Source organism: Amblyomma maculatum, chromosome 10 (genome assembly GCF_055883805.1).
Source record: "Amblyomma maculatum isolate TAMU_Amacu chromosome 10, ASM5588380v1, whole genome shotgun sequence".
In the NCBI taxonomy this organism is placed as follows: Eukaryota; Metazoa; Arthropoda; class Arachnida; order Ixodida; family Ixodidae; genus Amblyomma; species Amblyomma maculatum.
The window spans coordinates 110,763,325-110,835,413 of NC_139353.1; the positions used below are offsets into that span (position 1 = coordinate 110,763,325).

Sequence of the window (72,089 nt, forward strand, 5' to 3'; positions counted from 1 at the left end):
TCATTTACCTCTCCTTCGAAGCTGCACGAGACAACGTAGAGAAGCAGATGTAGTAAGGCAGGAATCAGCGGTGGTTCAAACAAAAGCTTTCACCTCATCACACTTTAGTGATCCAAAGTTCACACACAAATATTTTTTGGAATTACAAACTATAGGAATGATTAGGAACGCGTAAAACTTGGATAACGCTCATTCTGGAAGGCTGCTCTATTATCACAGCTATTAATAGAACAGCATTCAACAATGAGTATGCTAAAAGATTTACACGTTTTTTTTCGGTGCAATGCTTGCAAGCATATTCTCAGAAAAGGGAGTATCTACATCCTATTTTTTGTTAAATAAGTTACGGGGCTCGAGAGTCCGCAATTTACCGAATAGTTTCTAGCTTTGTGAATGTATATTGATATGGGCCTCTGACATATAACAGGATTGAATTGCAACGACGTCGTAGAAAATACGCCCCGAAGCTAATTTTCGCTGGCGGTCTTAATGTGAAAAGAAGCTGGAAAGTTTTTATCTGATTTTTTCAGCAACGCAGCCATTAATCCGCGCAGCAAAGATGCTTATATTGTTTGAGGAGAATGACCCATACGTCTTCATTATCTCAATTTTTCTTTTTTTCTTCCTTTAGGAAATAACAAATTGTGTTTCCATTGCTCAGCAGCAACGATCAAGAACCTTCTCCGACATTGCTTGTGCCGTCGCTCTCATTGGCAGTGGTGATTAGTGAGGTGACAACCGCGTGGAATAGCGCTGATAATTAAATCAGCCCAGCATAGTGGCTCGAACGTGCGAGTCCCCTCTCAGAGGACATAGAGGCACGTCTTAACAGACTGGAAACCAAATATCAAGAACAAAATAAAATGATACTTCAAGAAAACAGGCTGATGCTAGAACAGATTATTCCACACAACCTTGCAGTTCATGTGGCTATCGAAGACCTGAAGCAGAGTGTAGTGTCGACCATCACGGGTAGCGTTTTTCAGTCTGTTCAAAATTGGCTCACTCCTCAACTGGAGGAAATCAAAGCTAGCATTGCGAAGTCGGAACAACGCTGATGCAAAATTGTTAACCGCAGTCACACAAACTCTGAAGCAAATTGCGCTATGGAGCAACTCACCGCATATCCAACTGAGATTACTATGCCTACTCAGGTTCCTTCGCAGGTTTCAGTGGTGACGTCACCACTCAAAAAGAAAATCACGATGGGAAGCATTCAGCTCTGGAATAACCTACCACTTTTATTTATCCCGGCGGGCAACCCTGAACCTAGAATTCTCCTTGATCTAATTTCGCCTTCCCCTTCTATTAGCCTGTGGAAGTGTCACCCACTGTAAGCAGGCCGACCTACTAATTTTTCTTACAACATTCCTGCACTTTTCTGCTGTGGTAGCCCTCCAAGAGCCAGGGAGCGGCGTCACGCTTACAAATTGTAGTACAATTCAGCAGGACCCCCTCTCCTGTATCTGCGTGCATTAAAATTGCATGGCCATCCTCGTTGACCTATTCCTGAAAACAGAATTCTCATACGTAATGGTGGCCGTCCTTCCACTGCAAAAACAGGACCTGCAGCTGCACGTTCTCAACATTTACTGTTCCTCGAGACTGGCCAACATCACTTTCGCAGACCTTCTTAGCCGTGTTTTAATGGTTGCGGGCAGGGATCCTCTGATGATTGTGGGCAACTTTAACGCCTCCAGCGTGGTCTGGGGTTACGCGCGTGAAGAGAAGCGTGGACGTGAGCTGGCGGAACTTATGTCCACGCTGGACCTTATTCTTCAACTTGAGCAGGTAACTCTGTCATCTGCGACATGTGTCCGGATATTACCCTAACTAAAAACATTCAATATGCAGACTGGGTCAACACCTAGGAAACACTCGGCAGCGACCACTGCATAATAAATAGAACCATTCGCTCCCTCTCATTGGCAAAACTCTTCGCAAAGGCAAAATTACCTGAATGGACCAAATTCTGACAAACATACACAAACTCGATTCCCATTCAGGAACAAGGGTACCGAACCTGGTCCCAGCAATTAATCACCCCCCTGCGCTTCACAGAAACACAAACTTTCAGAGGCGGCCCAGGAGGTGTACAACCGCCTCCACCACCTCTGGGTGGCCCGGCATAGCCTTCTTCGTCACTGGCGCAGGCAAGAACACAATCAGGAGTTCAAAATTCGCCTCGCCGATCTCACCAAACGAGCGGCAGAGTAAACTGATTTATTTATAGGAAGCGAAAGGCGCAGTATCTGTTACACTTGTTTCTGTGGACACCTGAACTGCGCCGTGAGGGAAGGACGGAAGGTGGGAGTGAAAGAGGAAAGAGAGAAAGAGGAGCCGTAGTCGAGGGTTACTGAGTAATTTCGACCACCTGGGGATTTTTAACGTGCGCTGACATCGCACAGAACATGGACGCCTCTTCGGTTCGCCTCCATCGAAACGCAGCTGCCGAGGTCGGGTTCGAACCCGGGTACTCCGGCACAGTAGTCGGGCGTCTTACCACTGCACCACACCGGCGCGGCCCAACTCGCCGACTCTAACTGGGTGGCTGGATGCAATACGGCGGCGTGACAGATTCCAAGCCGGAGGAGAAGGAGGAGGAAAAACTTTATTTAGCCCTATATTTAATAATAATTGGTTTACAGGAAGGGAAAGGCGCAGTATCTGTCACACTTGATCAGTGGACACCTGAACCGAGCCGTAAGGGAAGAGATGAAGGTAGGAGTGAAAGTGGAAAGAGAGATAGGAGAGCCGTAGTGCAGGGCTATGGAGTAATTTCGACCACAGGCATCTTTAACATGCGCTGACATCGCACAGCACACGGACGCCACTTCGTTTCGCTTCCATCGAAACGCAGCCGCCGCGGTCGGGTTCGAACCCGGGAACTCCGGACAGTAGTCGGGCGTCTTACCACTGCACCACCACGGCGGGGCGTAGCCTTATATTTCTTGGCGGTTTTTGGGACGTTTTCAGAGATGTCTGCTTGTTGAATCCACAAGTCTTCTCCGTCGACTTCGCCCACTTTTGCACAATGGTCGGTTGCCCTCAGTCCAGGGCTCCGCTGGCCACTGCCGCCCGTTGGGCTCGCTGTACCAGACCTTGCTGGTCTTCGCAGCGGTCGCTGGACAGCAGAGTCTCCCATTGCTCCGCACTCGGGTTTCGAATTTTGGGGACCTCATCTATGTTTCGACAGGCCCTTGTGATGTGATATAGTGTTGGGTTTTCATCGCACCACGGACATCTGTCAGCGTATATGGTAGGGTGCATTTTGTTTAGTATGTGAGTGTTTGAGTATGAACACGTCTGTAATTGTCTCCATATGACAGCTTCCTCTCTGGTGAGAGAACTGTGCGGTGGGGGATACCGCATTCCTCTTCCTCTATAGTTTTCTAGTATGGCCGAGTATGCCTTGGGTGCTGGCGAAAGTTCCACGGACTCGTCGGATGCTCGGAAAGTAGTGTCTGCTCGAGCTATCCTGTCAGCCTCTTGGTTCCCTGCCACCCCCATGTGCCCCGGTACCCACATAATTTTGTGTCTGGTCTTGTTTTCATCGTGGGTTTTAATTCTGTCGCTCGCTTAGAAAAGTATACGGAGCGCGTGACGACCAATCCTACCATTCATGAAATTTCGACAGGCTGTTTGAGAGTCCGTGAGTATCATTAGCGACCGCCCAGCTCTATAGCCCTCCGCCACCGCTAGAGCAACGGCTACTTCCTCGGCCTCTGCTACTGTGCAGTGTCGGATAGAGGTGCTGGTTACTTCGCGTAGAGACGAATCGACCACCGTGGCCACTGGAATTTTGTTGTGTCCTCCTCTCGAGGTTCCGCGGCCTAACTGACCCCACCCAAACCCGAGTAGAAACACAAAAACACCTACAACGAGCCACTCACAGCTTAGATAGAGACACCTCAAAATTGGCATGCAAACTCCGAGATCAATATCTCTGTACACCACAGGACCCCCGAAGGTCCGCCCGCGTACTCGTATACAGGTTCTGAGAACGCGGAGCTGTACTGTTTAGGATACATGAACTGAAGGCAGCATTAGCAAAAATGAAGCGAGGAGCGGCACCGGGACGGGATCAAATCACGAAGTACTTGGCAATCTGCCTGATTCAGTCTACTCCACAATTCTGGCTTACCTCAACTCCAGTTTGTTCGGCGAAATACCACTACTAGTTAAATGGAAGTCGGCGCTTCATTCCCAAAGCTGGTAAAGTAACACAGACAACCTCCGCCGCATCTCCCTTACTTTTAGAGTGCAGCTCTTTGGCGTCCGTTCCTGGGTTAAGCGTCGGCGTCGTCGTCGGCCTCGTAACCAGCTCCGCCCCCTTTTCATCCCCCAGCGCTAGCAGCGACCGACTGATACCGCTGGATGCCGCTGACGCCGCTAGAGAGTCAAGATAACGTGACTGCATAGAACACCGTCGCCGCCATGCAGAAAGAGGAGGTGAGGGTCCCCCCCCCCCCGTTCCTGTGTGGTGGATAGGGTGCTCTTCAGTTGCCGACGCGCCTGTTACTTCACGTAGGCCCCGGCACGTCGACGAATACGTGACCACCTTCCCACGGCTAGACCTGGTTCTTGGCGCTGCGGAAGCGAGGGTATCATATTGTTTGCGTCGGCATCGGCGGCGTTGTCCCTGAAACCAACTCCGCAGCTGGGGTGACTCACTATCGGCGTCAGCAGCATCAGTCAGTCGCTGCTATCTCTTCCCTCCTCCCTTTATCGCGTTGTCCGCTTACTGCGCGCGCTTCTGCCCCCATCGTTTGCCGCTGGGTGTACACGTCGCCCCCCTCCCCCTCTTCCTGCGAGTCTCCGGTTGTCAAAGCGCCGGCTCGAACTTAATTCCTTTCTTCGCTCCTCATCCAATGCAACCCCTGTGCGGTGGCAATCAGAGAGCCAGATCGGCGGCGGCGGATCTGTATATATGCACCGCCCGAGCCTAAATAGCCGCTGCCGTTCGCCACTGCGAAATTATCTGCCATTTCTTTCTGAGCCATGACCGAGACGACCGGTGGAAGTCTTACTTCTGCTGCTGCTAAAGGAGCTGCCAGAGCAGAGGCCCAGCGCCGTCGCCGCCAGAATATAGAGCAGTAAGCGAGGCTGAAGCAGAAGCTCATCGCCGCCGTCGAGAAGACCCTGCTGTTCGCACCGCCGAAGCGGAGGCTCATCGCCACCGTTGAGAGCCACCAGGTGTAAGCGAGGCTGAAGCAGAAGCTCATCGCCGCCGCCAAGAAGGGAGTCTTTGTTAAAGGAATACGTGTGAAAAATAAAAAAAAAATTTGTGATAGCGCATACATGTGTTGCTCGATTTCTTTGCCTCAATCTATCGAAAAGGTGAAACAGCTTATTTGCTGCACTCAAATTTCGCATTAGGAAGTAACGTAATCGTCGGTAATTTTTAAGTAAGAAAGTTAATGGAGGTGATGGTGCGCGACAGGCTGTCTCAGTTTCTAGAGAGCAAAAATGTTTTTGCAGGCAGCATGATCTGGTTCCGCCCACACCTGTCCACATAGGATGTCCTGCTTCAGCTAAATCAGTAAATACTCAACCCGATCGAATATCCCCTCAATGATAAGGTAGTCCTCACCTTGGATTTGAAGGGGGCCTTTAACAACGTCACCCATGAAATTATTATAACATATCTTTCCCAAACAGATTGCTCCCAAAGCACCTTTAACTACATTAGGCAATTTCTACGACAATCATAAATCCAGATTCAGGGCACCGAACATTGCCCATACGAACTAGGCACGCAAGGGACGCCACAAAGAGCGGTTCTCTCGCCACTCCTATTCTATCTAGCTATGATGAGACTTCCCGCTCAGCTGGAGAGGGTCGACGGTATCCAGCATGTACTGTATGCCGGCGGCATCACCATCTGAGCTAAACACGGCTCGGTAGGAGAAACGGCGGCCAACTGCAGCAAGCGGCGGACATTGTAGACAACTACGCCCATCGTTGCAGCTTTCAATGCTCGCCGTCCAAATCGCAATTTGTGCACATACGCCCCTCATCAGAGTGCACCACCAAAATTGACCTCACCCTTAACAGTGGACCCATGCCCGAACACGACGAGATCTGAGTACTGGGCCTCTATTCACAAACATCGTAGAACTGACACAACACTGGCCAAGTATTGTAAGGTGGGGAACCAGGTGGGCTGCATGGGCCGCCGGCGGGTTTCGAACAAGCGCGGGGTGTTACGATGCAAAGACGCCTTGCGGCTGGCGCATGCATTTGTAACCAGTCGCGTCCTATACTCCGCTCCATACCCCCACCTGCGCAGATTCGACGAGAATACACTAGAGGTCATTCTCTTTAAATTTACAAGCGTGCCCTCGACCTTCCGGTCAACACCTCAACGAGCGCCTACTTGGCCTGGGGGTGAACCCTTTTAATGGATTGCGAAAGGCACACTTGATGAACCAATACACAATACTCCCTAAAACGCTGTCGGGTTGCCGTCTCCTTGCCCGACTACACATCCACCACTCAATTCACACGGAAGAGTACGTACATATCCCAACAGAGTGGAGATACGCTTTACACGTATACGCCCTCCTCCGGCCATCATGACAAGAGAGGACAACAGTGGCAGACGTCTTGCGCCGGAGAAAGCCTTAGCTCGCCACTACAGACAGTAACATGGAGTCTTCTACGTGGATGTCTCTAGCCCGCATCATGGGGGTTGGTTCGCGGCGCAATCGTCTATCAAAACACTAATAAATGGACTAACTTTCCGTGCACACAACATAATACACGCGGAAGAGGTTGCCAACTTGCTAGACGCCGAAGATCAGGACTCACAGGTCATCATGACCGACTCGAGGGGTGCATGTCGCCTTATCCAGCAGGGGTACATATCGTACTTCAACAGCAAAATTTTACGAAACAGCACTATCTCGGTGCCCCAGCGCATCGAACGATTATCTGGACTCGGGCTCACACTGGCCTTGAGGGAAACGAAACGGCCCCTGCCGCCTCCAGCGCGCTCCCTTTCCGGGCACCAACTCACCTCCCACGCCTCCGGACTCCGATCCCAATCCCGCCTACACTTTGAACGAATAATTCGATTCTGTTATTCTAGCCCTGCAATCTATCCTAAGCGCTGCAAGGGCCTTACAAAAGCGAAGGAGCGCATTCTTCTTCGTCTTTAAACCTAAGCTTTACTGTGCCCGGCAGTATTAAATACTTTGACCGCGCTTGCACGAGGAAATGCCCCCACTGTGAGGAAGTCCTCGGACATCTTCCACATGGAGGGAGCATGTCAGACACTCCCAATTTACCGCCCCCCCCCTTCCCGGGATGACTTGGTGGCGGCTTGCTCGGCAGCTTTGACCTGACGGCGCAGCGAGCCTTGGTCGAGCGGGTTCGGGCCGCGGCCGACGCCAATGGGCTCTCGTAAGAGGGAGACCATGTAGTAATTGTAAAGAGCGGCCCCTTAAGGACTGCTCCCGTACCCTCTCTGTGTACAAAAATAAATGTTTGTCATTAACATCATCTCGGACGGGTGTATGAAAATAACTGGTTCATAGGAAATACGCAGTATTTGTCACACTTTTCCGTGGCCACCTGATCCGTGCTGTAATGGAAAGGAGGAAGGTGGCAATGGAAGCGGGAACAGAAATAGGTTGCTTAGTGGAGGGCCACTGAGTAATTTGACCACCGGGGATCATTAACATGCACTGACATCGCAAAGCACATGGACACCTCTGTTTTGCCTTCACGAAACGGTGCCGCCGGCGGTCAGGATCGAACCGAAGCAGCGTGCTTAGGTTCAGCAGGCGAGCCGCGTCATTCTGTTCAAAACTGAAGCTATCCAGGCAGAAGCAAGCATTAAAAGGATGTTCCACTATATAATTAATGTTATCTAAAAATTTTCTAAAAGCCGATAACAGTTAAGCGCATTCTAAGTAGCAAAATGTTGTACATGCTAAATACAGGATATTAAAATAAGTGCTTGAATATTATAGCCAATTAGTTTTCTTCATACTTACGCATATATTCTAGTTTTGAGGCATGTCAATGGCACCGAAAGACTAGCAATCGGTGAGCAAGATAGGTGCCTGTGGTTTCAGCCTGCTAGACGCGTTTTTTTATTTTTCTAAATCTACACCTTTTATATTTACTGGCTCATGAGTGTGGACAGGATTTTAAGGTCAAGGCCTCTAATGCCTCATATTATCGTTAGCAAATGTATCCGCTTCGGGTGCGTGCCCTATATGGGTCAATGGCAATCACCATTGAATCGATACTTAATCAATAGAAATAAGATGATATCGAAACATGATTTGAGACATTGTTAGGATAATTTCATGATAATTTACCACTAATAATAAAATTGATAGGCAGATGCCCATAGGAACCCATGCATTTGGAGGTCATCGTAAGTACCTCCAACCACCACTCACTAGTTAAGGGTGCTTAACTAACACTAACCAGGCATTAACTAGTACTCAGAAAGTGCAAGCCATGGCTATCTCAAACCAACAGTAATGGTTAGACGTTTCAAGATGTCCATAGCCGTCACATGGTAATGACTGGATGTGACGTCATCATGACGTCACAGCCGGCCATGTCTAATAACTGGAAGGGATAGGACGTCACATCCGGTCATGACTGGTGATGGTACCAGCCAGGCGGGCGCTCGATCCAGCCGTCCATGCGGCACCTTTCATTTGGCGCTCCCTCGAACGCCGCACCACAGAGCATATATAGAAATAGACGCAGTACCGCAGGCATAAGCGGCGTTTAAAATTGGTTGACAGCAAAGAAAAAGCGCTGTATCTGTCACAATTTTAGTCTATCACAAATTGTCTCGCAGTCAATGCCTAAGCAGCTCGGCGGGGAAGGCTTCCGCTTTGAAATGAATTGTAGGATTATACATCCATCGGCAACTGCGGGTAGACACAAAACTATATTTATAGGCTCATGAGTGCGGTGGTGCTGGTGGTTAAAACATTTATATATAACAATAAATGGTTACAGAGAGGTGTTCGGGTTAGAGACGTATCGGTCCCCTCCCCTCACAATACTAGGTGGATCCAATATTCCGGAGCCCCATTGGCAAGCAACGCCGGCTGCATCCATTGAACCAAGGCCTTTCGAGCCTTGAGGTCTTGACTGCCGAGCAGGGCCGCCTCCCAGTCCTCTCTAGTTGGATGGTTGGATGGGGAATGCATGGGTTTGACTGGCACGCCCAGACCATGTGGAACGTGTCAGCCACCTCCCCACAGTACTGGCATGCACCATCAAAGGACGGGTTGAAATGTTTAAGCACCACCGGGCACAGTACAGTATTGGTAAAAAGTTTGATGAGGCGTTCGTCAGCGCGATCCAGTCCCTTACAAGGGGCTGGGTATCGCCTGTGCTCCTCCTTGTAGTAATCGGTGACGTCTTTTGTTGTAAGGGCCAGATTTTCTGATTGGGAGTAGGCTTCCAAGGACAGGGAGATAGCCCGGGGAGAAAGTGCTCGGGCGGCCTGATCGTTTCCCTTGAGTCCGTGGTGACCGGGTGCCCAAATGAGGTTATGCGGAGTTGGGGCTATGTATCGGCAGCTAGATTGCAGTATACGCCGGGCAAGCGGGGGAGCCCATTCCAGCCTATAATTCCGACAGGCCCCTCGCGAGTCGGTGATGATGTGTTTCGAATTGGGAATGGTGAGAGCCAGAGCGATAGCAATATCATTCGCGTGAGTTGTGCTGTAGGCTTTGAAAGTTAGCCCATTAACCGTGTTTGTGTTGTGTACGACTGCAGCCGTATACCACCCCCCGTTGTAAGGGCCGGCAGGACCGCATAATATACGTGTTGCTGGTGACCATAGTATCACTCCAACGCTTCCGCGCGCGCCTGGCGACGACCGTTATGGTCTTCTTTGGGCATGTTGCGGGGAAGGGGTCGGACCCGGAGGGCGCGTCTCCAGAGTTCTGGCACTCTCACACTTTCCTCAGTGTGGTAATCGTGTTTAACGTGTAGCCGGTCCAAGAGGCAGCAACCGGACGTGGTCTGTGTAAGACGCGTGTATTGGCTTAGTAAGTGGGCTTCTCGTAGCTATCGGAAGGTGTTCACCACGCCCAGAGCCAGAAGTCTCTGGTTGGACGTGCTGACCGGAAGGTCGAGAGCCTGCTTGATGACTTTCCGGTGGTTGGCCTCCAATTGATTCTCATCGTGTTTGCGCAGGTACAAGTAGGGTGTCGAGGTAATCCGCCCCGCTTGTTGAAGACGCGGCGGACCATACGACCCACCTGGTTTCCCACCATGCGAAGTTTGGCCAGAGTGGGGTCAACTCTGCGTTGATGGTGTATGAAGAGGCCAAGGACGCGGATCTCTTTGGCTTACCGGATCGGTCCCGAGGGGAGACTGATGCGAAGCTGAGTTGTGTCTCGAAGGGAGGGGCGTACGTGCACAGATTTAGCTGGGGCGCTCTGGAGTCCGCAGTAGGTCGCATAGTCGTCGACTACGGTCGCCGCTGCCTGCACGCAGGACTCCATGTGACCCAGGTTACCTTGCGTGGCCCAGATTGGGATATCATCCGCGTAAAGTGCGTGATGTATCCCGGGAAGAGAAGCCAATTTGGAGGGAAGATGAAGCATGGCTAAATTGAAGAGCAGGGGAGACACGACAGCGCCTTGAGGTGTTTCCCTCGAGTCGATGGTGTTCTGCCCGTGTTCTGCATCTTGTATGCGTATGTAGGCTTGGCGGTCTGTAAGGAATTGTTTTATGTAGTTGAATGTTTTGTTACCACAGTTGGTGTAACTGAGCTGATCGAGGATTACTTCGTGCTTCACATTGTCAAATGCGCCTTTAGGGTCCAAGGCTAGGACCACCTTGTCATTATGGGGACATTCGACAGGATCCAAGATGTCGTGGTGGAGCTGAAGGAGTATATCTTGTGCTGATATTTGAGGGCGGAAACCGAACATGGTGTCTGCGAAAATCTGCTGTTTCGAGAAATTCGGAGAGTCTGTCGCGCACCATTGTCTCCATCAGCTTGTTTACACAAGACGTGAGAGAGATGGAGCGAAGGTTCTCCACATCAATAGGTTTGCCCGTTTTCGGGATAAAGGTGACGAGAGCCGATTTCCAATCGAGAGGGAGAGGAGTGTCTCCGTCCCAAATACTATTGATGTATTTGAGAAGCACGACATATGCTGCATCGGGAAGGTTGGCCAAAAGCTTGACCCTAACCTTGTCGCGCCCGGGTGCAGTGCCGCGTTTCATCTTGCTTAAGGCTGCTCAGAGGTCGTGGAGCTGGAAAAGAGTGTCCAGCTCCGTGTTCTCTGCCTGCATTCGAGTAGGCAACCGCCCGGGGGTTCTTGGTGGTGCACAGGTATCGGTCCCTGAGTGTGTGCGCTAGCTGTGTTGTCGTTCCTGTAAAGTTTTGCATGACTTTATGTAAGTGGCGTTGAAGTTCCGCGCGTGTTTGTCTTGGATCAATAAGCGCGCGGAATAGGCGCCACGTATTACGACCACACTTTTGGCGCGCAGTCGTGTTGCACCTGTCTACCCAGTTAGTGTCGGCTAGCTGAGCTGCATATTCCGCGGCTTGATGTGTGAGTTCGAGGATGCGTTTTTTGAGGCGTTAGTTATGTTTATGTTTTTTCCGTATTTTGGTGAGGCTGCGGCGGGCCTCCCAAAGATGTAGGAGGTGGTTGTCTACGTCCGTTTGCGCTTCCGTGAGCTGCATCTGCCTATCGTGTTGTTTCAGTGCAGACGTGAGTGATTTGTACCAGGTGCCATATCCCGACTAGAGGGGGTCTACGATAGACAGAGAGGTGCGGAATTTTGTCCAGTCCGGGACACGAGCTTGTGTTTGTGGGCGTTTTAGTGGATGAGTGTAGATGGTTGTGTAGATTATACAGTGATCGCTACCAAGAGTTTCCTCTGTGTTCAGCCAGTCGGCAAGGCGTATGTTGCGTGTAAATGTGAGGTCCTGGCAAGTGCCGCGTTGAATCAAATTTTCTACACGTGTTAAGATGGTGGGGTCGGTGTGGAGGGTGCGTCCGAGTGTAGAGAGAAGTTCCGCAAGCTTCCTTCCAAGTGTGTTCTCCCGGGGATACGCCCAGAGCCTGCTCTGAGCAAAAAAGCGACAATGAGAAGTGGGTCCTTTCCCGCTACCTGCATAGCTTGCGTGAAAATTGCGCTTAACGTAACATTCTTAAGTTTTGGGGGACAATAAATGATTAGATTGTATACAGGTGGGTCAGACCGCCTTAGGTAGCAGTACCGACACCATCCTGTACGCGAAGGATGGTGTTGTGGAGAATGTGACTTCCTGTGCAATATATTGCCTGTGAACAAGTATAATGTCTGCGGGTTGTGTTGAAATATAGTGTAGTTTGTGAGCTGCATGCCGGCTGCTTTCCGCCTTTCTGGATATGTTCTGCTATGGTCTAGAGAAGCAGACGAAACAAGCAAAGTGCTGGTATGTGTATGCCAAGACATTGCGCACGTCCGCCATGCTCTGCAGCCCCACAACACGAACCACTACATTTGTTTGACGTTAACCCTGAAAGGACGAGTATGTTCTATAATTGCCGCTTATATTCCACCGAGGGATGGCTTGACAAATCATATCTTTTTTCAACAATCCAGTTTTGTGCAGCTCCTCGTATTATTGTGGGGGACTTTAATGCTCACCACCCTCAGTGGGATAGTGCCATAATGAGCAATAGAGGAAGAGACCTGGCAGACTTTATTCATACGCAAGATCTCGTCAATATAAATGACGGCTCACCGACGTTTCTACGCGGAACAACCTACAGCAGCTGCTTGGATGTGGCGTTTTTTACCAGAAGCCTCCATCCCTCCGTTTCTTGGTGTAGTGATGTGGAAACACATGGGAGTGATCACATACCAATGTACATATGCATCAAGTGGTTTGCACCTGCCACTTCACCTCGTGTGCAATACACAGACTGGCCCGCCTTTAGGGCAGCGGTGGAGACTTCCAGCGTGGACCTCCAGTCACCCTTTCAAATAGAGGGACTCATTACTTCCTCTCTCAGTGAGAACACTCGCTATGTTTGTGTGGCGGTGTCAGTGTCCAGCATCGACGTGGAATTCGAGTGGCTTCGCGCGATCCGTCGGCGGGCTGAAAGGAAGTACAGAAGAACGAAATCCGCGCAAGATCTCGCACTTTCTCGCCGAGCTAAATGACAAGTTTTGCGCCACCTGGAGAGGTTAGGACGACGACGTTGGAGACAGTTCTGCTCATCACTGGATCCCCGTAAGCCCCTGTCGCGTATCTGGCATGTTGCGAGAAGCTTGCGTACACCTCCGCGAGAAAGGCACTCTTTTCGTGCCCTGGCCCTTTATCAACGCCGCAGTGAAGTTGACGTAGCTGAAGATTATTGTAAAATGGTTGTGGGCACAAACCAGGCACAGTTACCAATTTCAGAGGTTTTTGCACCACCTTCGCCGAATGATCAATATGACGTGCCCTTTACAATAGCTGAATTTGACGCAGCTATTGCTTCCTGTCGGCAGTTATCTGCACCTGGTCCTGACGGGATTACGTATTTAACCTTATCAAACCTAGGCAAGGATGGTAGAACTGCACTACTTAATTATTTCAATGATATATGGGCTTCTAGTACTGTTCCTGAACACTGGAAAATTAGCCGCCTGGTTGCTCTTTTGAAGCCTGGAAAGCCTCCTCTCGAACTTACCTCATACCGGCCAGTTGCCCTAGCAAGCTGTGTTGGAAAAGTTATGGAGCGCATGGTGCTGGCAAGACTTGAGTGGTATCTAGAGAGTAATGATCTTTATCCGAATATGATGACTTGATTTCGCCGCGGACGCTCTTCCATTGACAGCGTCATGGACCTTGTGGCGACAGTAGAACACGAAAAGCGTCACCGTCGACTAGTAGCTGCTGCATTTTTAGATATAAAGGGAGCTTACGACAACGTCCTCCATGAAGCTATTCTTGATGGACTTGACGATGTGGGAGTTGGTGGCCGGCTCTACTTGTGGATTGTAAGCTATCTCAGCGGCCGCTCTGTTTACATGACTACGCCTGAAGGAGATACTACCCTCTTTCAGGTCGGTCGTGGAGTTCCACAGGGAGGAGTTCTCAGCCCAACTTTATTTAACGTTGCGCTAATTGGCCTGGTGAGTGAACTGCCAACTAACATCCACATAAGTGCATATGCTGACATCTGCATCTGGGCCTCTGGGTCGACGCGCCCACAACTACGTGCGAGACTGCAACGAGCTGTGTCATCAACATCGATGTACTTACGGCATCAAGGTTTACTTTTAGCGGCAGAAAAGTGTGCAGTGATCGCGTTTACGGGAAAATGTGTCAGCCGCTACCCGAATATCCTTCATGGAGTCGTAATACCATACGTCTCTAGGCAACGATTCTTGGGAGTATTTATTGACCACCGACTATCTTGGTCGAAACATATTGCTATCGGGAAGAAAAGGTAATTATTGTGTGCCATGTACTTCGTTACATAGCTGGCATCAAATGGGGTCCAACTGAGCGCTCCTTAACACGGCTTTACGAGGCTCTGTTTGTTGGCTACATCCGGTACAGTCTCCCAGTACTCTCTAGTATGAGCATTTCCTGCTTGCGGACTTTAGAGAGCGTGCAAGCGCAGGCACTGAAAATATGCCTTGGACTGCCCCACCTCTGACAGAGAGCGTGCAAGCGCAGGCACTGAAAATATGCCTTGGACTGCCCCACCTCTGACAAATGCACAATTCAAGAGGCACATGCTCGCCCAATGTCCATATACTTGTCACACGAACCACTTCGTATATATTTACGAGCACTTACAAGACACCGTTTTCACCCACTCAGCAAGATTCTGGCCGGACTGCAGTTTTACAAGTGCACTCCGCTGCCATCAGTCGCAAGTACCGACAGGATATGCCCTCCCATATCGTCCCACCCAACCACCATGGACGATGGATAAACCTTTGGTGCACCTTCGTGTTCCCGGAATACTAAAGAAATCAATGGTACCAATTAGTGGACTCAAACTACTTACTCTGGCACACATCTGGTCAGAATATCCCAATTATATTCACGTATAGACCGATGGATCTGTGTCAGCACAGGCATCCGCTGCAGCTGTGGTCATACCAGCTCAGAAAACGACTCTGCATTTCCTTTTGGGACATACCTCTACATCAACCGCTGCATAACTTGTAGCAATTTGGGAATCTATTCGCTGCATATGTGGGGAACCACCTCAAAAATGGTGTATATTCACAGACTCGAAGACTGCATTACAAATTTTGGAAAACTTACGCCACAATGCCTATCAGTCCCTGGCACTAAACATTATGGAGCTCATCACATCTGCCTAGCTGCAAGGTCACATGAAAATGTTTTAATGGATCCCTGCCCACTGTGGCCTCCATGGGAATGAGCAGGCCGATGTTGAAGCGAAAAGCGCACTCATCAACGGCTTCCAAACAGCTTTCCCTTTTTCAAGAGCGGATACGACGTGTCTTCTAAAGAGTTGTATGAATATTGCTACAGCAGCTTACTGGGCTCAACCAGACGCCCGACACATCCGTCTAAGAAGGCTCGATCGAACATTTAAATTTAATGTTCCGCGTGATATTCCGCGTCATCAGGCATGCTTGATACATAGACTTCGTTTGAACGTGGCTTTTACGCGCAAGTACTTACATTTAATTGGACAGATGGACTCACCGGAATGTTCAACTTGTGGCATTCCAGAGACTGATGACCATGTATTATTGGTGTGTCCAGCGTATGTGATGGTTGGTTGGTTCATAGGAAGGGAAAGGCGCAGTATCTGTCACACTTGCTCTGTGGACACCTGAACCGCGCCGTAAGGGAAGGGATGAAGGTGGGAGTGAAAGTGGATAGAGAGAAAGGGTGGCCGTAGTGGAGGGCTACGGAGTAATTCGACCACCTGGGGATCTTTAACGTGCGCTGACATCGCACAGCACACGAACGCCACTTCGTTTCGCCTCCATCGAAACGCAGCCGCCGAGGCCGGGATTCGATCCCGGGAACTCCGGCACAGTAGTCGGGCGTCTTACCAGAAAGAAATGTGGTAGCTGCTTCCTTGAAGCGTTTGGACAAGAGGCCTCTGTCGGAGGAACTGCTGCTGGGCGCTCGGCAGGACAAGGGGAAGGGTGTCCAGGCACCGCGTGCTCTTTGCCGTTATTTGAGCGCCAGCGGACTTGATTCGCGCTTCTAAAGCAAGCTGCTCTGTCTGTATGTATATTTCATATGCCTTCTCCCACACCGTCACCCATCATGACCCTCTTTCTTCTCTCCTTCCCCTTCCCCAGTGCAGAGTAGCAGGCCAGATTTGAATTATTCGGGCCAACCTCTCTGCCTTTTCCTTTCAATAAATCCATCTTCTTCACGCCTGCGCCGGGTTCCTGAAAGGCAACCGCGGCAACGAGGAATTCAGAGGTCTCAAGGTAGAGGCGGAGTTCATCCCGCTTCATGCTGTTCTTGAGACCTCTGCAATTCCACTACGTTAGTGTAAGCGGCTGAGTTGTTCTGGCTCTCGACTGAGGGTTGGGGGCCATGGTCGGATACGGAGGGCCGGATTACGTTGTTAAGACCGCCCAGTCCACTTGTGCCCGGCGAAAACATGCATGAGTCTTCAGAAAGGTCAGACTCATCGGGAATGACTGTTTAATTCTGAAGGGCGGTTAACATCCGTCAGTGCACCCATGATTTAAGAACGAGAGGAGTTTCCTGTATCCATTTTTGGATAATGTGAGTTACAGCTTGTGTCACCTGTGTGATACACTGTCCATCTGACGGGCGATTGTGTCATGGATAATTTTGGGAAGATCAGCCAACTGCGTTTCAATCGCGGTGACCCGGGTCTCCAGGGTTCCGAAGCGACTCTCCATATTATTAGGAATCTCCCTGTCTGTTATGTTTTCTTCCTCGTCGCTAGAGGAGGGTGGCGTAGTGATTTTGTTTTTCAGCGAGTTAAGCTCGCTGGCTAGTTTTTTGTTTTGAGCTCGCAAAAGGGCGAGCTCGCGTGTAAGTTCCTGCGTCTCGGCGGTGCTGGTGAAGGGGTGAGGAGAAGAAGAAGAAGAGGGGCGACCCTCGCCCAGCTGCCTACCTTAGATTGCTTGCAGGCGGCGCCGCCAGGAGGAGGCTTTAGAGCCGGGAACTCCGCGTCTCCGGGTTGTGGCGTTGATCCCGCTGTCTTGCCATTTGGTGGCGTTCCGCCGCGGTTTTGTGTCTCCTGTTGGCGTTTCTGTTTTGCGGGGGGTCCTGATGTCCTGGGCCTTGGCTCTTGAGGCCTGATGAATTTCCCCGTGCATTCGCGGGAGCTGGTGAGTTGCGGTCCCCCGCAGATTATACACACTGGATTGCATTCATGGGGGGCCATCCCCTCAGTACTAGCCCCCACGTTTTGGCCACAAAGTCCGCATCTTTCATTCACTGAGTGGGACAATTGTCCGCCCATTGACCTAGGGTGCCACAACGGTAGCACGCTGGCACTGTCTTCTTGTAACCCATTACGGGAGTGAGTTCTACGTTTTAGTGTATGTGCCGCGGAACGTTATGTCCCGCGAAAGTGAGCACAGCTACGTCGGAGTTCCCCAGCTTGCGCACATGGACGAGTTCTCCACCACGCCACTGCACACTATGTTTTAAAGATTCACTGGTTTCTAGGTTGTGCACAGTAATCACTCCGCGACATACATCACCGACATACTGTCTATCAAGTAGCGCAGTATTCCACAGTATGATCAACCAACTGGTCCCCGTGTTTGCATTGTTGATCACCGGTGAGCTTGAGGTGTCCGTGAAGCGGGAGCGGTCCCTTGCTGGTGTTAACTTTGAAGTCTGTGAGCAGCTTTCGAACTACCTCGGCGTTCTGCGTGCCACAGACGATGATGTTCTTTTCCCAATTGGGAGAAACTGTGATGGCGTCCATGTGCTGGCCTACCGATGTATTGGGAGGGAGGAGGAGGATAAAAATTTATTTGACGAGGAAGAAGTCAGACAGCAGGGGCTACCGCTCTAGGTGGCCAGGAGTCCTTGGGCTCTGGCGACCTGGGTTGGACGCTCGATGGCCCGGAGTGGGATTTGCGGGTCAGAGCTGAGCATAGCGGCCACCCACTGCTCGCATGTGGAGAGCTGCAGATCCCGCGGAGGGCTATCTCGTGGACAGGCCTACAGTATGTGGTCTAGGTTGGCCCTCTGTTGTCATAATTTACAATACGGGGTGTATAATGCAGGATATGCATGTTCGTAGGTGACAGGATTTGGAAAGGAATGTGTCTGTGATTTTTGCCAGGTGACCTCCTGCGCCTTCGAGATTAATTTGTGTCCCGGAGGGTATAAGCTACGTGTTTGTCGAATGTATTGGGTAATTTCTTGATATGAAGCCATACGGTCTCTCGCCGACCTCATGAGGGGTTGTCCCGCTGCCCGTCTGACGAGTCCTCGGGCGAAATTGTGGGCAGCCTCATTCCCCGGAAGGCAGGAATGTGCTGGTGTCCAGATCAGCTGAATGGGATATTTTGTCGTCTGAGAGGCAAGCAGCAATTTTAGTGATAGAGGGGATATTCTGCATTTGCTGTAGTTTCTTATTGCGGTTTTCGAGTCGCTAATAATATGTAGGGCTGAGGTCGAGTTTACCGCAAGGGCGATTGCCGCTTCCTCCGGGTCATTTGTAACGACAGAGCCGGCCGTGAGCAGTTGACCTTGGAAATTTGCAGCTACAATCGTGAAGGCACTGCGGTGTGCATGTTCGGCTGCATCGACATAGACTGTCTTGTTTGGAGTGGTATTGCTTGTGTAGGTTTTTGGCTCTCTGTACTCGCCTGTTTGAATGAAATTCAGGGTGAATATTCTTCGGGAGAGGTGGAATCTTCAATTGAGCTCGCAGGTTCTTGGGCAGGGATATTTTGTCCTGCCTTGCTGCGGGGTAACCAATTGAGAGGGTGTTAAGAATAAAGCGGCCTGACGGTGTCTGGGTTAGCCGTTCGTACTGAGAAGTGAGGTGGGCCTCTACTAGCTCACTGAGAGTGTTGTGTACTCCCAGCGCGTTGAAGCGCTCCGTTGGGGTATTTGTGGGGAGGCCGAGTGCGGACTGTTACGCCTGTCTGATTAGGGAATCTACACGTTGTGTTTCCTTAGCCCTCTGGAGGGCTATGGAACGAAAAATGGTAGGGGTAACATTAAGATATAGAAAGTGTGCAGAGTGGGTCAGAGAAATAACTCGAGTTACCGACATTCTAGTGGAAATTAAGAAGAAATGGACATGGGCAGGACATGTAGTGCGAATGGAGGATAACCGATGGTCGCTGAGGATAACAAACTGGATTCCAAGGGAAGGAAAGCGTAGCAGGGGGCGGCAGAAAGTTAGGTGGGCGGATGAGATTAAGAAGTTCGCAGGGGTCAAGTGGATGCAGCTAGCACAGAACCGGGTTCAGTGGAGAAATCTGGGAGAGGCCTTCGCCCAGCAGTGGGTATAATCAGGCTGATGATGATGATGATGACGTTGTGTTTCTGCTGTGCTAAGTTTAAGGTAGGGTAGTGTGTAAGTAATTGGGAAATGGCAGCGCCGAGCTTACCTTGCTGAAACGCTGTCTTGAGGTGACCGTAGTACTTGGCTTGATCAGTCGTCAGAATTCATCCTGACGGTGGTTTCGGCGTCCACTTGGAAAGTGGGAATGAATTGTGTTGAGCTTTCGAAGACGGAGCGCGAGCGTCTCCCGTGTCTGCATTGTTCAGAGGAGTCTCTGACTTGGCCGCTCCTCGTGCGTTTTGCCGGCGAAGGCGCCGGTTGTCGACGACTTGAAAAAGGACACCTTGTGCCACCGAAATGGTGGATTGGCCATCCTCTGGCTGGCCTATACGGACAGACGACCACGACAGAGTCGTGGGGTCGTAGCCACGTTGTTCGTGCTGATCCATGTTGATTAAGTGACCAGCGGGCGTCTCCGCAACGAGCGGCGGGGGAGCCGCAGCCGTTTGGCTTAGCTCATCCGCTACGTGGTTATGCGCAGATTTGCTCTAAATGGCCGAAAACTGAGCGGATGTTCAAGCGAAAGCCTTTAATGCCTCAGACTGTCGCTAGCAAATCTGTCGGCGTTTGGGGTGCGTGACTTATATGGGTAAATGGCAATCAATATTGAATCGACACTTAATCAATAGCAATAGCATGATATCGAAACATGATTTGGGGCATTGTCAGTATAATTTCATGATAATTTACCACTACTAATAAAATTGTTAGGCAGATGCCCATAGGAACCCATGAATTTGGAGGTCATCGTAACTATTTCTAACCACCACTTACTAGTTAAGGGTGCTTAACTAACACTAACCAGGCATTAACTAGTACTCAGAAAGTGCAAGCCATGGCTATCTCAAACCAACAGTAATGGTTAGACGTTTCAAGATGTCCATAGCCGTCACATGGTAATGACTGGATGTGACGTGATCATGACGTCACAGCCGGCCGTGTCTAATAACTGGAAGGGATAGTATGTCACATCCGGTCATGACTGGTGATGGTACCAGCCCGGCGGGCGTTCGATCCAGCCGTCCATGCGGCACCTTTCATTTGGCGCTCCCTCGAATGCCGCACCACAGAGCATATATAGAAATAGACGCAGTACCGCAGGCATAAGCGGCGTTTAAAATTGGTTGACAGCAAAGAAAAAGCGCTGTATCTGTCAGAAACAACCTGCGCACAGATCAGAAAATTTTACTGCTGGAAGATTTCAACTGTGTATATATGGAAGATCGGTCAGTATATTACGGGCGTTATGACCCCAAAGCTGCCCTTCTCACTTAATTAGTTTAGGAGCATAACCTTGTTGACATTGGCCGACTTAAAAGCGATGGTATATATTTTAAGCACTTTCAATCGTCTTCGAATGCCCGACTTGACAGGAATTATGTTTCGGCTGGCACATTACCTGCTACGCATGGATACTGGGTGTAACAGATATTTATTTATTAGCGACCACTGCATGGTGCCTGTTGAGATAGGAAAACATACTAGACGTCTACTTTAACCCTAGTAGGAGTTACGGAAGCATAATTGTTCCTTTACCTCAGATAAAATTTTTCAGCGCGCTGTAGCTGCTTCAGAGACACGTGGGCATGTGCCGATCTCAGTCTTTCAAAAGTGAGATCTTTTTAAGGAGGAGGTTAAGAGTCTTCGCATTGAAGAATCTTCACGGATCACAATCATGAAGCGCTCTCACATTCGTGAATTGAAGCGCACCTTGAACGAACTTTATAAGTTGGAAGAAATTTCTCTGGGTCGTACCTTGACGCCAACAATTTTAAAGTGCAGTTACAACAGTTTAGCGCAGAAAAATATCACAGTGCCTTGATTAGGTCGCCAACACCCAGGATCAATAATAAACAACCATCTCGCCGCGCTTTTAGTAATGAAAGGCAAGCTGCTCTTTGAAGGAGGTTTTAGAAATTTGTTGCGGAAGTGGTACGTACACTGGCAGGCAAGGTATTCTTGGTGCCTTATTTAAATATTATGCGTGGCTCTTTAGTGGTAATAGTAACTCAATCGGTTGGTCTGATTTCAGTAATTTAAAATATTATTTTCTTCGTGTTGAGGATGACCAGCGGGCAACCATTGAGGGGTCTTTAAGGGGTCTATTACTTTAGATGAGGTCAAGTCGACGATTTCTTCACTACAGGGACAGAAGTCTCCTGGCCAGGATGGTCTAAGCAGTGAGTTTTATACAACATTTATGCCTACCGTAGCCCTTGCCTTATTGGAAGTTTGAGTGCAGATTATGACAAAAGCTGTTTGCCTCCCACGTTCTATACTGGTCGCACCATACTAACCCCGAAACCACGGACGCATGTCGGCTGAAAACTGGTGAAGGGTACCGTCCGATATGCTTATGCAATGTGGATTAAGATATTTGCGAGGTTTCTTCTCGCCTGCAGCTTGTGGCACAAGATTTAAGGCCGCACCAAGTGTTTGGGATCAAAGGCCGTAGTATCCAAAACCATATTCATATCACAAGTTCCGTGATAGAGACAGTGTCAGAGGAGGACAATCAAGTAATCCTAATTCAGATTGATTTGGAAAAAGCTTTTGATAATGTGCGTCATGATTTTTTTGTTCCCTGTATTGGAAACTGCAAGCATTGGTGATGTCTTGCTTAAAGCATTGAACTATTGAACTATATTATAAAGTGGTTACTACAAAATTTTTCAGAGCCTATTCCGCTTAAATCGACAGGACTGTCCGCAATTACCTTTGTCATTCGTGTTATATCTTGAGCTCCCATGTTTATTATCATCAGGTACAAAGCAGTTCGTGACTTCTTACTATCGGAATGTTAAATTAAGATTTTGGCTTATGCTGATTACAATGCTCCTATCTGTTTTCTGTGCGATAGAGGTTACGTGCGTAACTGAGCGTTTTTGTGATAGTTCGGGGTGTCTCTTTACGTTGATAAATCAAAGCGGTGCTGGTTAGGTCACGGAGGTACAGAACCTAACTTTTTGCCAGCATGAGCAGGGACTCCTAATATATACCGTATTTGAGGGTTCCCTTGTATCAACATCGCAACAATAGGCCTCACTGGGATTCTCAGATCTCGTCGGTTAGGCTGTAGACCCAAGCTTAAATGAGTAGGGAACTGTCTCTATTTGCACCAGCGCAACTTCGAAATATCTTCACGAGTTTGAAGCTTATCTACGTCTTGTAGGTGTTGGATTGTGCAAAAAATAAAGTACACTCCATGCATAGAATTTTCGCTACTTTTGTGGCACGCACGCAATGGGAGGGAGCCTATGTGTCGAGACAATTTGTTTCTCCCTCTGGAGGCTGGTGTAGCTTATCTTCAGCATTTCTTTGTTCATCAGCTTGTTTCAAGGTTTTTATTTTTTAAAACAGCAAGCCATCCCTCCCTCTTAGCTGTGTTTATTAGACGCTTAAGTGCCAATTTGCCTAATTTTTTTGCAGCCACTGGTTATAGGAGTGAGGTTCCTTCGTGGGATTTTTTAAAGAAATTTGCCGACACATTTCATTTCCTCTACGTACGGTTTCCCTTGAAATACATTTACAGTCTATCCAGAAGCTAAATGGCGAATGTTCTTATAGAGACATTATTTCTTGTACTTATGTTGGCAGCCTTACCTTCCTTTTCTAGACAATAGACTATGAAGCGGGTTCAACGGATGTGTATACAATCAGCGACAAAGGCTTTCTTTTTAACTTTACACGTCAAGCTTACCTGTAAAAACGTGGCTTCGTTCAAAAGGGACTTTTGTACTGCTTGTATTGTGCTGCACCAGAAGCTTCATCTCCTTCCTGCTGAGGGCTACCGACAGTAAACTAACACACCTATGTAACACCCCTTGAAATAGGGACATTTAAGGAATAAAAACAGAACTGAACTGAACACACCCTCTCTCCGGATCCGACGTCACTCTGAAGCCATCGATAATAACTAGTTTCGAAGTATCCTTGGATCTGGCCAGAAGAGTTGTGTCCCGAACCTGGCAGCGCAAACTGATTTTTTCTTTGCGATCTTTACCGACGCGGGAGCAGTATTTCATTGGACCGATAATACATCACATGTTTTCTGATGCTCTCTTGACCTCTCGTTGAGGCAACGGCCCAACAGCGCAATATAGGCCTTCGCATATAGAAATACTGGTAGCGTGCGCGCGCTTAGACATGTGTGGCCGTCTTTGATAGCGTTCTCTACTTTTCACGTGATCAGCTACGTAGCGCCAGCAGTTAATACAATCATGTCATCAAATAGCTCACAAGGAAGATTTAACTGAGTATCATTTTGTATCAAGACGCTTATCAAGACACTTAGGACCACTTAGGTATGAGAAGGCGAAAACAATACCCTTTGTGTCCACACTGCATCTCTAAATGTATTTTAAAGGTTTTAATTTATTTCCCAAAGATGCAATGTGTCAGTATGTTTCTTACGCCCCAGACAGATTACAATTAAACACCGTCGCTGCTAGCGCTTTGTAAGCCTGCTCTCTTCGCACGTCTGACTGCATTCTTATGGTCTTGTGCTTCTCGACGCCGTCGCAGATCCAAGATCCTAAGGTGCACACATCGGAGTGTCACTAATTCATTTAAGACATGAAAAATTAAATATATTTAAAATGAGACACAAAATATACGATTGTCTGCATTTTTCTTACTTCCAATATTCGGCAACAAATAACCAAATTCTCTACCATGAACAGATCACAGCGGTCAAACAAGTTTCTCCTGCGCTTGCATTACATAGAGGAGCGCAACTGATGAAACATTCCACAGGGCTGAGAAGAACGACATCCAGTGCCTGCAGGACTACACAAAGAACTGCCTGGGTGGAATCACAAAGGGGATTTTGCAGCTCATACTCGACTGTATTACCACCGTAGCCCTCGCAAAGTGCATCGATACGCACCCCCAGCACGCCAGTGAGTTACGTCATCCCATCTTGCCAATGACGCGATGCGTGCTTGATGCACCGATATCCCTTGCCAGGAGGCTGCTGTACTTTTGCACCCGTATTGGAACCGGAAGCGGAACAGTAATTTATCATTACTCGTAGCGATGAAATGCTCCAGATGTCAGATGACTGTGAGATCTTTGCGGGTTATATACACACTATATGCGCACTGTTGGCCCACCAAGCGTGTACGCATTAAATGACAAAAGCCATAGCACGTGTGATAATATGAATAGGCCGTTAATTTCGAAATCAGCACAATACATAGCACCGACACAAAGATGAAGGCCACAAAACGCTCTGGTGTAGTGCGTATGTGTATCATGCTATTTGTGAGAACAACAACAATTAGTTGGCTGTGAACTCTGCTTTCTCATGCACAGATTCTTTACTTCGTGTTGCTGACCGGCATATTGCTGTCCGGCATGAGATGTTGCGTTTATATGGGTGTCTCCTTGTTAGAGGTGCCTGAAAGATTTGTTAGCAACCACTAGCTTATTGTATGCATGTATAACTTTATTAAGGAGCCTGCAAACGGCGCGTTGAAGTCTCGTGCGGGGTTATGCCCTACTCTGCACTACCTCATTTGGCCCGTTTGTGGTAGGTTGGGAGGCTTGTGCTTTTCGAGTGCACCCCGGGCCTGCTTGACAGCCCATAGTTCAATGTCCGTGTCTGTACTTTGCACAGCACTTTGATATTCTGGCGGGTGTGTCTTATGCAGCTTCGGTCGGGAACCTGGCACAGTCCCACATGACCACATGATGTGCCATTGGTCCGCCGAAGCCTCTTGGCATACACTGCACATATCGCTCGTGTAGATGTCTGGGTGGAGGACATGTAGGACTACCGGGGCTACGAGTGATCCGGTTTGCATTTACCTTAGGATGACCGCTTACTCCCGACTAAGTGCCGGCTGAAGAGGCGGCATTGTCCGTCGAGCTAGGCGGTAAACTTTAGTCACTTCCTCGTAACTGGTCATTCGGTCTTCTGTTTAGAACCACCGCGGAAGGTAAGCGCTCGCGCCGCCGAATGGGCCGTCTCGTTGTGATTCGGTGAGGATGCACAATTTCCCGCGTGCGCCGGTAACCACTTTATCTCCAGTTCCCCCTATACCCTTTTCTGAGGTTTTCTACTCAAATTCGTACCTCGACCACTTCTTTTTTACTGATGTGCGCAAGCGTGAGTAGGATATAAACCTGTTCGAAAAGCATTAAAAGCTAGCTTTTAGTGAGTAAACAAAGAAGAAAAGACGATATTTCGCTGTGCACCACGAGTCTTCTTATCCGTAATACAAAATGACTGAGTGCAACACAGAAAGATGTTTGCGGACAAGGGGTAAATAATATTATGAAAGCAGGTGCACAGTTGACACCTCATGATGAACATTTGCTAACGAATGTGTAGACACCGGCAAGATGGCTCTTAGCAGCAATGAGAAAGTTTTAAATGCTCTGCACTAGAATAGAAAAAACATGTTAAATTAAACAATGCTCTATTGGTTTTCATAACTTGTTTCGCAGACAGCGTATTCAATGTAATTCCAGTTTGCAGGAGTATATATTACCCGTGTCTCGTTTTTGTTTTTCATGAGGTGCTTTTCGGGACCCTGGTGATTAATTAGGCGCTTTTAAGCTGGACAAAATATTCTACTTTACTTAGGGCCATGAACGTTGCAGACGTGTTTATTAAAATTGCACGAAAGCGCGAAATGCACGCCTATGTATTCTTTGTCTGCGCCACATTGGTGACGCAAAGTATAAAAGAGAAAGCGCCCATTACGCAAGTGGTACGGCGTAACTGATCCTCAATTATACGTCAAGCTTGGTACAAAACGTTGTTCTCGTTACAGTAAGCTCCAAGTAAGCTCCAAACCGGTGCCCTAACTCAGACTGAAGCAGTAAGCACTGCATGCTAGTAGGCGTCTGATGTATGTACACCCTGCCAGTACCGCACGACCATCGGCTGAACTGTGCAATGGCGCCTAGTTGAAGCAAAGTGGAAGTGAGGAGAGGGAACGAGCTGGGAGGGGGGAGGGGGCGTAATCATGCTACATGAAAGGGTGTCGTCTGCTTGGCTGGTCTGCTTCATCGGAAGCAGCCCTTAGAGTCAAGTTTCATTCCGACTTCTGAGAGCGCTTGTTCTTCTGCCCTGTGCTTGTGGCTTTGATTGGTGGAGACATGTAACGTTCCAAGTCCTACACACTCCTCGGTTACATTTGCGGGTACTGTCTCGAGGAGGTTTTAGAACGCAGCGCTTTGGCGCTCGTTCCTGGGTTTAGCGGTGTCGTCGGCCTCGTAACCAGTACCCCCCCCCCCCCCCCCCCCCCTTTTCAGCCCCCCAGTTCGAGCCGGCGCTTCGGCAACCGGAACCACGCAAGAAGAGTGGGGGGTACACTCAGCGGTGAACGATGGGGGCTGGAGCGCGCGCAGCAACCGGAGAACACGAGGAAAGGAGGGGGGGGGGGCGGAGGTCGCCGGAGTCAGCGCTAGCAGCGCCTGCTATCTGTTCGTCGCGCAACGTTCTTATGGACCGACGCGCTGCCTCCCGCAAGCTCCCGATAACTCAGTTGTTCTCTTCATTCCTCCCACCCCAAGACTTCTTTCATGACAGCCAAGAACTGTTAGTGGAGTGTTTCTTGAAGGAACACGTGTGAAAAATTAAAAAAAAGGTCTCTGTAATTATACATACTTGTATTTCTCGAAATCTTTGCCTCCATCGAATGATTCATGTACTCGTCAACCACTCCCTCATGTAATACCCCTTAAATGAACCTTTGAGGTATCAATAAATAAATAAAAATAAATAAAAGATGAACAGCTGATGATGAACTGCGCTCAAATTTCGCATTAGGAAGTAACGTAATAGTAGGCAATTTTCTTTTTTTGAGAGCAATCAATGGGTTCATGATGGAAAATAGCGCGAAAGTACACGAAGGACGGATGGAAGTAAGAAACGGACTAGCGCTTGTCCGTGTCTTACTTCCTTCCGTCCTTCGTGTACTTTCGCGCTATTTTCCATCATGAATGTTAATCAACTCGCCCAACTTTCGGCATTACTTAATCAATGGGTACTGATGTCAAAATTTCCTTGATAATAATATCGAACAAACGTCAAGGGCAAATAGTTATATCATGCATGCTAAGTTGCTTATTGGAAATATGTGTACTCCATTACAAATATTATCCGCACTAAGTCCGTCGGAAAAAGAAGCAGTGATACCCTCTTGGGGCAGTGATGTTCATACCAGCCGATTGTGGCAGGGGCTTTTTCTCATTAATCAAAACTGCCTAGGAGACGAGGCTCACTGCAGCAGCAGGAATTGCGGGCATGCCGTTGTCCTCGCTTGCATTATCACCTCCAGCGACTTCAGGCGGAGCAGCGCCGGGCAGCCGTCGGTCGCGCGGTACTGTTAAGAAATTGGCCGGGTGTACCTTCTTTTGCAAATTATCGGTGCATGTTTATCCATCTCTGCTTAATGCTGAGAGTTTACTACGAATTGTATAAACTGCAGTAAGCATACTTCACTTTTGTTCTGCTACAACAAAACAAAAATCTTAATCGCATCCTTTGCGTATTCGATAATATATGGCATTCTTTTCTCTTCCTTTGGTCCACAGACTACCTGAATTACGTAGTTTGCATGAACATCATCGGTGACAAGATACACCACTGCAAAAGGAACATCACAGCCATGCTCGAGGTAAGTGCAGAAGTCGCCGAGAATAAGCACAAGATTGGCTACACCTGCTGGTTTGTTGCTTAAAGAGCAGGTGCAGTGCCAATTACACTTAGCAGGAACACGACCACACGTGTCTGCGCACGTGTTGAGAATCACTGCGCCCACGTCAGTAGCAAATTCACGCCAAGCGACTGACAAGACGAAACACCTTCGAGGTTCCATGCAATCATGCGACACTCAGCATTGATTCGTAACCGGGTTACACGCAATGGGACAAAGCATATGCGTGGGCACGCGGAGCCATGTTCACGCAAAAGTGCGGTTGACACTGCACGTGAACGAGGATCCACAAGGGTAACCAGCACACGGGAGCCATCAATGCTTTCGGGTCATAACTTCAGAGGCCCCGATTTCCTTCTCAGTGTGAGCAAAATAAAGCACTCCTGCTCTAAGCAACAAACCAGCAGGTGTAGCCAATCTTGTGCTTATTCTCGGCGACTTGAACATCACAGCCATGCTCGAGGTAAGTGCAGAAGTCGCCGAGAATAAGCACAAGATTGGCTACACCTGCTGGTTTGTTGCTTAGAGCAGGAGTGCTTTATTTTGCTCCCACTGAGAAGGAAACCGGGCCTCTGAAGTTATGACCCGAAAGCATTGATGGCTCCCGTGTGCTGGTTACCCTTGTGGATCCTCGTTCACGTGCAGTGTCAACCGCACTTTTGCGTGAACATGGCTCCGCGTGCCCACGCATATGCTTTGTCCCATTGCGTGTAACCCGGTTACGAATCAATGCTGAGTGTCGCATGATTGCATGCAACCTCGAAGGTGTTTCGTCTTGTCAGTCGCTTGGCGTGAATTTGCTACTGACGTGGGCGCAGTGATTCTCAACACGTGCGCAGACACGTGTGGTCGTGTTCCTGCTAAGTGTAATTGGCACTGCACGTGCTCTTTGCTATCTGCTTAATCACTAGTTTTATAGCGAGAGCTACATTGGCCACACTCTCGCCAATTCGCCGTGCCTGTCCGTGCCTGTCCGAAGAGCGGAGAAAGAAGTCGTGGTAGGCGATAGCTGGCAGCTGACATGGCCGAGCACTAACGAGATGTAGCTTTTCCGGACATTACATTTGGCAGGAGCTGCCAACTCGTGCCTCTACTTTCATATGGAGGGTGGTAACAATCAGCCGTCCAAAACCTAGGCATTCGCGTTATCCTAAGGCCACATAGGCATGTTCATACAGCTGAGTTAAAGCGGGGCTTTATATGTTGGCTGGTAGCTCACGTTATCGCGTCATCGCAAAGGTGGGAGTGACAAAGAGAAAGTGCTGCCGTAGCGAACGGCTTCGGACCATCGCACGATAGAGGCTTTCACCTCATCGTACTTTAGTGGTAAAAAGTGCCCCCTATGAAATAAAGCAGAAACTATAGAGCAATCTACTATGTGCAAAAGCCTTGCCGTAACATTCAAGCCGAATCTAAGCGTAGCCATACAGGTAGCTCTCGCATAACTCCAGGTTTAATCACAAGCTAATACCACGAGTAATTATTAATTCGTGCATCTATCGCTCAGAAAACACTGATTAGCCTAATATAGTAAGATGTGTTAATGACAGCCCTACGTAGATATAAACAACGACTTTAGCCAAGTGGTTAGAAAGTGCATGCGCTGCCTAGGGACAACGTGTGTCATACTGAATCCACGGGTCCTCGAAGGCTGGATTCCGATCCGATCGTCACATCTGAAAGATGAAACACGAGGCGGCAGTGCCTGCCAACAGAACACAGGATTAACGCGATTTAGACGTCGGTTTACTAAGAGGATTACTACAACAATAAGCGGTAGCCGCGATGCTGAGAGAAAAACTGGAACATATATTCCAGGACGGCAACAAGAATATATCAGGACTGAGTACGTAAAACGTGGATATATGACGTTGGTCTGGAAACATTTTCAGAACAGCAATGGAAAGATTAAGCATAATCCAGGGCAGCGTAGATTGATGTGGAGTCGTGCCGATGTTAGAATATTCGATATCGCAGAGCAGACGAGTGTCAGAAGTCGTCAAGTTACGTCACCTCCGTACAGTACAAATAATTGGGCTATAAGAACTGCGGACAACAGTAATATTTGAGTCAAACGGCTGTGTTTCAGGTTCATACGATAGCGGGCGAGGGGCGATTCAATTGGTATTTTACCTTGCTGTGAGTTGTGTTACCACTAATATGGCGTCTTATCTTTTGCTTCCATTTACATCCCAAGATGATTTTTCATACCAGTCGCATTAGGCGATGTGCGGTAATCTTCAGTCTATAGAGCACATTCGCACGACGGCATTACGATTCAACTGGCTTGCATTGCACGCTACCCGCAACATCCGACAGAGATATATATAGAAAAAGAGCCGTTAACACCACCATCGGTGAAATACGAGCACTGATTGCACGTCTAGCCGGCGCTGCAAAGCGTCTCGGGTGTCTATATAGTAACTATAGGGTGTCGGTAAAGCGAGCGGCGCGTGGCGAGGAGGAATAGAACCACTCGAACCTCACCTCGCGTGTAAAAGTTTTTTGCTGCTCATGGTTTTCAACCGCGCAACGTTATGGCGGTTTCCGCAATCAGGTTTGTCACAACTGCCGCCCGCTAAATCTAACGGGTAATAACGTCTATAGGATTTATTATTTCGAATTCAAAACAGCCACACGAGACGAATTTTCGGCTCGATTTCGACGTAGGCTGCAGTCGACACAATTGTCATCGCGTCGTCGCGCAATTTGGCCACGCCAGATATCGCCGCCAACGCCAGTGCTCTTACAGTTCGGGCCGTCAGTTCTGCTGATTATTTACATGACGATGGAAAGTTAGCGTCATTGGCTAAGCCCAAAACGGACGAACGCCTACATTAACTATTCTAGGAGTGGGTAGGTTATGATCTTATTCTGCGTATCAAGTTAGGAGGGAGGAAGCGAGCCTGTAGATGATTTAGTTGGCTGAGGAAATAGCTGGAGCTGCGGCGTCGTTGACAGGAAGCGCGTGGCTGTAACTTCCAAGGGCATTGCCTTATTTTCCTGACAATTGTTTCTACTGGCTATCGTATACACACCACGCCGGAAATGAGCTCCGTCACTGGCCGATGTTGAACCAGAGGTCACACAGGCAATGTTTTCTGATCAGGAGCAGAAAAATAGAGGATATCCGTTATGTGGAGGGAAATCGAGACAAATTCAATAAGCGCCACTGTACATGTGTTTCGAGAGGCGGGATGGCTGTGTTGTCCAGTTTGCTCAACGCTGCCTCGAAGTTGCTAACAGGAGGCTATCGCTAAATGCTAGCTGTTTATCTAGCAAGAATAAACGTAACCCCTCGCAGGCATATTAAAACTAGTCAAAATGAATACAAGAACCACGACAAAAACAGATAACCTTTATTGCTTGGTATCGCTGCTTTACTAGTACACATAAGATGAGCAAAACATCTGTACGAGCAATGGTAAAGTAGTGAACACCAGTTAATCCTCTGTCCATGAAGGCGCACATGAACGATGCTCTTCTAAATCAAGGCTGACCACTTGCGTGGTTAAGACCATTCGAGCAGTAGACGGTTCCTTCAGCTGGGTTTCTCTGTAGGAAGCATCGCTCGTGCCGCTAATGTAATTTTTAAAGAAAGAACGGAGTGCAGTGAACTGTTTGCATAATCACAAGGCAACAGAGTGTTGACGTATGCGCGCAAGGTGACAGGACAGGGGGCAGGAGGGTGTTGTGTTCATGATGGTGAACCGGGCGGTATCGGGGTAGCATGGTTGCCCATAATGAATAACCATCTAGTGAAAATTCTCACACGTTTTTTTCTGTCCAGCTTAGGATGTAATTGTGGCGATGCACGTACCGATACCGAGCCCTGGTTTCACCTTTCAGCGCGTTCAGCACTTGCCGACAGTGCGTGGTCAACTCCATTCGGGGCGCCTGTTCAGAGGGCCACGTTAACTACGCCGATGGAATCGTGCAGCAGTACGCGGGCGACATTATCACTGTGCTCTTTTAGCCTTTTGTTGAGACAGCGGCCAGTCTGCCCGATGTACTTTTTCCCACAGGACATGGGCAGAGAATACACCCCACCTTCTTGACACGGTACAAAATGATCCCCATGTTTAACTTTGCACCTGCGCGGCTCAATAGTCGTGCAATTAACGTTTTTGCAAATCCTGGAAAGTTTTTCTGGCGCTGAAAATACTACGTCAACCCCCGCCCGACTTCCAATTTTACGGAGGTTGTGCGACACCTGATGGAGGTAAGGCAAAACAACAACCTTGCTTCTTTCCCTTTGCCTAACCGATTCGCTAGTGTGGCGAGGTCTCAGGTTTTTCAGCTGCTTTTCTGCCACCGACACTAGCACATCGGACGGATAACCAGCCATTGCAAGGCGGTCAACTTGTTTCGCAAAGCTTTGTCCCATACTATGCTCGCAACACCTCTTTAAAACATTATTAAAAACAGAATGAATAATGGCCCCTTTTACAAGTTTTGAAGGAGCTGATGCATATGACAGGATGAGGTTTTTAGCTCGAGGCTCCTACGACCAACACACATGGGACGGAGTGAAATGAAGAGCGAGATCTAAGAACCTGATATAGTCATTAAGTGTTTTCATGTGTTAAGGGGTTTCACGGCCCACCGGTTCTCTCAAAATCTGCAATGACGGTGACCTAATCGCCGACGAGCGCGGTATTGTTGCTGAAAAAACTAGCAACAGACACCCTTAGTTGTTGCCTATTTCTTCTTTTCCATACATGGGCCTGGCATTTCAACCTCGACGTGCTTATCATTCGACCCTGTTATGCCTGTCCCTCCAACGACCTTCGTTGGTGCCGTTCAACTTGCACTGCATAGATACCTGAGGGACGACAGGCGCCTTTGTGCTACTATACCCAAAGAGCCACTTCGACCGGGGGCTGACATTTGACAGCGCCTGCAAAGTTATGCGTGCCTACACAGACTTTTAAATTGTTTCCTGACCCATAGCAAAATAAAATGTCTGGCCAGATGCTGTTCCAGATTCGGACAGTTTGTCATTTTTCTAAGAGGAGAGAACGAGGTCATATCAAATACATTTTTTATATATTTTTAAATAGCACTCATAGCAGTACACTTGTTTTTACTATTCTCGCAGTTCTTTTTTTTTCTTCTAATGTTCCTTACGTGTTGCTGTGAGAAGGTGCAAGAAAGGTCCTGACCTTTTTCCTTTAACGTCACTGCCCAAACGTATCGCAAATAATAACAGAATAGAATGTGCCGCGTGTCTCAGCTCAAACAGATAAATATAATGCAGAAATTCATTTAAAGGCATCTTTTTTATCTTCATTCGTTCCTAAGAATGTTGTACGTTAAAAGTCAGTCCCTACATACCGAAGAGAATATCTGTCTCCAAATTGTGTCAGGAGCATGTGAACACAGAACGCGTAGAAAAAACTGAGCGCAAAAATATTGGGACAATAGGCGATAGTGTTCATGTCCATTCGAGCAATTTGAAATGATGCTGTTCTTAGAGAAGCACACTAGGGGATTTGAGAATCTCGTCACATAAAGTAAAAAATAAGATTTGTTTTTTTTTTTTCAAATATAAATAAATCGGCACTAGGCGCTTTAAAAATGCCCGTATAAAACAGAGCACGGATGTGCTGATTTTAATTGAGCACCAGGAATGCGCACGAGCGAGAGCACACTACGAGTTGTGGACAATGATTGTGCTCAGCGTTGCAAGCACAGAGCATGTTTGCACGCAGCGGTGCAGCAGGACTCATGTGACACGTATATTACCGCTGCACAGGATGTGTCATTATGGCAGCAGAAGCAAGAATGCGCGACCGTGGCATCTGACGAGAAACTCTGTCAACCATCTGCAGTGAAACTCGGCTACGTGACATTGCGTTTGGGCAGGGCTGCTCAAAAAGGCACGCACGGATGCGACGCAACAGCGGAAGCGTCACCCTTTGTGAACGGCGCTGGAGAAGTGCCAAATCGCGCTGGTGCAATGAAACAAACGTGCCAACACGAAAGGTGCTCACAAATACTTTGCGTGAACGAGATAGCGCTTGCAAGGGCACAGAAAACACGCGTGACAAAAGAAGCCAAGAAACTGCGCGACACACACTCTTTAACTTTGAATGCCGCAGCATTTTAAAGAGAGCACAACCGCACTGCGGGCATCTGGAGGAGGGCGCCAAGTCCCAATCCGTAATGCGATCTCATAAGTGGGCAGAGTTAGCCAGTTGCACTGCCAGCCAAGCCACTGACGTTCGTGGGACGTCCGGTTAAGACCTTCCAGAGCCAGCGTGCCCGTATGACGGTAGACCAAATATACTGGCGGCCAACGACGTCAGTATGCACAGAAAATAAACATAAGAGGCCGGCGGCTGCTCCTTGGGCCCGACAACATTTTCAGACAATCAAGATTCGCGACTTGACCTGGAAGTATGGCTGCCTCCATGGATAGTCTGGGCAGCGTTCGGGGTCAAGCTCTGTTAGCAATGCACTTGCACATGTGGGGGATTCTTCGCCCACTGAGCTCACACATGGGCGTTTCAAAGCCGAGAAGCAAGCACAACACAAATCGATGCTGCCCAACCACTAGAAAGAACCGCACCTCGTAGTCAACTACGTGCAAATATGTGGCTTGGACGCACGACGCGGGCGAGAAAAAAACCGGACAAAATTGAAGATTGCTTTAGACGGTTAGTATATGAGTCTTGTAGAGGAGGACTTCGCTTCACATAAGTACCTCCTGACAGCAGTACACTACAAGCAGAAGGCGGAAAGACGCCGCACTCAGTGAGGTGTTTCCCAGTATTTTGGTTTTCGGAGGCCTGAGCACGTTTCGCGGAAAATTTCATCGCTAGCAAGAATTTCCTACACTTTAATTCCTTGCATCGATTACACCTAACGCGAGGCAAAGGGGGCGAACCATAACGCCTTGATTTTGCAACTGTGCAACTTGGCCCCGCATATTCTTTGTACTTGCGGGTAAGCCGTAAAAACGCTTTGTACCAATTTTAACACTGATTAACAAGGACATGTCGGCGTAGACGGATACTTTGACTTGGCTCCAACAAGGCTAATTGGAAGCCGTGCACAGACGTACAGAGGATATTCGCCGGAGGTGCGGGTACAAGTTCGAAATGTAAAATGTGCAGAAGAGGGTACATCCCGGTGTAATCTCTGGTGTAACTGAGGAAGAGCCGTTCTTTGCAGCATTCACTAACAATGGGGTGCTTAGGTCATCGCGAATTAACCGCAAACGATCGACTATTTCTGGCGGAAAGCTGAAGGCTTCGAGGTTAGCAAACATTCCATCAAATGGTTTTGTGCGATCGAGCTGAACGAAGAACCCTGCAAAGTTTGCCCTGCTCTTAACTAAAAACACCAAGAGGCGTTGACTCTGTATCGAGCTGAAAGTCAGGTATTGTCAAAGTTTGTCGGAATGCCGCCAGGACCGGGGGTTTGGGTTGCATTCTTCGCTTGAAGCTTGGCGTATGGCTCGTAGCCTGTATCTGGTGCACACAAATAACCATGGAGCTCTCTGCTATCCAGGTAGAAAAGCCTAAAAAAATTGGCTGTGGTTTAGCTCTGGTTAAACATGAATGATTGCGAAAACAACATCGGCATGGCTACGCTTGCTGTTTTGCTATAGTTAGGCCTAGTTGTTTCGCTATGGTCATGGAGGAAGCAAAAAGCTTAGCAGAGGCCCTGACGTCACGTTTTTGAAGCCGGCATTTCCGCGCGGCGGCGCCGCGACCGTACGCTGAAATATCTCTCCTCCTCCTTTATCCCCGCATTTTTGTTCTCCGCGACGCTCACGTACCTGGGGCAAGTAGCAACGCGGTTTCTAGTTGCCCGAATTTTCATAGCAACAACGATGCCGTTGCTGATCACCCGACTTGGCTAACTTTAAATTTTGACGTCACTTCAGCCACACTTTCTCCAATGCATTGGGAATGTCAAGGGTCTCTCCTTAGTTGTTTTCTTCCTCCAAGGCTTTGGTTGAACCTTATGGTTTCGTTGAAGAGGCTAGACATGGTGAGTCTACCCAGTCGAAAAAAACTACAGAACTGTGTCAAAAATACGACAAAATATCCTGTAATTCTGTCGTAACCATCAGATGTTTCTGTAGTTCTGTAGTACTTTTCTGTAGTTCTGTAGTTTTTCTGTAGTATATTTCTGTTGTCTGTAGTTCTGTAGCACTTTTCTGTTGTAACTACAGAAATGTCTGAGGTTACTACAGAATGTTCTGTTGTCACAACAGGTTTCCCGTCAAAAACAGCACAGAAACTCTGTCGTACCATCAGAAAATTTTCTGTAGTTTTTCCGACTGGGTAGAACGGATTTATTCACATTTCATCTTGCTCCACGCGGTATCGAACCTCCATCGTTTCGATCCCCAGCCGAGTGCTTTACCAACTGCACCACGCCACGTTTTTTTTTCTTTTTTTCTGAAATGTATACGTAATGATCAAATGTACAGTAAAAAATATTTACAAGGTTTGCAGGACGCTTGCCGGCCACGAACAATAGAGTCGTTTCATTTGTGCAAGATTACCAAACACCAAGATACTTTGTTGGGCGAGTTGGTACTTATTAATTACTAATATAAACAGCGCGAACACGAAGACAAAAGACAAGATAAAAAAAAGCCACAGTACAAGCGCTGACTCACAACTATACCTAAGCCCTTCACTCCAAGGCCAAGAAAAAACAAACATGAAGAAAACAAAACAGTCTCGTGAAACAACCCCTGGGTTCACCTGCTGCACAAAACATCGCTTAAAAAAGACACCTCTTTGCTTGAAAGAGCAAGAGAAGTCTTGCTGACGCACTTATTGTCCGTTGAAATAAAATATGATTTCACTATCTCTCTCGTCATCTTCTCTTTATGGCAATAGAAAATCCTACCCTTGTCAAACTTAGGAGTGCACTTCGCCTTCTTCATTATTTCACATGAATGGCAACGTGATACCAGAAAAGTTTTGTCCTTTCCACTTTCCAAGGTGTTCCGGTGTTCCTGTAGTCTCTTATTAATACATCGTCCTGTTTGTCCTATATAACTGGCTTCACAAGAGAGTGGAAGCCTGTACACAACACCTGTCTTGCATCCAACATATGGGTTTCTATGTTTCACCCCACATTCCTGTTTCTTCGCTTCTCTTTCTTTTTCAATAGCCGGGCAGATCCTCTTCATCTTGAGCGGGGCGGTCAATGCGACGTCAACACCATACCTCTTGCCTACATTTTTGATGCCATGCGAAATTCCATGCACGTACGGTACCACTGCAACCTTCCTCTTCCTCTCACCCATGCTGGGCAGGGATTTCAGTCTGTGCGTTATTTAAGGCTCTTCAGTACCCGGCAACTGTCCTCAATAATAACCGACTCCCGATAACCGGCCTTTGCAATTCTTGTCACTTGTCTTTCAAATACTCTTGTCCATGCCGTGGTAACAAGATTTCTTCAACGCATTTAATAAGCATGTGTTGATCATCCCATTATTCACTAATTTGAAATGCCCCGAATTGAAGCTTAGCAACGGCTTCATCGATCTCGGGTTGTATTCCCAACAAACATGATCATTCATGCCTGAATTCCTGAAGACCTTTGTGTTCCTAAGGCCGTCTACTGGTCATTGCAGGACACTCTGCCGTATAATGGTGTCTGAGATGTGGAGGCAAGCCCGCCACTTCAAGGATTGTCTACGACTCGTGTGTAAGTGCACGTATAGCAAGTAGCGTGCGTGTCGCAAGTACACAGAGTGGAGTGCCCTGAGTGAAAGACTGACGGAATTTCTTTGGAAGGTGGTTCTACTTCGGCTTCCACGAAAAAAAGAAGATGAACAAAGATCAGCAAGGCAAGATATTGAATTTTACAGATGAAGAGGTACCTCTAGATATTGATAAGATGCTGAAGCTGGGTCCTAAGCATGCTTTTGAGCCTAGAGTTGATGAGGCTGAACAGGTGACCATGTCATGCTGTATTGCAAATACAGTTGAAGATTCTGATAGGTCGTGGTGCATCCATGAGTGCTTGGAAGTGTTAGAGCACACAAAAGAAGGATTAAAGGGGGAACAGTGCTCTATTAACTATATTGCAAAATAGATGGCCTCAAGAGAACTCAGAGTTATATTATCAGATAAAGAAGGGTATTTTACTATTTTTTCTGAGAATCAGTTTCAAGAAAAAGCCGAGGCTGCTGTTGAGAAGAATTTCAAAAGGTTTCCTATGAAAGCGACCATGATAAAAGAGAGGGCTATGGCTCTACTAGGTGATCTTGGGCTTGCACGGATACGTGAACAGGTGAAACAATGCAAGCAATTACATTTGAAAGTATTCTTTTCGGCAAAAACCCATAAACGAGATGTTCTGTTCAGAATCTGAGAAGAGCACGTGGCAGCACCTCGTGTCCAAATATTTACAGAAACTTCCTCGTTGACTTTATCAGACCCCTAAGGCTACCTAACTCTGAAGCCCCTGTTGTATTCCTCAAAGAGCACAACCCAAGAAAATGTGTTGGCTTCAGCATGGATGTCAATGATTTCTATTATAGCCTCCTCCATGACTGCCTCCTTAAGCGTGTTCAAATGTGCATTACTGAAGAAAATAATGAATGTGACTTCATTGATGTCTCAGGTGCAAGTGTTGAAAGTTTCCTTGAACTTTAAGGGTTCTACCTGGAGTCCACCTTTTTAGGCTGGAAGAACAAGCTGTATACGCAGAAGGCTGGAGTATGCATTGGGTCGAGTGTTGCACCGGTCCTGAGTGACATCTTAATGTACGTGGACAGACACCTGAAGGATAACTTGGAGGGCTTCCATCATTCCACCTTCAGGTATGTGGACGACGTTTAAGTATTCACAGACCGTGAAGGATTCAATCAACGAATGAAGGACATTATGGATGTTTTTACTGAGTGTGGATCCGGGCTGGAACCAGTGGACGATCGGTTACAATATTTTGATCTATTGACTCAATTCGGGGATGATCATGTTTATTGGGAATACAAACTGAGATCGATGAAGCCGTTGCTTAGCTCCAATTCGGGCCATTCCAAATTAGTGAAGAATGGGATGATCTATTAAGTGCGTTGAAAAAATCTTGTTACCACGGCATGGGCAAGAGTTTTGAAAGACAAGTGACAAGAATTGCAAAGGCCGGTTATCGGGAGTCGGTTATTATTGAGGCCAGTTGCCGGGTACTGAAGAGCCTTAAAAGAACGCACAGACTGAAATCCCTGCCCAGCATGAGTGAGAGGAAGAGGAAGGTTGCAGTGGTACCGTATGTGCATAGAATTTTGCATGACCTCAAAATGTAGGCAAGAGGTTTAGTGTTGACGTCGAATTGACCGCCCCGCTCAAGATGAAGAGGGTCTGCCCGGCTATTCAAAAAGAAAGAGAAGCGAAGAAGCAGGAATGTGGGGTGAAACATAGAAACCCATATGTTGGATGCAAGACAGGTGTTGTGTACAGGCTTCCACTCTCTTGTGAAGCCAGTTATATAGGACAAATAGGACGATGTAATAATAAGAGACTACAGGTACACCGGAACAACTTGGAAAGTGGAAAAGACAAAACGTTTCTGGTATCACATTGCCATTCATGTGAAATAATGAAGAAGGAGAAGAAGAAGTGCACTCCTAAGTTTGACAAGGTTAGGATTTTGTATCGCCACAAAGAGAAGATGACGAGAGAGATAGTGGAATCATATTTTATTTCAACGGACAGTATGTGTGTCAGCAAGACTTCTCTTGCTCTTTCAAGCAAAGAGGTGCCTTTTTTAAGTTATTTTTTGTCCAGCATGTGAACCCAGGGGTTGTTTAACATGACAGTTTCGGTTTCTTCGTGTTTGTTTTTTTCTGGGCCTTGGAGTAAAGGGCTTAGGCATAGTTGTGAGTCAGCGCTTGTACTGTGGTTTTCTTTTATCTTGTCCTTTGTCTTCTTGTTCGCGCTGTTTATATTAATAATGAATTACTACACACCACCTCAATTTGAGCATCACGTTCTGTACCTTTCAAATTATTATATATTTTCACAATACTCTCGGCAAAATATTCACACACAGATCTGGCAACAGTGTCACCATGACGATAATCCATAGCACTGAGGAACACAGAATGCAGGCCCAACAGGAATATGGCATCGTATGGTATTGCGTCGTAGTGAATCGGCAGAAAGCAGATACCTAGCTGTTAAAGAGGAAGATTCTTTTGAATAGTAGGCTGTAACACGTCCAAAAAGAAGATAGCGTTGTTGCAGTCAAGGAACATATGCTCGATTGCTTCTGTTTTGTTACACAAAAAACTGTTTGTTCCCTATGATACATATATTGTGAGCCTTCCGTGGATGTTATTTAATTTGTATGTGCCATGATCTTCCTCTTTCATTTGTACATACCATCATCATTGTCCCGCGGCGCCGGCTCCGGCACGCGCCTGGGTTTTGTCACCGGAATAAAAACGCTGGACAAGGCATCGCTGGCCTTGCCGTCACGACCTTGCCGTCTCAACCTAGCCTTCTTTTACAAGTGGTGGAGGTCGAATTCGATCCCCTTGCTGCCTCTCGCTGGAGCTACGTTCCGGTCGCCGTTTGGCAACTACAACCATAACCATGTCCACCGAGAGCAATCCCGACCTGGCCGGACCCTCTACCTCAGCTGCACCGATGCCTCCGACTCTGCCCACACGTCAACGCGACCCACCGCTGTTCGCTGGTCGTCGTGACGAAGACGTGGATGACTGGCTGGACACATATGAACGCTGCAGTGCCTATAACCGGTGGGACGATGCTTTAAAATTCCTCAACGTTTCGTTCTATCTAATTGAGGTCGCCAGAAACTTGTTCATTAATCGCGAACCCCACACAACTAACTGGACCACTTTCAAACAGCAATTCCGCCAATACTTCGCCGACCCGGCAGTTCGGTCTGAGATCGCGAGAAACAAGCTCGCTTCCCGCCTTCAAGGTCCCGATGAATCATATGCGTCTTACATAGAGGCTGTTCTTGCACTTTGTCGGCGCATTAGCCCCACCATGACGGAACCTGAACGTGTGCACCACGTCTTAAAAGGGATCAATGCTATGGCATATCACACCTTAGTTGCCCAGAATCCTTCAAGTGTTGATTCAATTATTACGACCTGTCAACGCCTCGACCAGCTGCAGTCCTCTCGATTACAGCCCGGCTTCGCAACTGGTCCGACCTCTGCTGACCTTGATCTGCGGGCAATGATACGAGCAATCATCCGCTAGGAGCTTCAAGCCCTCAATCCTTTCTGTCGACATGGCTGCGATCATTCTTCCGCACCTCCTAATGACGCCGTTCTCCGTAACATGATTAAAGAAGAGTTAGCTACCATCAGCCGCCCTATGACAACCGAACCTTCTGCAAACCGCCCAGCGCCGACCTACGCGCACGTCGCTGCATCCTCCCCTTCTTTGGTTCCCCCGCCCCAACCAGCACCAACATACAATCACGTCAATGCAATGGCGATGGCTCAACCTACACAACCCAATTACGCACCTTGGCGTCCCCCCCGACCAGTCTGCTATTACTGTGGTATTAGAGGACATATATCCCGCTTCTGTCGTCGCCGCCTCCAGAACGAGCGCCGTGGTTACGACACCTTCGAATGCGACATGCCTTCAACCTCATATTATCAACGGCGGTCTATTCCAAGCCCACCTCGACGATCCTCCCCACCTCCAGTATCTTCCTCTGAGCCTCGTGGAAACCATGTATCCCGACGCCGATCCACATCCCCATACCGCCGCTCAGTTTCCCCTCTCCGCCCCGCAACCGTTCTCCCTGTCCGCCATCCGGAAAACTAAGTGTTGCAGTTTCCGGATGTCAAACTGCACTCTGCGAAGTAACTAAAAGTCCTCCTGATCGCCCGTATAACGTGATTGCTGTTATCGCTGAAGGTTTACCGGTTGAAGCTTTGATTGATACAGGGGCTGCAATTTCTGTCATTCACGCTGATTTGTGCTACCGTTTGCGAAAAGTGACAACCCCATATGATGGGCCTGAACTCCGTGGAGCCAATGACGTCCCTTTGCGCCCTTCAACGATGTGCACCGTACGAGTTGTTATCGACGGAATCCGCCATCATGTGCAGTTTGCTGTGCTCTCACCTTGTGCGCATCTCATGATTTTCGGATGGGATTTTTTGTCAACCGCTTCAGCGTTAATTTCTTGTGGTGACCGTGTTATCCATATGACAGACAGCGATTTTTCATCTGACTTTTCTGAACGACATCATCCCCTCGTTGCCGCCGCTGATACCGTTTTGCCTCCTCAGTGCGAAAAACTGCTTACTGTTGTTTCTGACCACATCACTGACGGGGACGTACTCATTGCACCATCATATAGACATCTTCCACGCGGCATCGCCTTCCCGTCAAGTCTTGTCCGGTTCCACAACGGCTCAGCGACAGTAGTGGCCACTAACACTTCACATGAATCCCTCGTGCTCCCAAAAGGAACTTCTCTGAATTGTATGGTGGATGCTCAACCTTTTTCCCTGATGGTGCTCACCGCCCCTCCGCCTCAGCAACGTGTTTCGACAGACGTCTCTCTTTCTGTTCTCGCAAAGACTATTAATCCTAAACTCCCGCCGAACCAACGCCAAGAACTGCTGACATTGCTTCGACACCACCAAGCCATTTTTGATGCCACTTCCACACCTCTGGGACGGACTAGTGTTGCACACCATCGCATCATTACTGAAGGTAACTCTATCATTCGCCGACGGCCTTATCGGGTTTCCCTCTCTGAACGAAAAGTAATTGAAGAAAATGTAAATGACATGCTCCATCGCAATATAATTCGTCCTTCAACAAGCCCGTGGTCCTCCCCAGTAGTGCTAGTTAAAAAAAAGGACGGCTCGGTACGCTTTTGTGTTGACTACCGCGCACTCAACAAAATTACCCGCAAAGATGTATATCCGATGCCGCGAATCGATGACGCCCTTGACTCCCTCCAAGGCTCCGAATATTTCTCGACCTTGGACCTTCGCTCAGGTTATTGGCAAATACCTATGCACGAGGACGACAAAGAAAAAACCGCTTTCGCAACACCCGATGGCCTTTACGAATTTAACGTTATGCCTTTCGGACTTTGTAACGCACCAACGACATTTGAAAGAATGATCGACACTGTACTTCGTGGCCTAAAATGGAGAACTTGTTTGTGTTACTTGGACGACATTGTTATCTTTTCGGCAACCTTTAATGACCATCTCACGCGCCTGAATGAAGTCCTCACCTGTCTCGCTTCGGCAGGCCTTCAGCTCAACACCAAGAAGTGCCACTTTGCACAGAAGAAAATTAGAATATTGGGACATCTGGTCAGCCATGACGGCATTCGCCCTGATCCTGAAAAAATAATCGCGGTCTTGAACTTTGCTCGTCCACAACGGACTACAGATTTGCGCAGTTTCCTCGGCCTCGCGTCCTATTTCCGGCGTTTTATAAGGCATTTTGCAACTATTGCTGCACCACTTCATGAGCTACTAAAAGCACGCAGCCCTTTCGTGTGGACTGAGCAGTGCGAAACTGCTTTTAATGACCTCAAGCACGCCCTCACATCAGATCCTGTTCTTGGCCACTTCAGTGACAGCGCTCCAACTATCCTGCACACCGATGCCAGTGGTCACGGTCTTGGCGCTGTACTTCTGCAGCGTGATGCAACATCGCGTGAGAAAGTGATTGCCTTTGCCAGTCGGACTCTCACTACAGCTGAGAAAAACTACACCATTACCGAGCAGGAGTGTCTTGCTGTCGTCTGGGCTGTCCAAAAATTTCGCCCTTACCTATACGGTCGGCACTTCACAGTTGTGACCGACCACCATGCTCTTTGCTGGTTGTCTTCACTCAAAAATTTGACAGCCGACTTGGCCGCTGGATTCTACGCCTGCAAGAATATCATTTCGACGTCACTTATAAATCTGGTCGCCAACACCAAGACGCCGACGCTCTCTCTCGCTGTCCCCTTTCGGAATCCACTTGCTGCTTTTCTTCCCAATTCATTTCCACCTCTGACCAGAGCCGAGCATCTCTTTGCCCGACTTATATCACAACCGTTTGTTTTGACGACTCTGGGAACAAGCACGCTCTCCGCTCACAGCAATTAGCCGATGCCTACTGCCGTCCTATCATCGACCGCCTTATCGGCGCTTCGGACCCTCCCAATGCTAGGCTTCGCCGACAGCTTCGCAATTTCAAGCTCGAAGATGGCATGTTACTCCGCTACGTGTATTGCCCTGATGGAACTCGCTGGATCCCAGTCGCGCCGCGTGTGCTTCGCCCACGTATACTGGCGGCTCTCCACGATGACGCTACTGCAGGTCACCTTGGTTTTGACAAAACCTACGACCGCGTGAGAAAACGATTCTTTTGGCCTGGCTTATCTTCTACCGTTGCCAAATACGTCGCATCCTGCCCTCTGTGCCAACGTCGCAAACGGCTGACTTCTTCGCCCGCTGGCCTTCTACAACCTCTTCCATGTCCCTCCACGCCATTCGACGTAGTCGGCATCGACTTATATGGTCCCCTACCTCTCTCCTATGGGGGTAACCATTGGATTATAACAGCTGTCGACCACCTCACACGCTACGCTGAGACAGCACCTGTACCGACTGGTTCCGCTGAAGAAGTAGCAAATGTCTTTTTGCGATCAATTGTATTGCGTCATGGCGCTCCTCGGGTACTCCTAAGTGACCGCGGTACAGCCTTCTTATCGAAAGTCGTTGCCGAAGTTCTTCACGCCTCATCCACCCTTCATAAGACAACCTCAAGCTACCATCCCCAGACTAACGGTCTGACTGAGCGATTTCATCGCACCTTGTCGGACATGATATCAATGTACATCACACCAGATCATCGAAATTGGGACACTATTCTACCATTCGTCACATTCGCCTATAATACAGCAGTACAGCGAACTACCGGTTACTCACCATTTTTCCTTGTTTACGGCCGTCCTCCCACTACAATTCTCGACGCTTCCTTCTTCTCTACGCCCGACTACTCCACATCAGTACCTACCCATTTTTTATCTCGTGTGGCCATATGCCGTCATCTTGCCCGCGTCAACACGGCAGCGTGCCAGGAAGTCCGCAAAACTCGCTATGATTCTACACATCGAGTGGTCTCTTTTCGTCCTGGGGACGAAGTACTGCTTTACACACCATTGCGCAGCGCTGGCCTTAGTGACAAATTCCACCACCGCTACGTAGGTCCCTATGAGGTCATAAGCCAAACTTCTCCAGTGAACTACAAAGTGACGCCTGTTGATCCCCCAGCTGATCGACGCCACCGTGGAACTGAAATTGTTCATGTGTCTCGCCTGAAACCGTTTGTGCGCCGCGATGCATCGGTTAGGTAGGAGCGGCCAGGCTGGCCGCTTCCGACCCCCCGGGAAGATTGTGTGAGCCTTCCGTGGATGTTATTTAATTTGTATATGCCATGATCTTCCTCTTTCATTTGTACATACCATCATCATTGTCCCGCGGCGCCGGCTCCGGCACGCGCCTGGGTTTTGTCACCGGATTAAAAACGCTGGACAAGGCATCGCTGGCCTTGCCGTCACGACCTTGCCGTCTCAACCTAGCCTTCTTTTACAATATGCTTTTTTCACATAACCATGCTTTAACGGGCACGGTGCCAGTGTTTGGATGGAAAAAGGTCTTGGTGGCGGTCAGGACCCACATCATTCTCACTCTCTTCAGCACATCATGACCAGCAGTAGCGGTGAAACTTTGTCGGTACAAGGGAACTGAAAAAACCATGTCAATCAGATTTTTCGTTTGTTGCTTTATTTTTACTGTGTGCAAGTAATCCCTGGTGAAACGCATGGCAAGAAACCGATAAGGCGCCACCACATCTCGGAGATAGCGCGAGACACCATACCGACCTTCCCTGACTTGATGAAACTATTAAATCCGGTAAGGCGTTGGATACATGTTTTGAATATAAGAGTGAAGAAAGGGATGTCGTTGTCTGCGCAGAAACATGAAGCGCAGCACTATCTGCCTTACATATGAATGAAAAAGGCCAAGGGCCCCGTCACCTACACTTGGAAAGAGGTTCGCTCAGGACATTCGCTGCCAACCGGACGCCCAGATGAATGTTGCAAAAATGCGATCGCATTTTCAGAACTTCCCGCGCGAACAATACAAGCATTGCAAAATATACATAGTTTTTGCAACAAGCAAAACATTGCACACTGCCACACGCGTGAATACAAAGAAGCTACGGCCTCCCCAAATGAGTCGTCAGCTCTTTCATCTCAGCCGCCTTTCTGCTCCAGGTAGAGTCGCTTTCCCGGTAACATTCTAGCGGCACCTTGAGATAAGTGCTCGGTGTAGCAGGCCATTCAACTTTCTCAAAGACAGCAATTGTCTAGCCCAATGACGCACGCCACAATCCCACACACTTGGTTAAATTCAGCATGCTGCTGGTTTGGCACACTATTCCTGCATTATGCTCAGTATAGCCCTTATGCTATTTCTGTCCCGTGTGAAGAAAGCAATGTCGTCCGCGTAGACCAGTACTCGGACTGCGCATCACTGTAAACGGAAGCCTGTAAATTCATTACTCTGCAAATCTTTTCGACCCAATTATTGCAGATTGAAGGATAAAGAAGTGGTTTTGGACGGAGCGCGTGCGAGAGCGCCATGTTGGCACATTGAGAATCGTGTGGAAGGCCGGGCATTAAACGAAGTGTAGAGCCGTCCTGGTGTTTGCCCTTCTATAATTTTTGGTGCCGAAGCCCGGGAAGATAATGTGAGCTCCTCCAACGATCCTTCCTGTAGGTAGAAAGAGGAACGCCAAAGACCCTCCAGGAAGATACCAGGAGCTCCGCCATCGAACCGCACCGGACAGAGAGAAGAGGGCTTTAGTGATACGCCATGAACCGCATCAAAAGGAAGCGCGTCGTCTAGCGAGCTTTTATGACCCGGCTCTTATATCAGCGTCATTTGTGACCCAGGAGCGCAGCTGCTATACTAGGGGATCTACTTCTATCCCCCAGTATAGCAGCGTATTACAATCTCGAACCTACCCAGACTGGGCTTTCCAACAGTACAGAAAGCATCGAGGCAGTTACACGCATTGAACGGCGGGGAGACGCTTCTGTGCTGTGTACAAGCGAGATTGTTTTCAGACCGCTATCGGAAGAAGGCTTTGAAAAAGCGCAAAAATTTGATCGTGTACCTGATGTCATACCCTTGGAGCGAGCATCGAAAAAATTCCAGAAGCAAATACCGATACACGAAAGTGCACTAAAAGACTCTGTACAAGGCAAAGAAAGCCCACAGCAGAAAGCCTCCCTCGAAGAACTCAGAAGTAGAACTCTTGAGAACATTGTGCGGAGGAAAGATGCTTCGAGAATAATTTTAACAGACACGCCGACTTCTGTAGAGCTTGCGAAAGAGGCCGAGGTGGCAAACGAAAAGCTTTTCTCCAAGGGTTTCGCGCAGTCGAAAGAACGGAGTCTGGCAATGGCGCAAGCGCTTATGCAGTGCGAAAGGGAGAGGAAGAAAGACAACGAACCATCGAACAACCTAAAAAAGTGGTGGCGACAGTTTCACGAGCCCAGAAAGAAAAAAAGGCCACCGTATATAAAAAGAACACGGTGGAAACACAGAGTGTTGTGTCAGATTATTGTGTTGTGATAAATTGTTGTGTTGACTTGTGAGATGAGTCAGGGTTGAGATGAACAGGATCAATGACGACTATGCTTACGGTGAAGTGGGACGAAACCACAACAAGACCATACCGGGGAGCAGGGCTCCAGCAAGTAAATGCCATCCAAGTTCTGCGCCTTTTCCTTTGTACCGTCAACTTTTCCACCTTGGCGTCATCCAGCACTACGCGGGGGCCACCAAGAAAACGAGGGAGAGTGAGCAGGAGCCGTACGAAGTGAGCCTAAAGCCAGAAATCCAGCGGGAACTGAATGAAAGCATCAGTGCTGTGGGCATTGAGGCTGTCACTGCAGATCAAATAGATCAGCGATAAGGGATTGATATACGGCGGTCGATCAGCGCTGACGAATCGAATCTGCTGCCACGCCCTACGGATACATTTTAATCTGCACTGTTGGTGTACTGCTGCGGAAGTTAGAAGCTTCGTGTAGTATGTTATGTTGTCGTTGACGAGATTCAAGAGCAATAATGTAAGAACCAACTTCATCTTATTGGTCATCAGAGAGCACTGAGGTGACACCGTTCCAGCTTCGACCAACATCTCACTTCAGGGCGGGGGTGTGTATTGCAGATTCACGCAGGAATCTGCAAAGCGAACGTGAAGGATAAAGAAGAGGTTTTAGAGGCAGCGCATGCGAGAGGCGTGATTCCGTTCTCTCAACGGTAGGGTCCTCTGAGCAGCGTCACCTGGCGACAGATAGCGGAAATATTCTAAAAATGAATAAGAGCACATTTAAAGCCTGCCATGCTCGTTGCCTCAGTGGCGCAATGGATTAACATTACTTACCTGAGTACTTAGTGAATAAAATGTATGTTCGAATCACGCGTTCGTAATTTTTTTTTCCAAATTTGTTTTTTAAATTGCAATATCAAAATAAGCTACTAATATTTTTCTGGAGGGTGTTCCCCTTTAGGTTGCATCATGTATGTCTTCAATTCTTAATAGCCATAAAACCTGCTGTGAACACAGCCGCGAGACTACACAATGACAACGCTTACTCTATTTAATAATTTTCAACGTAATCATTTCCTGCCTTTAGTGAGTGTATGTTACCTTTAGGTCGCGTTCAGAGACACCTCTCAGTAACAATCGCCGTTTAACCCGCTTAGAGGCAACCAGTGACGAGAAAGAAGTTGCGGGACCCAACCGTTGAGAAGACGGAATTACGCATGCGAGAGATAGCTGAGTGCCACTTTGGCACATTGAGAATCGTGTGGAGAGCCGGGTATTAAAAGCAGTGTACAGCCGTCCTGCTATTTGCCCTTCTTCTATATAAAAAAAGCGGAAAAAATAACGGTGACAGTGGGCAACCTTGGTGAACCAAAGAGTACATTTATACGACTCGTTAATTCTCGATTTACTACAAGCGCGTGGTGCAATTGATGTAGGCAATTTTTACTCCTTCGCATATCACCGAACCCAAACCTACATGCTTCTTCAAAAAGAAAAATGTTTCTTGCGGCACTCTATTGAAGGCCTTCGCCAAATCACTCTGGAGCATGATAACCTTGAGACACTTGCTGTCACAAAGCTCTAGCACGCTTCTAGCGACGTGAATATTGGCCTATATAGTCCTGTAGTTTATCCCGTACGTCTGGTGGGGTCCAATTAGATCCTTAATTACTGATTGGAGCCTTCTCGCGAACACCTTCATGAGAATCTTGTAGTCGACATTTGTCAATGTGATGGGTCTATACCCTGTAACAGGGGGAAGTGTAACTTCACCTTTACCTTTGGGTATTAAAACCGTGTGGGCACGGGTTAACGATGGCTGCAATGTCTCGCCCTCGAAGGACTCTGGCAATAACATTTCTAAGGCGGCAGCTCTGTCGTTTTTGAACTCCTTGAATAAAGCAGCACTCAGACCATCCGGACTCAGTGATTTTCCGGGATTGAGATTTTCAATGACCCTTTCAACCTACCCGACGGTAATGTCTCTCCCAAGACCTGTCGTAACATCTAGATCCAGTTTAGGCATGACCGACCAAATATCTTCCTAAATCCTGGGTTTATCTCCAAAAAGCTGTACGTGTATAGTGATCTTCGAAAGCGCGCTTGATGCCAGACCGGTCGTATGATGTTACTCAATTAGTGTTTATCTTAAAGATATCTTTACCTCGGGCATACGCCTTCTTATCCGATAGGGCGCGTTTATTCGGTGCCTCACCGGCCAACAGCTTTCACCCCATGCTCGGATAATGGCTCCCCTGTACTTATCCTCGTCGAGCTTCTCCAGTTTTTGTTTAATTTCTTTCATTTCTTGAACAAACCCACCAGGACTAACGGTCTCTAGTTGAACTAGTGATTGAAGTTCCTCTCTAAGGCGTTTTTGTTTTCGGGTGATTGCCCGAAAATCTCTATATAGCGCTCATTTTCACTGTTTGTTTAAAGGCGTCACACCTTTCAGTTATCGTCGTTTTATCGGGCCTAAAAAGAGTTCAATTCGTTTGTCGTTCCTGTCATAAATGAATCAACTTAAAAGCTTCTCATTGAATTTCCACATGTCCCACTCTACTTTTCTTCTTTTTTCCCTGCCGATCGAGAACATTACCAAACTGTGATCAGTACATGACACAGCTTCGATCTTGTAGTGCTCGCAGTCAGATGCCAGTTGTGGAGAGATGTGCGCTCGGTCTAGTCTAGCTTGACTTGAACCTTGATAATGCGTAAAATGTCAGGGCTTTCCCCCATTTGCCAGATGTGTCACGCCAATAAAATTTACATCCTTGACTAGGTCTGCTAAATAAGTCACACTTTCGTCTTTGTGGAAATTAGTCGGCGTTCTGTCCTCAGCTTGACAGACGCAGTTGAAATCTCACATAACCAGAAGAAGCCTGTCGCACATTTAAACAAGGGTGCGACATCCTCAACGACTGGAGCCTTTCTTTAGATTTTGTCGGAGCATACATGCACAAAACACGAAACTCGAGACCATTATACTTAAGATCACACATCACATAGCGCCCGCTGAGGGAACTGGTAACCTTTTCTACAAAAAAGCCTAGCGATTATTTCAAAACCAAAACAAAGCCACCGGAGAACCCAACTGCGTGGCTGACACACACATCGTACATACCACAAAATGGTTGCACCATGCTGTCGGTTTTGCCCTCGCTCTGCACTGCTGTCTCCTGAACTGAAAGAATATCCAAGCCTTTTTTGATCATCAGCCTCTTCAGCTGGTACTGCCTCCGCTTTCCCTCCAACCCCCTCACGTTGAGCGGGGTTAAGCGTAGGGGTGCGAGTTCAGGAACCATTGTGAAAGAGAGTACTCACCGCAGTTAAGGCGATTACTCCCTTTCTCCACCCAGAATGGTCCCGCGGAAGGGTCGCTGACGACCCTTGGCAGTTGCGTCATATGGCTGTGACGCACATATTTTCCTTTCTTCCCGGTGTACACTTTCCGCTCGTTGGCGAGCTTGCGAAGCCGCTACTCCCCCACGACCTCCTCTCCTTTGTCACGACGTCTCTTCGTCGAAGCTGCTTCGACATCCGTGTTTTTGTCGTGTCTGTAGGAAGAAGAAAACGAAAATGCACGGGTCTGCTACTGTCTTTGCAGCTGAGCCACCTCCGCTGCCTCGTGCGGAAAGAAGAGAGAAAATAGAGAAGAAAGAAAAGTAGAGGGTGAGAAAGACGCGCGGCGCAACAGCCGTCGTCCACCCCGTAAGCGGTGGCGGGTGCAACTATGGCCAACACATAAAAATTCGGTGGCAGGCTAGCCACCGCCACAAGCGGTGTTGACCTACCAGTTCCAGCCCCGTAGAGCCAGGAACAGCCACCCTTCACCTTCGTCATCCAAGGCGGCTGCCGTGGCTGCTGCTCGTGGCTTCCTCGTTTTTCGTGGTGATCGCCACTTCGTTCGAAACTGCGTCTGTTTCGGTAGTTTTGGTGGTCAGGTCTTGCCTAGTAGTCGCCCTCTGTCGTGCTAGTCGTAACATTAGTGGCGACATGTTCATCCGCCATCGCTTCGTCACTTTCAAGCACTGTCATCGCAGCTACATTCTCCGATGTGGGCGTGACAAGCTCTCCGCTGCTAGCTGGGTTGATGTGCGAGGAAGCTGTTTTTCCTGCTTCTTCCTCGTCCATGGGCTGGCTCGTTTCCTCAGCCTGCTTCGTTTTCCCGGCCACGACGGCATACGTGCGGACGCTGTCAATGCGTTCGGGCCCGAACGCTCAATACTTGCTGCAGCATGGAGTCTGACAGTATCGGTGGATGTGCCCTTTTAGCTTGCACCCCAGACATCAGCGCCCGTCCGGGCACGACGACAAGGGTGGTGCTGTCAATAAACTTATTCGGCAATAAACTGTCCGGAAGTTTATCCGGCCCGACTCCTTCCTTAAGGATGACTCGGGCTACGCGAGTCATCGACTCCGCCAACTCGACCCCTCCTGCTTTGCATGTTTCGAGGCGAATGTCTGCCACCTCTCCAAACTAACTCAAACTTTCCGAAGGACTTTGTCTGGCCCGTAGAAAGGAATCTAGTGAATCGTGGCGGTGATTTCCCTGTGTACGTATCAATTACGGCACAGTAGCGTCCCTTTACTTGGATACCACTGCCTCGCACTCGCATCTCTATATCTTCACGGGTGCGCAGCTTCAGCAGCCACACGTGCCCCATCTGGTACAGGCCGATTCCTGCCACAGTCTTCAAAACTGCAATTTCTTCAAGCGGTGATAAAAATTTCCAATTCCGTACGCCCTTCTTCTGCATTGCAGTGCAGAAAAAACCCATTGCTTCCGTCTTTCTTGCGACGGCAACGAAGGTGGCGGGGGTGGGGACATTCACACGCGCACTCCAGCTTTCGCCGTTGAAAGAAGCACCTGTCTCGGAGCGATCCATCTCGCCTCCTACTGCGCCACGCCACGGATCGTGAAAGCTTTTCCCCTGTCGATCATGAGCCGGGTTAAGTGGAGAAATATGGGAGAGGCCTTCGCCCTGCAGTGGGCATAGGTTGATGATGATGGTGATGACGATGATCATGAGGATGATAGCGGGATTCTGCGAGTGACAGATACTGCACCTTTCGTTTCCTGTAAACAAATTATAGAACGCCGGTGAACTTTGATGCCTTCAATGACATGCTGGTTGTGTTCGACAAGGAGCTCGAGATGTACCGTCACGACAGGTCGTGACGTCACCAAGCAATTCATGCATATACGAAGCCGACCCCGCCGGACGTCCGATCCAGGCGTCCGTGCGGCGCCTTTGATTTGCCGCTTCCTCGAACGCCGCACCACACAGCAAACCGTAGCAGACACAGATGTATAGGAGGCGTTACTACGGCGGGGCATCAGTGGTGTTCGAAGTTGGTTTACAGGATAGAGAAGGTGCAGTAGAAAGAGAAGAAGGTGGGAGTGAAAGAAGTGCGGAAGATAGAGGTGAAGTTCGACAAAAGCAGTTGTTGGGGGAGTTGGTGTTTTCGATGATTCATAACTACAGAGCTGTGTGCTGTCCCCCCTTCAGATCTGTACTGTCGTTTGCGCTGTTGTTATGGAAGATAGAGGTGCCGTAAGGGAGGGCTACGATCCACCGCGCCTTCTGCCAAGCAACCACTTCGAAATCTGAAGAGCTTTCGGCTGTCCTGCGCCGTTCAGCAGCCGCTTTACTATTATTCTCCATGGCTGACTGCTTACTCACTGCCGCGCGCCGCTAGCCATTTATATACACCAAGAACAATGCAGATGACGATGCTCAATCGCTTCTGCGCATCAGAGAGGGAAAGAACGAGAGAGAGGGAGACTGTCGGCGAGGCGATGGGGAGAGCGATGCGGTGGCGCCGGCTGCTGCAGCTGTGCGCCGTGTAACGTCACCAGCTCCTCGCGCATGCGCAGCTTGGCCTTTCTAGAGCTCCGCGAAATGGCTCAGTGACCAGCGTAGCGTTGCTTTCGTAACAAAAGTGAGTAAAAGTTCTGCGATGTGAGTCCCGCACTCAGATTTTTTGAGTTCCGAAACCTGACAATTAAAACCCGGGAAGATCCCTGGTGCACTTCGGTTCCGTCAATGCAAGCTCTTAGTGCAGTGGGAACCATAGCTACGCCCTTCGGGACTCTCATCAGGCCGGTGTCGGCACGCGAGGTGTGCCCACTAAAGTGCATCCATACTATGAAGACCGCTGATCGTAAATGTGCGCTGTGCCCATAAGGGAATGGGACTACTTCACAGCTGACAACAAAGGTAGTGAGATAGCATGCAAAGATGTCATGTAGGAGACGTTTTTTTAACACGACTATGCCGTCCCTTATAAGCTTCGTAATAAGTTTTTCTCATTGTTTGCTAACACTAGCATAGCCATGCCTATTTAGCAACCCTAGATCAATCATGACATTCTAGCTATATCGGCTACTGCATGGCTTGTGAATAAAGAAAATCAAATTATGTATTTGGAATGAGACTCGGCAACTTTTCCATCTTAGTAGATTCTTGTAAAAAAAAAAAGAAAACGCTAGAAGACCTGTTGGCTATGGCACCTGCTATCTAATTATGAAGCAGCCGAGGTGTGGTCAGGAGACAGAAAGTGACAGTGAGTGAAAAGAGATAGAAAAGAGGGGAGTGAAAGGAAAAGTTTTGATTGATTGTCCATCTTTTATTTCCACCAGAAAAAGGCCGCCTTCCTACCCGCCTCCGGCGCGCAAGCTTCAGAAGATGGGGATTAGTGAGCCCGCGGATTTTAGGTTGGCAGGCATACCTCAACTTCTTGCGGCTTCTTACGCCAGATTGATGGTGTGAGGACAGTGTGGACGTATATAAATGCCAATGCCATCATGTGGCGAGAGAGAGCCCTTACACGAATACATACATAGCACACGTGAAGCTCAAGGACAAAAAAAAAATGACATGCATTAGCGCGGTTAGGCCAAACGAGAATAATAATGCTGGGCCGATGTTAGTTTCACTTGAAAGCTGGGTTTTCAGTCAAGCAGGGTTCAGACAAAGATGAGGGAAATAGGAGTTTGGGGGCCTTTGAGCAACATGAAATTTTGAGGCCGTCTAACGCACCTGAAAAGGGCAATGGAATAGCAATGTGTTTGGATCCATTGCGCATGGGAGGAGGTTGATGAATACAAGACAAGTAAAGCGGAGCGCGTGAGATACAGAGGTGCAAGTAAAGGACATCTGGCAGTTAGACGAGAAGACAGGGGACATTCGGCTACGGTGATGGAGTAGTGGTATTATGGAGCGGTCAACGAAGCAGATAAGCTAGCGTCACTGCAGCGTCGAAATATTATCGAGACCACCAAGTTCTATTTTATTTCAAGGTTGAGCAGATGAAATAAAGAAACAGGCTCTGCAGGTTCTAGTTCTAGAGCTCAATGTACCCGACAGCCGGGTCCTGAAATGGTGGAGTCTGATCTCGCCCTCCCATGTTCATAGCGAAGCCCGATTAGAGACTGCCAACTAGCAAAAATATGGGGACGTACCCAATCGGTTAGTCCACGTGAAGTGATATCTCTGGCACTAAATTGCAACACGTACAAAACGTACTCGATTACGACTCGAATGAAAAGCGAACTGGTTCTGCTGTGCACTGACAAAGCCCAGAAAAGGACCTGTTAGCGTATAAAGTGAAAGCACGGCGTTTTTTGCGTGATAAACTGAAGCCAGCAGCATGAACAAGTGGGTACTCAGATAAACGTCAACGAAGAGTACTGGAATAACGGGTGGATAAATGCAGCGTTCTTATCTCCATGGCGTATGCTCACTTCATACTCCAAGAGCCGACGCTGGTGTTTTATGAACCAATGCTGAAGCTTTGAGGTCGCACGGGGCAACACTTATAACGGCGTTGTTCAAATGCGCGTCCAGTGGTCAAGTTGTGACTGCCTCGCGAGCGTTCAGTACGAGACAATCAGCGCTGATCCGTTTAACGAAACAAATAAGATGCCGGCATAGTATAATGGAGGCACAGTGTAGTGCGAGAGACTGCAAGGGGGTTCTACTTAAGTTGAGGAGAGCCCAGAGGGCTATGGAAAGAAAAATGGTAGGGGTAACATTGAGAGATAGGAAGCGTGCAGAGTGGGTCAGAGAAATAACTCAAGTTACCGACATTCTAGTGGAAATTAAGAAGAAATGGACGTGAGCATGACATGTAGTGCGAAGAGAGGATAACGGATGGTCGCTTAGGGTAACAAACTGGATTCCAAGGGAAGGAAAGCATAGCAGGGGGCGGCAGAAAGCTCGGTGGGCGGATGAGGTTAAGAAATTCGCAGGGGTCAAGTGGATGCAGCTGGCACAGAACCGGGTTAATTAGAAAAATATGGGAGAGGCATTCGCCCTGCAGTGGGTATAGTCAGGCTGATGATGATGATGATAAATGTACTATCCCAGGCAGCACAAAGCATCGGGCCAATGTTGTAAGTACGACGGCAAACAGTGGCCCTACATTGGGCCAACCTTTCCAGCATGCCCCCAATCTGGGACATGCCAGTCAACACCACGTCCAACAATGGCCCAAACTAGCCAATGCTCTCCCGTGTTAGCGCTGCCAATATCCAGCACTGGCTCGCTTGGGCGAAGATGCATAGTGAGTTCCCGATATCGGCACTGCCCTACATACAGAATGTCTATATTGGACCGAGATTGCCGTTGTTCCTCCAATAATGGTCGCACCGGGTTTTAAAACTGGCTATAATGGGCCCAGTTGTCCTGCGTTCTGCCGTCGCTGGGTTTTTCGTTTTTTTAAAACTGGCTACAATGGAACAAGTTGTCCTGCGTTCTTCCGGCATTGGAGGTTCCGGTTTTTAAACTTGGCCATAATGGACAATGTTATCCTCTGTTCTTCCAGTATTGGATGTTCCGTTTTTTAAAGTTGGCTACAATGGATCAAGTTGGTCTGTTTTCTGCCGTCGTTAGCCGTTCCTTTTTTAAAACTGGCTACAATGGACCACGTTGTCTTGTATTCTTCCGGCGTTGCCCGCTCCGGTTTTTAAAACTGGCTATAATTGACCAAGTTGTCCTGCTTTCTTCCGACGTTGACCGTTCCGTTTTTTAAAACTGGCTGTAATGGACCAATTTGTCTTGTGTTTTTCCAATATTAGCTTTTCAATATTACCACTTTGTCCCCTGATCTCTCGCTTGTCATTGCCATCCTAAAAACGGAGCTTTAATGGGCTGCCGAAGTGAATATTTTCCGTTGACCATGCAATAAAAACAAAGTCTTTCAACGCGTGCGCTGGACGCCAAACCACGGCATTTAATACCGACATTTGAGCTGATCGTTCGGACCTCACAGATTACCACGTACGGGACGACAATTACTATAACGCATTCAAGCACGTACCGCTGCAGCTGAGATTCGTCTTTTCGGTGCGCTCATATGCGGTGCAGTTTTGGAGGTGAGCTATGGCGACATGGGCAGGATTACCATACACGATACAAACTAACTGGCTGCATTTTAAGCGGTGCGCTAAGAGTTATTAGCTCAAGGAACTTGTATTTGCACGTGAGGCGAGGCCCCAAGATCTGTCCCGAAGTAAAGCGCGCGCCAGCGAGTAACGGAGAGGAGGAGGAGGAGGAAAAACATTTATTATATAAACTTCCTTTTCTTCCTGAGTGGAGCCCTCAGTCCAGGGCTCCATGTGCCGCCTCAATCTTGCAGGCCCACCAGAACAGCTGTCGCTGGTCTTGCTATGGAGAAGAACTATGGAGCTTCGTGCTTGCTTAACGACAATGATTGCGATTATGCTCACAATCTCAATGGTGCATACCCAAGGCGGGCGATTGTCCAGGGTACATTGCAGATAAAATAGCATTAATTACAAGGATTGAAGTTTTTCGATCACTCTAGAATCAAGTTTGAACAATCACCACAAAAATAGCAATGAAATGTCCTTCTAGGAAAGCAATCTGACCGATGCAGTTTTATAGTACATGTAATCTTTTTTTTTTTTGTACGGAAGCTTGCCATAAGTCATGTAATCACGCACTGGTTTCAGGGCATATCCCTCGGCACTTGCCATCTTGTTGTGCACTGTCGTCGTTGTTGCACAGATGACTGAGAGGGAGAGAAAAAAATGTATTAATGCTGAAAAAATGTAAACAAAAAATTGCCGACGGTTACTTTACTTCCTGAGGCGAAATTTGAGGGCAGCTCGTCACCTGTTTTACCTTTCTGGAACCCTCACATTCCTTGAACTGGCTGTTTTACAGATTTTACAGATTTAGAGATTTAACCGCATTTAATCAATTAGGAAACGGATTGGTTTTCACACATGAACTATCTGACAACCAAAAGTTACGGTTCTTGGACCTAAATTTCTTATCCTGTGGCAGCCACATTTGCAGTATGTACTCCCCCCGTGCTAACAAAGAGTTGTTGAGATTTGACTAATCACACTCTTTGGTTGTGAGAAGGGGTATTGCTTCTCTCGGTTTGGAATGTACACTTCAAAAATCGTGCCCTCATTGAATGCAGGATAGCCTAGACAGATTTCCAGTCTCTTGGCGGTAGGCTTCCCTGGACCGGTTATATCACCAGTCGGGGAAACCCTCCTGCAAAAACAAAAAGGCTCCCGAAAAAGGGGACCTAATCGCGTGTCTTCAAAGCGGGTGGTGGCCCCATGTGTGCATCAGGTGTAGCACGATGTAAACAAAGTGGCCGGCAGGCACCGTGTACCGTTATTGTTTTCAGCCCCAACAAGCTGTCAAAGCTTTGCTGTCGCATTTCTGGCGTTTGCGAGGGGCGCTGTAGAAAGAGGAATGGCGTCTCCCATGTCAACTGCGCCACTGGAGTGGTGTTTAAATACTCCTTTTATGTGGGTTTTCATGTGTAGGCCAAACTGGCAACTGCATTATTAACCGACTACGGGAGCATGCTAAAAATATCGAGAATAAAGACAGAACTTTCGCATGTTTCTTCATGCGTCAGCTCGTGTAGGGCACGATTTGAGAATACATATATATTTGAGGCAGGAGCGCCATTACATCGGCTTGCGCTAAAGGCCTTGCATGTTAAAACGTTATCGGATCGCTGTGCGAGTGACACTTCTTTGGAGATTTATGACTGTGAATATGCCTTTCTTAATTCGTTTTTGCCCTAACCGATTGCAGTTGCGTGACGTGTGTGGCTGTGCAGTCTGCGCATGCTTATATTTTTCTTCATATTTCTTGTGTTAAAACCCCAACAAATAGTTGGTAGTAGCGCTTGTCAATCGTCGTGTGCGTTTCTTATGTCTTCGTGCGAGTGTTAGCGCTAACGTCTTGAATATTAACCCACAAGTGTTTCGTCGCGTCGCTCATAACTCGCTACATGAAAACTTTTCTAAGCAGGAAATTATAAACAGTGTAATTCTAAGAAATTTGTATCAATTTGCAAAAACCTCACTTTCATGAATGTTTGCCCTTCGCCCTATTTATATGTAACATCAGGAGCGCATCAAGACCTCGGCCTTGTCACTGTTAAATTTCTGAATAACAAGAATAGTATGCATTAAAACATAAAATTGGAAGTACGGTTTTTGTAGTACTTCGTCATTTATAGAGCAATTATTACTGGTAAACATACAAATTAGCGTCAGTGTGATCTCAGCACGCTGGCGCATTGGTGCTATGAATTACAAATTACCTTGAATAATAAAATAGCTACTCGGATGCAATATAGGTTCCACCTATAATACCATAGTTATCAAGAGAAACTCGGGTTCAAAAAGAATAAAATGTGCTTTCTTTATTAAATTTTCATTATCATTACACTGTTGTGCATTGCCGCTTCACGCTGCTCTTTGCTATTGCCAATGGGATTTGCCTTCGAATTCTCCACCGCTCTGGCCACTCCGTCCTGTGTGTACGTGCAACGTCTCCAGAGGCCAACAACACTGCGCCACAGCTTTTAGTGAGAGCATGAAGAGCCACCGTTACTTTGAGTCTTGTCAGCTCACGTTATTTACATTATTTATTTTGTTGTGAATTTGCATCAATTAGCCCAAACTGCCACTTGGCGAGAAAATGCTCTGCTGAAATGGTGGTAGCATGGTCATGCAGGCAAGACAAGTTCCTTCAGGCAAAAATCGTGGTTGAGAAGAATGTTTTCACAAGAACTGTTATGAAAAGCCCTGCAACATCATTCAATGATGGGTTGTTTCACATAGCCATTCCTGGGCACCCCGAAACTCGTGTTTGACGTTTCCCTTTCTCCGCGGAGGCAAAAACACAGTGCAAAGCAAAAAAGGGTCGAGAAAGAGACAAATGTTTCGTTCCTGTTAATATTTTCTTTGCCAGGATATCGCGTTTCACACATGTGAACGGTGTACAATGGCAAACGTCAGCAAAGACACAGCTGGGCTTTACCACCGGGGCCGGATGCGCCGTCAGCACGACTCGAGTGCAGAGCACCTTTGAAGGGAAATGGCGAAGGCTGCGTTTTTCGCCGTGCAAAGCTTTTTTGAACTTTCAGGAATTACGGTAACGCTACGGCAACAATAAAAGATTGAGGCTTACAATAGAAAAAAGTGATAAATTCAAGAGCCATTTTTCTTACTTTTCTAGGAAGGCACGTGCTCTTTAACCGGAATTACCTACTCTCCTCCCCCTTCTCTGAAAATGAAACAACAAATATGCTTCGAATGTTGACGTTACTTTCCCGACCGGCAAGGTTGACAAATGGGGGCAAAGAGGCGGACAAAAAAGACGTAAAAAAATGTTCGCCCCGGAAGCGCGTAGCAAACTGAAGGGAAGAGAAAAATGGATGGTAACAGTACAGAGCACGTGATGACAAATGAAACTCTCCTATCGTTTTTCAGCCATTTCATGCTTTCGTGCTTATGCAAACAGTTGTAATTTCATAGTGTCGACTAATGAAATAATTTCGGCAGAGTCTATGTCAGCCGCTCTATTGTAGTGAGCTAGAAGTCATAACGTATTTGAAGAGAAGAGAAAAAAAAATTCTCTTATGAGAAAGTGACCGCGATAGTTTTGCAGGTTGCGTCGTCACAACAGTGCAGCTCCAAGGTAAAATAGAGTTGTACTGCAGAGTAAATAGAAAGGAACAAAATTCCATTCGGCATTAAATGATTCTTAGCCCTTGTAGCTCGGGCGCGACCCACTCCTAATAATTTGACTTTCGGAATAGTTTACAGTCGCTTAAAGCAAACTCGCATCTGGCACTAGACTACATAGAGATCCTAAGTTAACGCGGTCCAAAACTACTTTCATAAAGAAAGGAATCAGATATGTCAGTTTAAGCGTTCATGAACTAACAAAAAAACGCCTCTTGTAGTTTGACTTCCTGGCGTGCTCTCCAAACCGGGGTCGCTATGAATAGCCTTAGTGCCGTTCAACTCTCAAAGCAGGCTGCGCACCCTGCTGTCCTGCTGTCGGTTTCCGAAAAGCGCTTCTACCCATATGTTTGGTGATCACCAGTGACGAACAGTTCGTTGACCAAGGTCGTTTAGCGTAGGCATTGGGAGAAGAGACATATAACAGAAAGAGCGACATACCTATTCGCTGCATAGCCCGCTTCGCTTTCAGGCCCGTGCCTTTCCTGTAACTTTCGTTCCCTACGCTCTGTAGTAAACACATCCATTTCCACCAGCAGTGTTTAGTTCTGATCATGTGAATACTTTTTACGGTTCAAAATTTTCCCCAGGTGGTCGAACGTTCTAGAGTACTCCGCCACGGCGTCTCTCATAGCCTTAGTCGCTTTGGGACATTATTTCCATAAACCAAACCAATCTTTTTAAGATACGCGACATTTTTAAAATTCACAATATATTTGTAGGGTTTCCTTTGTTCACGTTCTCTGCCAGAATTTTAATGCGAAAGCAGTCGGTGTCGGTGATGTCATCGGCTTTGGAGTTGTGAGCAAATATTTCAAGCATGGCGTTGGCAGGCTGTAGCTGGCAGCTGATATGGCGGCGCTTTGACTGCACATAGGTTTGCTTGACATTACGGTTGGCAGCTGGAGCTGCCGAATCGGGCCTCTCCTTTCGTATGGCAAAGTAATGTTAGGATCAGTCAGTGCCACGGCTCTTGCATTCACGGAACTCTTATAAGCCCGGCGGGCACGATCATATGGCTTGGCTGAAGCGGGGGTTTATATGTGGGCCTGTAGCTCACGCTATCGCGTCATACCCTTTCAGGCGAAGCACAATATTTCTTCGCAATGCTTTCTCGCCATTTTGTGCATGGTGGTTTTTTATTTATCAGTGTTTATTACGTTATAACAAAGAAGTATCTCTTGGGAATTAATAATGACGCCGCAAACGTTATCCATGAAGGTTAGAGGTGCAGAGCGTACGCCTGACGTTTGGTGCTGCTGCGGCGTTGCTGTTCCGGTAAGCATTGCGAATCGCAGCCTGTGGTAGGTTGATGCTGAGAAATTGGAATGGAAACTGGGAAGTCCCATGACCATTTTAGTAGCCCTTCTAGGAGCAAAACATTCGAGTGAAATGCAGAAGGCTGTCTCCAAGAGACAGACAGAAAGAGAGCGCTCTCTATCCACCAACAGAGGTTGTTGTCGGCTTTGAGGAAGCGCTGACATGTGACTGTGTGTTAGGGAGGAATTTTGGAGGAGAAATGCGACGAGGGAACAATAAAACTTAATGAAATAAAAGATATAAAAGGAACTTTTAAGATAAACATGGTTAGTGAATCAGAGTGAGCGCACGTAATAATAACAAATGGAATTACAAGAAAGTTGCGAGTTACAGAAAAACGTTGTATTACGTACAGATTGTCACACAAATATACTGTGCGCGACGATGGGGAAGTTATAGTGGTGTTAGTTTGGGAAGTTTGATAATAGACAAGAAAGGAGAAAAAAGGATATGAGTAACTACCGTCCCGTATCCATACTCCCTGTTATGTCAAAAGGTTTTGGAAAGGTCGTTCTGAGTAGATTTACAGAATTTAAACGGAAGCATAATCTCAACTTCAGCCCAGTTTGGCTTCCGCAAAGGATATGGAACAGAATTTGCTTTGCTAGCACAAAAAGAGCTTATCCTAGCAGCAATGAAAAAGAGACAGATAGTACTGAGGGTGTTTGTAGATTTCTCAAAGGCATTCGACCATCAAGACCATAAACTTTTTATACAAAAACTTGAGCGTTACGCCTTTCGAGGGAGCGCGGCTTCTCTATTTAATTCATACCTACAATATCGTATCCAAATATTTACTATAGATTCTTACTTTTCTGATCTATTGGCACTGTCCTGTGGTGTCCCGCAAGGTAGTATTTTGGGCCCTTTTCTCTTTAATATACATGTAAATGTCATTTTAACTATACGCTCCGGCACTGACTATATTATCTATGCAGATAATACAAGCATATCTGTAACCGGTAGTACTTGCAAGGAGCTTATCACAAAGGAAACATACCCTGTAGAAATGAAATCAATGGGCTCATGTAAATGGTTTAAAAATAAACACTGTCAAGACAAAACCAAGGTTATTCAGACGCAAAAATAAAAGTGCTTTAGTCGATCAACTAATTTTAATAAACTCAATGACGATCGAACTGGTGCCTGAGTTCAAGGCGCTAGGCGTCATTTTTAAAGAGAACCTTTTCTGGGACGCGCAAGTGGATCCTGTTGCCATTAAACTATCACAGATAATAGGACTTGTTTACCGTCATCGTTGCATATTGCCTCAAAATATTATAATGCTAATTTACAATACCTTAATTTCCTCTAGAATTATCTACTGTCATTTAGTCTGGGGGTCCACAACTCAAGGAAATTTCCAAAAAAATAGGTCTAATACAAAAAGAAAAAAAAGGTTTTTAAGAATTGTTGAGACCATTCCAGCCTTCTTTCATACCCAGGAACTGTTCATAAAATACGCAGTAATGCCAGTCGCAAAGCTATATGACTATCGCATTTGTAGGAAACTGAAACAAGATTTGAATATTGAGTCTGGCTTTTTGGCAACTCTGACCAATCTGCAGTTAAGTGAACATATCCACACTACTCGACGTAGCGACCCCATGGCGAGTAAAACATATAGAACACCATATGGACAACAAATGATCGAAAACAGATTACCAAGGTTACTTAATTGGCTTCACAGCCAAAACATGCACCTCAAACGGTTTACACCTCAAATCAATATGTACCATTATCAGTAACTCCTTCAGCAATGATAATTAAAGACAATGTGTTGCTTTGTTTGTTTTTTTTTGTTAGCCGTGTTATGAGCCCTTTCTGTAAATTGTTTGTCTATGTTTTCAGTTATTTGGTCACTTTCGCCTCATCCTTTCCGTTTTATCCTGTTGCGCAATAATGCATAATTACCGTTATTGCTCTTTTATTGTTGCATTTTTATTGTTGTTTTTTTGTTACAGAGCTGTTCTGCCACTGTTGCGTGATGCCACTATGGGAGCGTGGGGCTTTGTCAAGGTGTCCTTGAGAAACATTTTTCCTCGCGCTTCCAGTGTCATATACACATTGTATATGATCTGATGCAAATAAACTTTCCTTCAATTCAATTCAATACGAACTGTAATGTTCTCCTATGAGGCTTCGGTTAAAGTCGATGACAAAGCCATTCGCTCACACTAATAATGGTAGAGAGTATAGCTAGGCACAGTAATGAAGCCGCTCTTAGCAAAAAGGCACGAGACGAGAAAGTATCTAATTGGAAAAAATACTTTGCCGTTTATGCGTTTCCGAACACCGTTTCCGATGTCGCTGCAATTGAAGACATACTCTCCTGCCCATGCTATGGAGTGCGTGCCTTGGCCTCCGCCATCGGGTCTTTGCGACCTGTGGCTCGAAAGTGTCTTCGGCCAAGGCTCATCGGGAATCATCGTGCCGGCAAGCCGTTCTCTTCTTCATTCCTCTTCTTCAAGCATCCAGTCACGCCCAACGTCATGCCATGGACTCATCAACAGCGGCGAACTAAACTTCCTTGTCTACAATCTGGATGTTCTCTCGGTGGTCCAGGGTCATGTTACACTGCCGGGTAAGAAGCGGGCAGTGGCGCGGGCAGGAGCTCTCGCGCTAGGTCCGCTAACATTTCATTAAACGTCATCTCACGGTCATCCAACATCATCTCTCTGTTCTGTGTTCACCTGTTGTCATCGGCTCGTTTTACACGGCCGCTCAATAGAGGCGCACTTGGGTGCGGCCCGTCGCGTCGCCCAGAAGAGCCGTATTGCGCCTAGTTCTCATCGCCACCGCTGCGGCGCCACCGCTCCGGGACGAGTCCGGGCGGAGAGCTGCGCGCAGCGGCCGTGGCTGTGCTTTCGTTTCGGCGTCCGCGTGGTCGGCGCTTGCTCAATTTAGGATTATGAGCGGCGTTTCACACATTATGTGATGCTATGTGCATGTTTGCTATTGATAAGGGGATAGCGGCAAGTCATCATCACTAGGCTTTTCCAAGCCATTCGTGGTCTTCCGTTTACAACGAGAACGAGGCAGTCGTGTGCTTCGCTGAGTGCGCACCCATTTAGTTGCGTTTCAACCACTGTAATAGCGTATTAGATATTGCAATCTTGAAATCGAGACATGGTTTGGGGCCATTTATTCAGCGTGCACTTTTCTGGAAACGTACAATTCAGGACGTAGCGTTCAACATTATTGTTCAGCCTGTTCCTCCGTTTTCACTGGAAATAATATTCAAGTGGGTACCACCACCAAAACATACTAGCTAACACAAACTGTTGCAAAAGAAACAACACAAGAACGCCAGTTCCACGACACGCCCGCAGGCTCAGGGAATTTTTTTCTCGTTTGATTATGAAGCCGCGTGATGCACAGAAGACACGCAAGCTTGTTTTACAAGCGAAGAACTTTTCTCGAAAAAGGTTTATGTGCAAACGTAATTTTTTCCACTGTCTGATTGATGTTGCCTGTCCAGTTGGTCAGCAGTGGTCGCATTAGTTTGGTTAGGTCCTCAGTGTGACTGCGGTCTTCTCTCTCGCAAATCAACTCCGGAAATTGCACAAAGTAGGTAAGAAGGGATGAAACTAACCTGTTGCATAGCTTGGTGCTTCTTATGGCTTGCGGGCACTTCATCACCTTGCTAACAAAGGTGCATGGTGATTTTCAGATACCTTAGGCGTCCATCATCAAGAATTTTGATAAGTCCAGGGTTTTGCAGGAATCACAAAGCACAAAGTTAATAAATGGATGGGGACTAATAAAATAAAATATTTGACACTCTAAAGTAAGCACCAGAAGTTATTTAAACTTTGGTAATATATAAATAATGAAAACACGGGCAGGAGCTGAAAACAGATTAAATAAAATGTTTCATGAGATTCTGTAAAATATTCATACTTTCTCTTCAAATGGACGTGCAAGGTAACCAGCCAAGAATGCATTCGGTGCTAACTATATGTCAGCTGCTGGTTCACACCACACATGAATGAATCCAAGCTGACTCGAAAACTCTCTCGCACCAGACGTGATATGGCAGTTGGCAAGGTACGACTTTCATAATCACGAATGCCAAGTTTTATAGCTGCCTATTGTTGATAGGTGCATTTGCAGACCGATGCTTGCAAGATGCCAACCTGCACCAAGCATGACAAATGTGTATAACATCAGTCGATATATATTTTTTTTTCGCTAGTGGTACCTTCAGTATTTTCTCCGAGGTTAAAACTGCAGCCCTTGCGTCAACTTTGTCGTTCCCGCCTTTGAATTGCCTTAGGCTGCTAAAAAGCGATACTATAGACCCGCTTTTGGAGCCTGCTTTAGGGCGTATCGGAAGCTGAAAATAAACTAACTCTATGTTAGTTTATAGAGTTAGCTGAAAGTCCAACTCAAACCAAGAGAGTCGCTCGTCATCTGACAAATAGAGCGGCTCCTCTTGGTGTCTTCATTTCTTCACTTAAGCGATGTTGGGCAAGGCATACCATTTTGATATCATCGTCATAAAAGTGAACGTGGCGCAGCTATCTTGAAACGCACATGCTTCAGGATGACACGGGGGGTTGTCCAGGAGGGAATGAAGTGTAGCTATAACAAGTGGGGAAAATAAAGCTATTGACCTGCGCACTATAATTTTTTCAAGGTTGTTTGGCTCAACATGAGGCCGCGTGAGTAACTTAACTTGTAATGTGGGCAGTTCAGGAACACGGAGGGGACAGATGAAGGAAGCAGGATCTTCAGTTTCATGTTGTTCCTGTAATCGTCATCTGTGAAGTGCAGTGAGTATACCAGTGACTTGTCACTCGGCTCCCACCGGCTTACTTTTCCGTCCTAGCCCTCCCGAGATATGTTTTTCAGCCATGCTGCTCGACGTTGTGAATCGCACGGGAACTCATGGTAGCCGATCTTTTCTTGCTTTCGTGGTGCACAGAAGCACACAGAAGTTGCCTAGCATGGTGCTGCACACGCTTAGGACGCTGTTGACACAGGAACTGATGACACGCATGCAGAACTATCAGAACCACGCGGTTATGCTGAGTAGTCAAAACGATAACACGCGCCAACCCAGCCAGCGTGCTCCTTCCGCGTCGTCTGCTCGTCCGTGCCGGCGGCGCCTTGTCCTGGAGTGGTGGCGCCCCCGCGGAGAATGACGGCGGAAACTGTAACTTCTCCCAATACGCGCTTCCCCAGCCATTGAGGCGCGACGCGACGGGCCGCACCAAGTGCGCCTCTATTGAGCGGCCGTGCGCTATATATATATATATATATATATATATATATATATATATATATATATATATATATATAGCGAGCCTACTTCGCTAAAGCAAGGTGCTTGTGTGCTGTGCGATGTCAGTGCACTTTAAAGAACCCCCGGTGGTGGAAAATTTCCGGAGTCCTCCACTACGGCGTCTCTCATAGCCTGAGTCGCTTTGGGACGTTAAACCCTACAAACCACAAACCACCTTTAGCAACAATCATAAATATTTAAGCAAAGGTTTCTACACGCTCAAATTTCTTGAATCGTTAACAAATCAGCTTTCTTGAAACATAAAGAGAGAATTTAGGCAGACAAATATTTTGTAGTCAGAACCGGGATGGGTACTTGAAACAGGCGAGAAGGACGCAAAGAATTTTAAAGCCGTGTATGGTTACAGTGTAGGGAAATCAGTACCACAGCACAAGGTAGTCGCCAGACAGTGTGCGTTCTTCAGGCTTGGATATTTCGCGCAGGCACTTCACTGTTCTTCAGAACTGGCTGTGAAAACTCAAGCCCCCCCCCCCCCCCCCCCACTACTTAGAACTCACTAAAAACAAAAATCTGCCTAGGAGGTTCATTTTCTTGCAGAAATAGTTTATTGAATGCAAGAAATGTGCAATATAATTTCATTTCAATGCAGCAGAAATGCGGGATCGGTGTAATAAAGTTTGCGTTGGACGGATAATTTTCCTACATGGCTATTATTTCAAGTATTTCCAAATATTTATTAGAGGAAATCACTACTTCGATAAATATATCAGTGTAGTTTTCTTGTTGTGCCACGTTTTATGAGGACAGGCTGCCAAAGAGGCATAAAACTTCAACTTCAAATTCAACTTCAAAGCGTACTTTATTTCTCTGAGAGAGAAAAAGGCCCGCGGGCAAAAAGCTACTTGCAAAGTAGCTTGACTGGGCCCGGAGCCTTCTTCAGGGCAACATACAGCATACAGCATTCATAGGTGTTGACGGAACATAAATAAATAAGAGACTTCTATGGTCAATAAATACAAAAATATAAACGTGAACAATTTTCGCCAACAGAAAGAATCTGAAAGGGGGAACAATGAAACAAGTAGTAAAAAAAGAAGAAACAGATACAGACAGGCAAATATCAAATATAAAAATCCAGAACACACTACCACTCAGCTCTCGCAGAATCCATGAGGACGAAAACACACTACGCTTGTAAGCATATATTATTTCTGAGACAACACAGACAGCAAACGGAGGCACCGAAGAAAAACAAAACACTAGATACTCAAAAGAAAAAAACTATTGTTATTCATGATATATTTCAGGAAATTCCTCAACAATATGTTCTTCCTGAGACCGGTATTTTGATGCCACCATTCATTTGCGTTCAATGTAGCCGGTATTAAGAACATCATTTGTTTCCCATTATTAGTACGTAGCTGAGGTAGTGTCCATCTGAGGTTTTGGCGTGTATCTCTAGGTTGGTCTGTTTGTTTTAAGGATGCTAATTTGCGACGGAAGTTACTCCGGTGCGAAGCCTCAGATTTCATTAGAAGCAAAACGTTATATTGCAGTATTTTGTTCACTGGTGGAATATTGTGTTGAACAAATAAGGATGGTGTATCTGCTAGGTAATCTGCAGATGAAATAATACGAAACGCTTTTTTTATTTTGCATATGAAGAAGTTGGTTTATATGTGTAAGGGCAGCGGTTCCCCACACGAAATGGCAATAGTTGATTTGTGAGTGAAATAATGCATGGTATATCATTTTCTTCATTTCCATTGGCAGCATATCATCACATCGACACAGCATACCTACAGTTTTTGCTAAATTACGAGTGATGTGTTGAATAGGCTCAGACCACTTAAGATGCCCGTAAAAAATTACTCCTAGAATTTTATGCTTCTTAACGACTTCAACGTTATCGACTCCGAGGGTTAGCGACAGAGGTGTGAGTGTTATGCGGTTTACAGGACGAAAAAGTATTGGTTTGGATCTTTTTGTGTTCACGTGTAAGGAGTTAGGATTAGACCAATGTAGCAATTTTTCTAAAATTGCATTTTCAGTAGCCAGTAATTCATATGAAGATCTACTGAAAAAAAAAAACAGCCTCTAAAAAACTCTAAATTTCGCCACGTCTGTAATTTTCGCAAAGTCATTAATATATAAATTAAACAGAAAAGGGCCTAATATACTACCCTGCGGAACACCACATTTTATATGTTCAAAGGAGGAGCACAAGCCATTAATGCTAACACATCGTTCGCGTTTGTTGAGGTATGATGCAATTAGCTGCAAAGAATCTCCTCTGACTCCATATCTACGCAGCTTATCTTCTAGAATATTGTGATTAATGCAATCAAGAGCTTTATTAAAATCAATAAATATACCTAAACTTAGTAGCTTGTCTTCTATATTTTTTAAAATTAGTTCTTTTTGTGTAAGTAAAGCAGACTCAGTTGATAAGCCCGGGCTGAAACCAAACTGAGAGTCATTGATAAAGTAGTGTCTGTTAGAGAAGCGTTCTAGACGCTTAAGCGAAATTTTTTCCAGTGGCTTCGAGAATATGGGAAGAATCGATACGGGGCGGTAATTGTTCATTTCATGCTTTGAACGACCTTTGTGAAGAACAATAACTTCCGCCTGCTTCATTTTACTTGGAAATACACTGGATGAGATTGATAGGTAGAAAATGTGCGATAAGTGAGGCGCGAGAATATCGGCAACAAATTTAATTGGCTTAATTGGGAGACCCTCAATGTCGGAGCTAGGACTGTTATTCAGTGCCATAAGCGTAGAGAATATTTCAGATGGATCAGTAGGCTGGAAAAATAAGGAATTAGTTACATGCTTCATAACTGAGCAAGCTGCTTTGTTGCGTAGCTCAGCATTCAATGAGTTCCTAAGTTTTTGAAAGCCATTAGGTCATCTTTCTCCCTACTTAATGTGCACTTTTGGTATAGTCTATCTTTGGTTCTGATCCTCTGAAAAAGCTCGGGGGTTATCCATGGTTTCCTCATTTTTTTGTGCTTTCTCTTTATTATCAAAGGAAAATGACAATTGTAGACAGTTTTAAACTTTTCATTGAATGTCGCGTAAGCGTCATTAACGCAAGCATGGTTGTAGATATCTGACCAATCCAAGGTTTTCATTGTTTGCCTGAATTCAATTAGGTTTTCATTACTGAATGATTGAAATTTTATAAATGGATATGTAGTAGTTGTGAATCGCCGCTTTTTTGCCGATACAAAAATTGGACAGTGGTCACTAATATCAAAGGACATAGTGCCAGCGCAGCGAACACTAGAGTCGACATTAACGATGAAGAAGTCAATGATGCTCAAGCTGGATGGCGTAATTCGTGTTGGTGAAGAGATCACATTGGTAAATCCATTCGATTCAATGATACTGTAGCATGTTAAAGATGTGGGGCTCTCCTCGTGCATATTAATAATGAAGTCTCCACCCAAAACTAAGCTATACCTGTTTAAAGAGCAGAATTCTAGAAGTTTCTTGAAATATAAAAAAAAAGGTCATAGTTTCAGTTTCGAGGTCGGTAGATAACGGATATGATGTATTTGTTATGACGCAGTGTTAACATTTCATACTGATCTGTCACAGTCATAAAGTCCTCAATGATTTCACATGCATAGCAAGTTTTTATGTATATGGCAACACCTCCTCCTCGTGACTGCCTGTTTGTGTAGTATAGTGAAAAGAGATCCAAATGAATAAAATCGCTTTTTTTTTGACACTGCGTTTCACTAAACATGTAGCAGTCGAAATATTGCGAGAGCTCATTCAAGAGGTCATCAAGCATTTCATGTTTATACTTCATGGAACGAATGTTTAGGTGCAACGCTGTGAAAGAGTCGCTTTCCTGTATACAGGTTCGCAATGTACGAGGAAGGGCACGATCAAAATATTTTGTATCTGACATCCACGGGGAGGAGAAACATGAAGTTCTTGACCCAGAACTATAGGGCAAAAAAGACAATATTGGGCCGTGCTCGTCTAAACGAAACTTGGCTTTCATTGATCCAAAAATAAATTGTATTCTGCTCACTAGGCATCTGCAAAAAAATAGTTGATAACGTCTGAAATCTGCAGCAGTCTGGAAACGAGATAAGAGAAAATAAAAGGTAAACTGGGTGTCATCAGCAAATGTACAACCTTAAGGGTCCCTTCTAGAATAAAACCCAAAGCCTCTTAGGGCATCCGCAGTGATTATGAAGATACTTTTACAAGCCATGCGTGTAGGTTTTGAAGCTGAAAGCGATAAAACAACGCCTTTATGACGCACAATCATTAACACGTGAAGGGCAACAGAGCGTAAAACGAGAATGCTTTTTATATACTGAATGACTGGATAAATGGTTGGTTGGTTTGTGGGGTTTAACGTCCCAAAGCAACTCAGGCTATGAGAGACGCCGTAGTGGAGGACTCCGGAAATTTCGACCACCTGGGGTTCTTTAACGTGCGCTGACATCGCACAGCACACGGACGCCTTTCTTTTCGCCTCCACTGAAAAGCTGCCGCCGAGGCCGGGATTCGATCCCGCGTCCTTGGGAACAGTAGTCGAGCGTCGTAACCACTGCGCCACCCCGGCGGTAATATGGGCTGTGTTATCAGCTTGCATCATGTTAACGCAAAAGACTACAGTTGGAGCGTTCAGTTTTA

At 47.1% G+C, this 72,089-nt stretch overlaps 1 protein-coding gene across 1 annotated transcript; it reads left to right on the forward strand.

Moving 5' to 3' along the window:
- The first annotated feature begins 1,533 nt into the window (after window positions 1-1,533).
- Window positions 1,534-32,162, forward strand: LOC146177235 (uncharacterized). The gene is made up of 4 exons (XM_084581499.1): window positions 1,534-1,791; window positions 24,241-24,415; window positions 28,065-28,197; window positions 32,036-32,162. Exons 1-4 carry the CDS (start codon window positions 1,534-1,536, stop codon window positions 32,160-32,162), a joined length of 693 nt encoding a protein of 230 aa, XP_084437625.1.
- The last annotated feature ends 39,927 nt before the right edge of the window (window positions 32,163-72,089 follow it).

What these genes read in the sequence shown, in the direction of transcription:
- LOC146177235 (XM_084581499.1), top strand. Translation starts at nt 1,534, where the DNA reads ATGGTGGCCGTCCTTCCACTGCAAAAACAGGACCTGCAGCTGCACGTT. An exon ending in TTATTCTTCAACTTGAGCAG is followed by an intron (nt 1,792 to 24,240) that starts GTAACTCTGTCA and finishes TGCATTACATAG; the next exon opens with AGGAGCGCAACTGATGAAAC. An exon ending in AAGATTGGCTACACCTGCTG is followed by an intron (nt 28,198 to 32,035) that starts GTTTGTTGCTTA and finishes TTCACCTTTCAG; the next exon opens with CGCGTTCAGCACTTGCCGAC.